This window comes from Sphaerulina musiva, assembly GCF_000320565.1.
Source record: "Sphaerulina musiva SO2202 unplaced genomic scaffold SEPMUscaffold_6, whole genome shotgun sequence".
Lineage (NCBI taxonomy): Eukaryota > Fungi > Ascomycota > Dothideomycetes > Mycosphaerellales > Mycosphaerellaceae > Sphaerulina > Sphaerulina musiva.
The window spans coordinates 1004540-1066938 of NW_016017388.1; the positions used below are offsets into that span (position 1 = coordinate 1004540).

The 62399-nt window shown below is 51.2% G+C and overlaps 22 protein-coding genes across 22 annotated transcripts in view; 14 read left to right on the plus strand and 8 right to left on the minus strand.

Moving 5' to 3' along the window:
• The window catches only part of SEPMUDRAFT_142183 (uncharacterized protein), a gene marked incomplete at both ends in the record, with an annotated part of 1023 nt that extends 854 nt beyond the window's left edge, over positions 1-169 (plus strand). The window contains one exon of the mRNA XM_016902991.1: positions 17-169. Coding sequence (XP_016760104.1) covers positions 17-169 — 153 coding nt within the window. The remainder of the gene's footprint in view (positions 1-16) is intronic.
• A 1569-nt stretch (positions 170-1738) lies between these two features.
• Positions 1739-3956, minus strand: SEPMUDRAFT_133926 (glycosyltransferase family 4 protein). The gene is made up of 3 exons (XM_016902598.1): positions 3885-3956; positions 2183-3818; positions 1739-2130 (listed from the first exon to the last, which is right to left on the minus strand). Exons 2-3 carry the CDS (start codon positions 3673-3675, stop codon positions 1971-1973), a joined length of 1653 nt encoding a protein of 550 aa, XP_016760105.1. The 5' UTR covers positions 3676-3818; positions 3885-3956; the 3' UTR covers positions 1739-1970.
• Positions 3957-5082: 1126 nt separating this feature from the next.
• Positions 5083-6238, plus strand: SEPMUDRAFT_8462 (fungal pheromone STE3G-protein-coupled receptor; the record flags this gene model as incomplete). The annotated part of the gene is made up of 2 exons (XM_016910361.1): positions 5083-5620; positions 5709-6238. Coding segments are annotated over 2 exons (1068 nt in total), but the record flags the coding sequence as incomplete, so codon positions are not given.
• Positions 6239-7127: 889 nt separating this feature from the next.
• Positions 7128-8989, plus strand: SEPMUDRAFT_67447 (esterase/lipase/thioesterase; the record flags this gene model as incomplete). Its single annotated transcript, XM_016909788.1, has 4 exons — positions 7128-7502; positions 7934-8286; positions 8393-8483; positions 8606-8989. The coding sequence occupies 4 exons, from the start codon at positions 7128-7130 to the stop codon at positions 8822-8824; spliced, it is 1038 nt and encodes a 345-aa protein (XP_016760107.1). The 3' UTR covers positions 8825-8989.
• A 487-nt stretch (positions 8990-9476) lies between these two features.
• SEPMUDRAFT_149797 (FAT-domain-containing protein) lies at positions 9477-16290 on the minus strand. Its single transcript, XM_016905773.1, has one exon. It carries the CDS (start codon positions 16226-16228, stop codon positions 9638-9640), a length of 6591 nt encoding a protein of 2196 aa, XP_016760108.1. The 5' UTR covers positions 16229-16290; the 3' UTR covers positions 9477-9637.
• A 5748-nt stretch (positions 16291-22038) lies between these two features.
• Positions 22039-23697, minus strand: SEPMUDRAFT_164316 (uncharacterized protein; the record flags this gene model as incomplete). Its single annotated transcript, XM_016908109.1, has 1 exon — positions 22039-23697. The coding sequence occupies one exon, from the start codon at positions 23695-23697 to the stop codon at positions 22435-22437; it is 1263 nt and encodes a 420-aa protein (XP_016760109.1). The 3' UTR covers positions 22039-22434.
• Positions 23698-25320: 1623 nt separating this feature from the next.
• On the minus strand, positions 25321-25987 carry SEPMUDRAFT_46239 (uncharacterized protein; the record flags this gene model as incomplete). The annotated part of the gene is made up of 3 exons (XM_016908991.1): positions 25321-25559; positions 25647-25743; positions 25805-25987. Coding segments are annotated over 3 exons (519 nt in total), but the record flags the coding sequence as incomplete, so codon positions are not given.
• Positions 25988-27300: 1313 nt separating this feature from the next.
• On the plus strand, positions 27301-27942 carry SEPMUDRAFT_149799 (uncharacterized protein). Its single transcript, XM_016905774.1, has 4 exons — positions 27301-27439; positions 27492-27548; positions 27600-27683; positions 27737-27942. Exons 1-4 carry the CDS (start codon positions 27358-27360, stop codon positions 27760-27762), a joined length of 249 nt encoding a protein of 82 aa, XP_016760111.1. The 5' UTR covers positions 27301-27357; the 3' UTR covers positions 27763-27942.
• A 171-nt stretch (positions 27943-28113) lies between these two features.
• On the plus strand, positions 28114-28566 carry SEPMUDRAFT_117942 (uncharacterized protein; the record flags this gene model as incomplete). The annotated part of the gene is made up of 1 exon (XM_016901387.1): positions 28114-28566. One exon carries the CDS (start codon positions 28114-28116, stop codon positions 28564-28566), a length of 453 nt encoding a protein of 150 aa, XP_016760112.1.
• A 615-nt stretch (positions 28567-29181) lies between these two features.
• On the plus strand, positions 29182-30426 carry SEPMUDRAFT_149800 (EMP24_GP25L-domain-containing protein). The gene is made up of 3 exons (XM_016905775.1): positions 29182-29496; positions 29583-29761; positions 29831-30426. Exons 1-3 carry the CDS (start codon positions 29325-29327, stop codon positions 30119-30121), a joined length of 642 nt encoding a protein of 213 aa, XP_016760113.1. The 5' UTR covers positions 29182-29324; the 3' UTR covers positions 30122-30426.
• A 478-nt stretch (positions 30427-30904) lies between these two features.
• Positions 30905-31759, minus strand: SEPMUDRAFT_15723 (uncharacterized protein; the record flags this gene model as incomplete). The annotated part of the gene is made up of 1 exon (XM_016907725.1): positions 30905-31759. A coding segment is annotated over one exon (855 nt), but the record flags the coding sequence as incomplete, so codon positions are not given.
• A 158-nt stretch (positions 31760-31917) lies between these two features.
• On the plus strand, positions 31918-33054 carry SEPMUDRAFT_149801 (5-proFAR isomerase). Its single transcript, XM_016905776.1, has 3 exons — positions 31918-32256; positions 32320-32506; positions 32605-33054. The coding sequence occupies exons 1-3, from the start codon at positions 31957-31959 to the stop codon at positions 32895-32897; spliced, it is 780 nt and encodes a 259-aa protein (XP_016760115.1). The 5' UTR covers positions 31918-31956; the 3' UTR covers positions 32898-33054.
• A 2417-nt stretch (positions 33055-35471) lies between these two features.
• On the plus strand, positions 35472-37604 carry SEPMUDRAFT_149802 (general substrate transporter). Its single transcript, XM_016905777.1, has 2 exons — positions 35472-35979; positions 36054-37604. The coding sequence occupies exons 1-2, from the start codon at positions 35646-35648 to the stop codon at positions 37382-37384; spliced, it is 1665 nt and encodes a 554-aa protein (XP_016760116.1). The 5' UTR covers positions 35472-35645; the 3' UTR covers positions 37385-37604.
• Positions 37605-38447: 843 nt separating this feature from the next.
• On the plus strand, positions 38448-41295 carry SEPMUDRAFT_149803 (cytochrome P450). The gene is made up of 6 exons (XM_016905778.1): positions 38448-38819; positions 38940-39030; positions 39120-39134; positions 39396-39626; positions 39733-40258; positions 40362-41295. Exons 1-6 carry the CDS (start codon positions 38703-38705, stop codon positions 41077-41079), a joined length of 1698 nt encoding a protein of 565 aa, XP_016760117.1. The 5' UTR covers positions 38448-38702; the 3' UTR covers positions 41080-41295.
• A 3049-nt stretch (positions 41296-44344) lies between these two features.
• SEPMUDRAFT_149804 (glycosyltransferase family 3 protein) lies at positions 44345-47339 on the plus strand. The gene is made up of 4 exons (XM_016905779.1): positions 44345-44443; positions 44688-45302; positions 45358-46926; positions 46990-47339. The coding sequence occupies exons 2-4, from the start codon at positions 44856-44858 to the stop codon at positions 47116-47118; spliced, it is 2145 nt and encodes a 714-aa protein (XP_016760118.1). The 5' UTR covers positions 44345-44443; positions 44688-44855; the 3' UTR covers positions 47119-47339.
• Positions 47340-47995: 656 nt separating this feature from the next.
• SEPMUDRAFT_149805 (S-adenosyl-L-methionine-dependent methyltransferase) lies at positions 47996-49255 on the plus strand. Its single transcript, XM_016905780.1, has 3 exons — positions 47996-48012; positions 48059-48431; positions 48483-49255. Exons 1-3 carry the CDS (start codon positions 48003-48005, stop codon positions 49150-49152), a joined length of 1053 nt encoding a protein of 350 aa, XP_016760119.1. The 5' UTR covers positions 47996-48002; the 3' UTR covers positions 49153-49255.
• A 909-nt stretch (positions 49256-50164) lies between these two features.
• Positions 50165-51816, plus strand: SEPMUDRAFT_45699 (vacuolar aspartyl aminopeptidase Lap4; the record flags this gene model as incomplete). Its single annotated transcript, XM_016908975.1, has 2 exons — positions 50165-50379; positions 50526-51816. The coding sequence occupies 2 exons, from the start codon at positions 50165-50167 to the stop codon at positions 51814-51816; spliced, it is 1506 nt and encodes a 501-aa protein (XP_016760120.1).
• A 361-nt stretch (positions 51817-52177) lies between these two features.
• Positions 52178-53449, minus strand: SEPMUDRAFT_87428 (NAD(P)-binding protein). The gene is made up of 3 exons (XM_016910443.1): positions 53273-53449; positions 52500-53196; positions 52178-52368 (listed from the first exon to the last, which is right to left on the minus strand). Exons 1-3 carry the CDS (start codon positions 53345-53347, stop codon positions 52247-52249), a joined length of 894 nt encoding a protein of 297 aa, XP_016760121.1. The 5' UTR covers positions 53348-53449; the 3' UTR covers positions 52178-52246.
• A 252-nt stretch (positions 53450-53701) lies between these two features.
• SEPMUDRAFT_149808 (uncharacterized protein) lies at positions 53702-55218 on the minus strand. Its single transcript, XM_016905781.1, has one exon. The coding sequence runs from the start codon at positions 54932-54934 to the stop codon at positions 53897-53899; it is 1038 nt and encodes a 345-aa protein (XP_016760122.1). The 5' UTR covers positions 54935-55218; the 3' UTR covers positions 53702-53896.
• A 447-nt stretch (positions 55219-55665) lies between these two features.
• Positions 55666-56184, plus strand: SEPMUDRAFT_9225 (uncharacterized protein; the record flags this gene model as incomplete). The annotated part of the gene is made up of 1 exon (XM_016910582.1): positions 55666-56184. A coding segment is annotated over one exon (519 nt), but the record flags the coding sequence as incomplete, so codon positions are not given.
• Positions 56185-57087: 903 nt separating this feature from the next.
• SEPMUDRAFT_156881 (FAD_binding_8-domain-containing protein) lies at positions 57088-59582 on the plus strand (the record flags this gene model as incomplete). Its single annotated transcript, XM_016907701.1, has 2 exons — positions 57088-59157; positions 59267-59582. The coding sequence occupies 2 exons, from the start codon at positions 57088-57090 to the stop codon at positions 59384-59386; spliced, it is 2190 nt and encodes a 729-aa protein (XP_016760124.1). The 3' UTR covers positions 59387-59582.
• A 337-nt stretch (positions 59583-59919) lies between these two features.
• Positions 59920-62292, minus strand: SEPMUDRAFT_133944 (high affinity glucose transporter RGT2; the record flags this gene model as incomplete). Its single annotated transcript, XM_016902599.1, has 9 exons — positions 59920-60181; positions 60271-60344; positions 60433-60451; positions 60540-60651; positions 60801-61059; positions 61212-61592; positions 61655-62041; positions 62114-62130; positions 62205-62292. The coding sequence occupies 9 exons, from the start codon at positions 62290-62292 to the stop codon at positions 59920-59922; spliced, it is 1599 nt and encodes a 532-aa protein (XP_016760125.1).
• Positions 62293-62399: the final 107 nt, after the last annotated feature.

Below are 62399 nucleotides of genomic sequence, written 5' to 3' on the forward strand. Positions count from 1 at the left end.
CCGATGGCTGGAGCAGTGGCGACTCGGAAGCGGCCACCTTGAGCCAGTTTGGGACGAGCTGGACCACAAAGCGGACAGCGGAAAGCAGCGGGAAGCTGCGATGGACATGGTCGCCGGGAGCGACTTTATGTGTTGGGTCCGCGCAGGCTCGCGGCTCCAACAACAGTAGCCACCAGCGTATGGACTCGTATCGAGGGAGCGACTAGGTGCTGCGATGATACGGTCTCTATTTGAAGGCCGAGCTGTCTGCCCGGGCGGAGGTTCCCACCAAGAATGACTTGGAGTCCTACCGTTACACATCTCCGGGCGAGACATGTATGATAGGTATGAATATGATCCACAAACCCAGCGGGTCTGTGGTTGCACGACCACACACACGACCACACACACGACCACACACACGACCACACACACGACCACACACACACACGACCATACACACACACGACCACACACACACGCACGACCACACGCACGACCACACACGCCTACACATACATACATCTCTGAATGTATGTATCTATATGTAGATAAGCAACCAGGAAACCAGTCCACACTTAATTTGTCCATTTTATCCTTGCCTGAAGAAGACTAGGTGTCATTGAAGCAGAGGAGCCAATGAAATGATCAAAAGTACTTCTATTGACAAAAATAAAACAAAAAAAGAGCGACTTCACCTTCCTACTCAATCTTGCCATGAGTGAGCTAGGTCTCCATTTATCTATCTACCTTATCCATCTACCTCGTGGTTTGAACGCCGTCTACAAGTACTCTGTAAGTGGCGGTAGTAGTATAGGTACCTAGTTATCAGTTACCAGTTCACCGTCTCGCGAGAACTAACTTAAAAATCATAAGAGGTAGGTGGTCGATATGGAACCTCGGACTGACAGACAGACAGACTGACTGACTAACAGATCCAACTCCCTCAGACTTACCTCCCTTCCTCCCTTCCTCCCTCCCTTCCTCCCTCCCTTTCCTTCCTCCCTCCCTCCCTCCCTCCCTCCCTCCCTTTCCTTCCCCCCTCCCTTCCCTCCCGCCCTCTCTTTTCCGTAGTTTTCCCGAAAAAGAAAAAACAAAAAAAGAAAAACAAAAACAAAAACTAAAACTAAAACAAAAAGCAAACAAAAACAAAAGAAAAAAAAAACAAAAAGCAAAAGAAGAAGAATAAACAAGAACAAACAGAAAGAGAAGCAAAAAGGTACTGATCCATACCTGTATATACAGTAACCAGACCCTTTCTTACCTAGGTACCTTATCTGACTTTTCTAAAACTTCTATTCTTCCTTTTTCCTTTCTTCTTTTCCTCCATTTTTATCTTTTGAAATAGACTAGACTTGAGAAAAAAAAGACAGCATACGGTGTTAGGTAGGTAAGGCTAAGGCTACCTTAGCTACATTGCGTGCTACATTGCCTCAGATGGGTGGTGCCTGTCTGTCTTTCTGTCTTTCTGTCTGTAGGTTTGATTTGTCTATACCTTATGTTGGGTAAGGTAGCTTAGGTAGCCTACCTACCTGAAATAGAGGACCACAAAAAAAGAAAAAGAAAAAAGAAACAAAAGAAGAAAAATTGCGCACTGATTTACTTACTGTTAAGTACCTAAGGTAGTATACTGTACGATTGAAACGTCGCATATTTCTTTTCTCTTTTCTTCTTTTCCACTCGTACCTGCCAAAACTGCAAATGATACAAACGATTATTCATGCAGTGCGTACAACCGAGCGGGGCAGGAGCAAAAAAAGGGAATTCCATTAACGCCATGTTTATATAGGTAGCCACAATTCTGACGCAAATGCTGTTGGGTATATCGCTGAAGATCATCATCATCACACATGCCACCAGTTTCTCGTCATATTCATTCAAGTCGAAGCATTACGCCACCCTGATGTGTCAAGTACGCACCACCAATGAACGCCGTTGGGTGCTTCGCATGCAAAGGACCGTGTCACTGGGCCCGATCAATGGGGCAAACATCATGTAAAGAAACCATGCACAAAGCCGCACATCAACATCGGAACTACGGCGATGAACCAAAAGATCCAGACGATGCCGACGGCAAGATATACGCGACACGTCGCGGCCCACGTACCATAGTAGCCGTGCACTGGCGTAGATTCGCGGGAGCCGTGTGTCCTGCTGCAGCGTCAGTCGTCTGGTTCATGTGTCATCACGTGTGGACACTCACCGCACAGCATCTACTAATCGTCGAGCGACCTGATTGTTGATTTTGTCCCAGGTGGTGTTGAGGGCTTGTTCGCGGGCGTGGTCGATCATCTCCGCCCGAAGCGTGTGGTTCGTGCCCAGCTCCTCCGCATATCTCACAAACGTGTCGAGATCATGAGGGGGCACGAGGTAGCCGGATCGGCCATGTTTGACCGTCTCGCTCGGACCCCCTTCATCACGTGCGATGACAGGGACGCCGGAAGCCATGGACTCCAGCACCACCAAGCCAAAGGTCTCTGTGATGGAGCAATGCAGAAAGACGTCGGCGGCAGCATATGCTTTGGCGAGCTCCACGCCGCGCAGCATGCCGGTGAAGACGACGTGATCCTGAATGGTCTTGAAGTAGCTTTGTACTTCTTTCATCACGGCAGGATTCTTGTTGCCACCCACAATGAGCAGCTTGAATTGGAGCCCCGTCTCTCTCAGCTTTATAGCGGCTTGTGCCAAGAAGTCGAAGCCTTTTTCCGGCGCGATGCGAGAGATGCAGCAAAAGATGATCTCTCCGTCCGGTGCAATGGAACGTCGATAGGCATCATCGCGCCTCGCGGGGTTGAAGAGCTGCGTGTCGACGCCACGGCCGAGCTGTATCATCTTTTCGGAAGGCGCGCCTGTGCCTTCCATGTACTTGCGCACATAGGCGGAGGGGTAAAAGATGGTGTGCACCACGGCGGCGCGGAACAAAAAGCCCTGCGCAATGTGCAGCAGCCAGGCGCCATATCGATCGAGCGGCGATGGGAACAGAATGCCGGCGTATGCAGCCAGATCGGTTTGAAAATTGAGTAGGGTGGGAGGTGGGTTGTCGAGCTGGCGCAGCTGGAGTAAGAATTGGAAGCCTACAGAGGCAGGACTGGCCAAGTAGATGACATCCGGCTGGAAGGTGTGATCGTAGACTTTGCCCAAGCGGAATGGGTAGGCGACAGTCAGATCGGGATTGTAGGGTAGAGGGTAACCTTGCAGGCGGAACTCCGGATTCGTTCGTTGTCTGCGAGCACGTTCGATATGGCGTCGAGCATCTTCACTCCTCTGACGATTGAGCATGGGCGGTTTCCGCGACGTCTGAAGCAGTGGCTGTGATTCCTTTCGCGCCTCCTCGTCGCGATCAACGTGCCAAGACCAGGCGCCACCGATTGCTCTCGAAGCTAGCGAGGATGCTTTGGCTTCGATGGCTCGCGTCCAGTCCTTGTTGACGATGGGTTGCCTTTGGGGCTTCGAGTCGGCGGTGATGGGCTGGCCTTTATAGTAGGGGGCGCAGGTGGCAACATGCACGCCATTGCTGCGCAGGTAATCGACCAGACTCTGCGTCGTTCGTGACACGCCATTGACGGGGCCGAGTGATTCGGTGGCGAGCAGGACTCGTTTACCGATCAGCTCGGTAGGAAAGGGCGATGAGGGCTCTGATTCTACAGACAACAGACTGTCGTGGCGCGAGAGCGGTTGGATGTCGACGTCGGCCATGATGTCGTTGTTGTTGCTCTCTGCCGCTGGCTTGGCGTCGTTCTCGTTGGTCTCACTGTTAATGAATGGGATGAAGTGGATGAGGGAAGAATCTTTACAGCATCGTGCCTGCTGAGAAGATTGGTGAGAGAGTTTTGTGATTGCTGGGCGAGAGTGTGGCGTCAGTAAATGCTGAAGGGGCAGGTGGCAAGCGCGTGACTAGCCCTTACAGCGGAAATGTGGTGAAGGAGAAGAAGAGAGAGAGAAAGGGACGGAATGTAGCGTAAATGAGGTTGAAGGAGGAGATGGAGATGGAGGAGGATGGAGGATAGTAGAAGTAGATGGAGAGAAGAAGAAGAAGTCGGCTCTTCCTCTTTCTCATCCTCTTCCGCTACTTCTGCTTCTTCTTTTGCCTCTTCTTCTGCTTCTTCGCCGCCCTTCATGGCGATGTACAGGCATAGTCGGTACAGAAGAGTCGGGCAGTCTGCGGGATGACTGAGTGCAGAGAACGGGCGCACGAGGTCGTCTGTGATGTTCCGATTAGTGCCAAGCCGTCCATCGCTCCTACCAACTCACCATCGCACGCTCGTCGATCCTTTGTTGTGATTGGCTGCTTTCTCGTTGGCGACGCTGACATCCTGGCCACCACTCATCCCGACACGCTTTCTTCTTCTTCTTCTTCTTCTTCTTCTTCCATCCCCATACACCCACACTGTCCTTTTATTTCATCGCTGTACAACTAGAACAAGCTACCTCTTCTACGTCAGACACGTCCCTCATAGAACTACTACTACCCACGCGAGCTGACAATAGACGTCTCGGACCAAAATTCCTATTGACACCCATTTCCAGTCCTGCTCGCCAAGACATGTGCGCCTCAAAGACTGCTTCATGCTCGACTACGCCTACTGCGGCTGCTATTATGCTGCCATTATGCTGCCCACCCAAGTCTGACCTGACCTGACCTAATCAAACCAAACCAGACCAGACCAGACTACATCCAAGTGGCGAGTCGGAATCTCACCTCTGTCCATTGCCTGCCAGCCATGTTCACCGACAGCCCATCTCCATCGATATGCTGCTACCTGTCCGCCTCGCCTCGACAATAGCCCACGCCGCCATTGAAGACATCGTCTCATTGCTATTCATCCTTATAGAAGCCCTCCTATTCCTATTCATTCTATTCACCCTTGAGCCTCCTATTCGTGCTGCCCGGAGACGACCTCGTCTACATTCGTTGTTCCTCATCTGTCTTCTTGCTCTGTCCATCATTGCACTACTTTCGTACCCACCACATCGAGTGCAGGCATTGCTGGACTCTTTCCATCACGAAACAACACCACCACAAGGCATCCCCACTGCAGTACCACTCACAACATGAGCGCCATGGCCCCACCGCCTCCCACACCCGAGCAGGCCCAATACACCTACTCCCGCGCCATGCTCTTTGGCACCTTTTCCCTCTTAGTCGCCGCACTCATCTTTCCCCCATTGACCTGGCACTTCCGGAATCGCAACGTCGGTGCCACCGTCCTCGTCGCCTGTGCATTCTATGCCAATCTCATCTCCTTTGTCAATGCTATGATCTGGCACAATGACGATCCCACCACCTGGTTCTCCGGCACCGGCTTGTGCGATGTTGAGGTCAAGCTGCAATCCTACACCATGGCCGCCCTCCCCGCCGCCATTAGCTGCATCTTGCGAGCTCTGGCCCGAGTCATGGATACCGAACGATCGACCTGGGGCATGACCAAGACGCAGAAACGAAGAGGATATGCCATCGATCTCATCTGCTGCGTCGCCCTTCCACTGCTCCAGATGCCCGGCAGCTGGATCGTACAGCCCTTTCGCTACTACGTCTTTGGCATCACTGGCTGTCATCCGGCCTTGTCCATTAGCTGGCCCATGCTCCTGCTCGTCATGCTCCAACCACTTCTCTGGACCCTTTTGGCCGTCTACTACAGTGGTCAGTTGCTAAACTCCCTCGCACTTCATCTGACAGTCCATCCACTGCATTCATTATATGTACAGTGCTCTCGCTGACTTTGACATAGTACTGGTCGTGACCCGCCTGATCAGATACCGTCTGCAGTTTCACTCCATCCTGGCCAATAATCAGACCACCAAATCCCGCTTCCTTCGCCTCTACATTCTGTGCGCCATCTGTGCATTCGGCTACCTGCCATTACACATTTACCTCATCTACACCACCATTGCCCAAGGATTCGGCCCATTCAGCTGGAAGGAGGTCCACCATCCAACCGCATACGACTGGAGTGCCATGGTCGCTGCACCGACGCACGGTCAGATCACCTATGACGGCTTCGTGTGGCTGGCGGGAGGCGTCGTCATCTTCCTGATCTTTGGACTCGGCAAAGATGCAGTGCGCATGTACCGGGATGGGCTCCTGGCATGTGGCGCAGGAAGGATATGGCCCGGGCTGAGGCACGGCAGTCCACGAACAAGTGCCGCCGCCTCGACCATGACTTCGATGAGCAGTCGAGCTCGCATGCTCTTCAGCAAGCGCAAAAACAGCGTAGCCACTACATCCTCGGGCACGATGGACAGCTTTGACAGCACCACATCCATGACGGACAGTGAGAGCAGCCCCAGGAAGCTGTCGTTTCTCGACACGATTCCAGAAGGTCGGAGACATGAGCAGCGAATCCACAGCATGGCGAAGAAGACCACGCCACCTTCTTCTCCGACGACTCACGACAAGCTTCCGTGGAACAGACTGACGTCGTACTTTAAGAAAGATCAAGTAGCTCCTCCACGCAGAGCGGACAGCCGAGATCACTTTACTCTCTCACAGCTGTCCACTTCGAAGCGGGTAGAGGCCAGTGTCACCTCCGCGCCCATATCACCGACCATGGAGTCACACATTCGAAGTCACAGTCGAGGGGACGCTGATGTCTTGATAAGGAAGGAAGTCCGACAGAATAGTGAAACCGCTCCTCCAGTACAGGTCAAGGACTTTTATCTTGTTTGAGGGTGATTTCTCCTCGCCAGAATGCCAGTGGGTGTGTTGTGGTTGTAATATTATAATACCACTTTGAGTGAGCGAGCTGCTGCGAAGATTCGGATACGAGTGAGTAATAGGCAAAGGTATCGCAGGCAGGCAGGCATACATATAGCACAACCTCTGCAAACGAATCGATTCACAGCGTCTTCTTTCCTGACCTTTACATTATAACTGTATACTGTACACGTCACCCCATCAAATCCAATCAAATCCAATCAAAGCTCCGAGAAACAACCACCCCGCTTCAACCTCACCCGCTAATGCGGGGACATCTATTACCGACGACGACAACAACAACAACAACACTCCCATAATCCCCATTCTCATCCATACAAATACAAATACACATCCCCATCCCCATCCCCATCAACACAAGAAAACAAAAAGATCACAACTCCCCAAAAATCAAGTTAAAAAATAAAATAAAGATAAAAAAAAAAAAAAACAAATGCCCCTCCAATCCGACCTCTCCCTCCCCCCCTCCACCCTCCACCTCAAACTCCACCCAACCTCCATCTCCCCTCAAACCCACACCTTCAACACGCATCTCATCGCGCAAACCACTTCCGGCCCGAAATGGTACGAAATCGGAGCAGAACAGTATCGTCGAATGCGATGGGAGGGAAAAACTGCCATGCCGAGGCCCGTTGTGTTGGATGGTGATGATGGGGAGTTGATTTTGAAAGAGGATGAGGGTGAGGGGAGGAGGGTGCCGGTGAGGATTTTTAGACCATCAAAGGATGATGATGGAAAGGGGGAGGTGAAGGGGGTTTTTTGTCATATTCATGGTGGGGGGTGGGTTTTGCAGAGTGAGAAGTATCAGGTAGGTTGAGATTTTCTCTTTTATGTATATTTTGGAGAGGTTTGGTGTTGTGGAAAGGAGAGGAGAGGAGAGGAGAGGGGATTGGTTTTTCTGTTGATTATTCTTTCTATTTTTTGTTTTTATTTTTTTTTTATTCAATTCTGATTTTATTTCTGATCATTGATATGTTCTGAATACTGTCGTTTTTGTTTTCCTCTATTCTTGTCCTGTTACTTTTTTTTCTCTTTTTCTCTTTTTCCCTTTCCTTCTCTTTTCCGTTTTCTTCTCAATTTTTTCGTCGATCGATCGAGAGTGAACAAAAATAGTGATAAGGGGATCAATTGGTCACTCTCCCTCTCGAAAGAAAAGAAAGAAAGAGAAAGAAACCTCTCAACCAAACACATTTACATATACAACCCTCTCTCCCAACCCTCAATCTAACCCCCTCCCAGGACTCCCTCCTCAAATCCTACTCCACCTCATCCTCCCTCATCGTCATCTCCATCGGCTACCGCCTCGCCCCCGAACACCCCTACCCCGCCGCCAACGAAGACTGTCTCTCCATCGGCGAATACCTGATCGACCACGCCGTCTCCCACTTTGGCGCCCCCCTCACATTCATCGGAGGAGATTCTGCAGGAGCGCATTTGGCAGTATTGACGACGATGAAATTGTTGGAGACGCGGCCGGATTTTCGATTCAAGGGTTTGGTGTTGAATTTTGGATGTTATGATCTTTCCGGGGGGATGCCGCAGGTGCAGCATTTTGATTTACCATTGGTTTTGGATCGGGATATTTTGGAGAAGTGAGTTTTTTCTTTTCTTTTTTTCTTTTTTGTTTGTTTTTCCTTTTTGGAGAGTTGTGGCTAGTGGCTAACCCTATGATATTCTCTTTCATGTCCATTTCCCAAGATATATAGCAGCATATCTCCCCGGAAAATCCATCCAAGAGCGTCGAGATCCATCGATCAGTCCCTTTTACGCAAACCTCAACAAAATGAAAGTAAGTCATACCCACCCACCCACCTACCTACTTTAACTTGAGAAAAAAGAAAAAAAAAATCTTTCCATCAATCCTCACTACCACCACTAACCCTCCCCCTTTTTCTTTCTCCAACAAAACAGCTCCCACCCGCCCTCTTCACCTGCGGCACTCTCGACGTACTCCTCGACGACAGCGTCCTAATGGCAACCAAATGGGCCATGTCAGGAGCCGCATCCATTCTAAAACTCTATCCTGGCGCTCCACACGGTTTTACCTTTTTCCCCGTCGGAGGCACAGAACAGACGGAAATTGCTTTGAGAGATATTGGAGAGTTTATGAATGATCGATTGGCGGATTGATGATGATGTTTTGTGGGATGTATTGATTCATATTGGTTACACGAGTAGATGAGGTGGGAAGAGGATGGATGGATATCGTACGTTTTGCGGTGATCAATTTGTTTGATTTTATCCAAAAGGCCCCCAAAAAGAATGATGATATTCGCCAATTCCCACTCTTTTTTCCCCAAATATAATTCAATGGATTGCCGAAATTGAAATGAAGCAATCGACCGCTTGTGAGCATATCTGAAGGAGAAGTTGACCTGTTTTTTGCTCACTGAGATGATTCTTCAGAAGGAGGGCTTCTTTTTCCTTTATGTTTACTTTTTTTTCTTAGACTGACAATGGCCATCAATAGGTCTGGTTGGATGGGCAATCACAGTAATGGTGATGACGGTAGTGGTGGTATGCTTGTCCGTTATGTAGTATTTCTGGTAGGAGTGACTCGACTTGGATCGAAATGGGAGACGGGCTTCCTGCCAATTGTCGAGATCGCTGTTGGAATTCTCAGAAACGTAATGTGGGGGGTCTCTTCTTTGTACTACTTCCTTCCTACCACTACTATTATCAATCATGGGTGCTGAGTTCAGGTGCAAATACCAAAGCCTTTGACTTCACGAGATAGCGAGGGTGAGTGTGGCTGAAAATGAAGCATCACGTTTTTAATGCTATACACTAGTAACACAATGATACGCAAGTGTCTCCCCCACCAACGCCGCGCTAAACGGTTGGGTATCCTGCCCATCTCTCGTGACCAGATATTGCTCTGCCCTGGTACCACTTCACTCCAAGACGCCTTCGCTAAAACCTTGGACTCCTTGACTTGCCCTCTCACAACCACGGCATCCACAAAAGATCCGTCTGCGCCAATTTCTCCGGATTGGTAGCCCGTGCCACCAGATCCAACACGCTCTGGCTGGCGGGAAGATTGTTGCCCGTGGGCTCTTTCGCAATAGCCACCGCTTTGTTCACAATCTGCTCCGCATTCCTTTGCACGTGCTCTCGCATTTCGTTCTCCTTGGCCGTGTGTCGATTGCTCATATACCAGAAAGAGATTTCATCTCGGATGAAAATGCTCAAGTGATGTTCAAGTTCGCTGCTCGAAACCCCAATCCCATTAGCGGCAGCCTCGTTGGCACCATTGGCGGCACCATTGGCACCATTGGTAGCAGGAACGCTACCTGCCGTGACGTCGGACGTCAGGCATCTCGCAATGGCCATCAGCGCGCACGTGAAGATACCCTCGGTATGAATGGGTCCCATCAGAATTTGCAGATTTGGTGTCAAACGGAATGGCACCGGCTCCGGTTGATGCAATGCAGGTCTCTGGCTGAGCATGAAAGGTAGCAGCTCAGATCCCCAAATGTTCCCGCTACTTCTGGAAATGTGTAATTTGGTCGGATACCGAATCGTCATGAACATGGTGAAGGTAATATAGGTCAATGCTGCCAGCTGATACGAGAACTGTCGGCGGAAGAGCCAGAAAGAATCGTACGAAGGATATGTTTGAGCGAAGAAGTCCCTGACGAGTTCTTTGGGCGCGTAGCGTTCTTGGACGTGGTTGAGTGCTTCGATGCGCATGTTAAGCCACTGCTCGTGCTTGGCTTGGGAAAGAGATCGCATCTTCTCCATGGTGAACATGATGGGCTCGTCCTTCTCTACTTCGTTCCGGCGGCAATAGTCTTCCCAGATGCCTTGCAACGCAATATACGACACGTCGTCCTGGATCATACGAATTTGCGGACTCAAGGGTACCATGAGCGGGAGGTGAAATTGTAAGTTCCTCCGCCTGCTCTCCTTTTTCTTCGACAAGGTGCTGTTGAAGATTCGGAAGAGTTGCAGAATGCGCTCTTCCCGCCTGCTGTGTCGAGGTGCCGGATGTTGAATGCAGAATGGGTGTACACTGCCATCGTGTCCACGAATGGTCAGTCGCCGGTGACACGCCAGAACACCTCGTACTAAATTGACCACGGGCAAGAAGCGTTCGATTCTCACAAAATCCTGGTTCTTGTCCTTGTGCTGCAGGTACTGTCCCGGAATCTCCACTTCGTCGAACCACACGAACCTAAACCCACTAAGAAGTGTGTTTTGAGCAAGATGGAATGTCGAAGCCTTGCGATCGTGCGTTTCCGCAAGCTTATCTCTCCACCGACGTAGCTTGTGCACGTACTCGTACATCGTGGGCTTCTTCGCGACGAAGTCTACCTCGAATGACTTCCGAATATGCGATGGCAAAACGCTCTCAGCGAACCGAGTGATATTAGCTTCGGTCTGCGGTGGCAATCTCTGCTCTTGCGTGAAGGACTGAGGTGAACGTCCCACATAACTGAGCGCATCGTTGAGCAATGCAACGATGAGTCTGTACGCGTCCTCGTCTGGCGGGCACTTGAAATGCCGCTGCATCTGCTCGACCATGGCCTCCATGGACGCGTATAGCAGAGGGAAAGCAGTTCTCAGTGTGATGACGAGCGCCTCCGTATGTTCCCAAGGCTTCTTGGGTTTCTTCTCTTCCTCTTTCTTCTCTTCGCTCTCCTTCTTCGCCTCTTCATCCTTTTTATCGGCATCTGGCATGGCAGTATCGCCTGCGCTCGTAGTCGGTCGACTCGCACCAGCAGCAGGCGTACCAGAACTCCCCGGTCTAGCTGGGCTCTCCGTCTTGACGGGGTCGGAAGAGAGGCCACCAGCAGCTTCTCTCCTCGCTTTGGCAGCCTTTTCCTTCTGCTCGCGCAGCAATTGGCTCTTTCGGATCACTTGCATGTCCTCGTGGCTCGTCCGAAGATGGAAGTGCAAGGCTTGCGGGTACGTCTTGGCGAGATTCGTCAAGATCTGATGTGCGATGAGTGCTTCACTCTCGGTCCTTGATAGGTTGTTCAGCAATTGCGGAATGAAAGTGACCCAGTACCACCAAGGGTGATCGCCATGGTAGTCGTGGAATTTGCTGCTCAATTGTCCCGTGGCGTCATCGAGACTCAGCAGCCACAAGATTCTGGAAAGCAACTTTCTCGACTTGGCGCTCTTGTATTGTCCAGCAGCCTCGAGGTAGCAACTCAGCGCATTCGACCCAGCCTCCAGATTCGTGGGATCTTCCTTGAACAATTTGTCCGAATAACGTCCCCACTCTGCCCACGCCTTTGGCAGCTTGATGTCGAAGAACAACGCAGTGCCGAATGCATCACTCGCCTCGTCCTTCTGATTGAGCCGACTCAAAAACATCCCCTTGAGCGTGTAGAACTCCGCTTTCTGAACCTGACCAAAATAATTAAGATTAGTGTTGTTGATTACGTCCAGACCACTGCCCAGCTCAGCTCGGTTCTGATAGTGACACTTCGCTTGCTCCCGCAGCTTCAGGAAGGCTTCTTGAATTTCAATATTGGGCAATGTGTAGATTTTGCCAAGTTGCGCGATGCAGACTTCAGGCATCTGGTGCTTGCGAGCCACGTGTGCGAAGCGATTGATGATCCATGCCGTCTCGTGGTAACCTCGATAGGCATAGCTGTTACCAGTCGCATTTCCGCCGTTGGAAGGTGGCAACAGACTCAAGTACGTCCCATTGATGAGGTTGAATATGTGTTGACGCCAGGTAACGAGATCCTGCCATGCATTGACGTCGTCCCACAGATTGGGCAAACGGTCGCGCCATGTACTAAGCAGGACCTTTAGCTCCTGACTCTTGACGTCCAGATTTGTAGCGTTGGTCTGCGCCAAACTTTGACAGATCACACTTGCATCGTGCAGCTCTACGAGCTGCTGGAAGTTCTGCAACAAACCAATGTGCGCATTCGTGATGCGTCGGGGAAGTTTGTGCCAATTCTTGATACTGAGCTGAATATTCTCATCGCATATTCGGGCAAATTCCTGCGGCGTCTCCGTTTTGTTGTGCATCTTGAGCAGAGAGATGAAGGCCTGGAAGAACATCCGCCTCGGGGTGGGTGCGTCACTGACTGCCTTGATATAGGTCTCCAGCTGGTCTCGCTGATCCGCACTGTTCCAATATTCGTAGTTGCGCCACATAGCCTCGAGATAGAGATCATTAATGTTCTCGTGCTTAGCGAACTCGCCCAATATGTCCCACTGCTGAAGTTTCTGAGCACACAACACCCACTGATCTTCCCAAAGCATGTATTCGCCCTGCGAGTAAGGCAGAGAGCCGGTTCGCGCCTTGATCTGTGCCTGCTCGTACATGGCCTGGGCCTTGTCCCATATGCCATTCTGCTCATACGACAAGGCAGCGTTGGTCTCGACATATGATGCACGTCGCCTCCATGTGCCGTAGAAGAGGTCGCCCTCTTCGAGGCCAGCATACGTCTCAACGAGTGCATCAAGGTTGCTTTCTCGAACATTGGATGTGTCGACAATGGGCTTCATGGCAAGGTCTTCCATATATGTGGCAGCAACGTACCACGCATCATAACTCTTAGCCAAGTACTTCATGGCGTGTGGCGGGAACTTGACATGCGGTCTCGCCAGGGCGATTCCCTCCAGTAAAGTCGCAACGCAGTTCGGACGGCGATCAATTTGTCGTTGGTGGAAATCCTTGGTCAGCAGGGCGACCAACCCTGCTTCGATGTCCTCGCGATCATCCTTTGACAGCGTTGACCAGCACATCCGAAAGTAGGCAACCCAAATGTCGTGTGCGAGACTCCAGTCAGTGTGCTGGATTTCAGCAAGTGGGCCCAAGATGTCTCGTGCTCGCACCACGCTGATCTCATTCATGAATCGCTTTTCATCAGCAAGTATACCGTCGAGACCGTCGTCAACCATAACATCTGCCAGTCTTGCATCGCTGGTATATGTGCTGAAGGCCTTGCTGGCCGACAAGCACGTGAAGTCCTCGACATGTAAATGCAGTATCGCATTCTGGTCAAGGGCTCCGAACATGAGCTGAATAACTTGACTCAACCAGAAACTTTCGCCTAGGACATCCCACTGCTGTTCGCTGATGAGCTTGAAGAAGCGATTGTTTGTAGCCCGCGACAAAGCTCTATCGTAGATCGAGACGAATCGAGTTCGCATGTCAACATCGCTGCTCCGGAGTCCGATGAGAAAGGCATGTTCCATTCTGACTGCAAGTTCTGATCTGGTGATCTTTGGATCTTCGTATATCCTGATCACGAGGTTCATGAATTTGGCATATAGCGTCTGATCTTGTCGTGTTTCGAACAAAAGCATCTTCTGCAGGACCGCAGTCTTTTCCTTGAGGGTCGGCACTGGCTCAGTCGGGTTGAAAACCCAGTTTTCTACCTGCTCCAAGATCTTCTCGCAAAGAGCATTATTCGTACTGCGCTCGACCAGAGAGGCCAGTACACTAAGGTAAGGTCTTCTGCTTTCGCCAAGCGTGCTAATGCGTGCAGAGAGCATCTCCATCACCTTGATGATCATGTTCACGATAATCTCACCTTCCTGCGGCGTCGGAATCGGAGGCGCGCCTTGCTGCATTGCTTGCTGAGGTGAGTATAGTGTGGCCAGATGGTCCTTGGCCAGCTTGCTCTGCAGGTTCTTGAGGAGTGCTGCGCTATGCGCGTCCACATCTTCTGGCCTCCGTTGGGCCATAAGCCACAGCACGTTAATGCCAGCCACGTGGCTGCCATTGCCCAGAACGTCACTGACCAGAGATGTCAGGAAGCCCAGAAACTCCTCCGTTGGACTATCAGCATCAGGCAGGTCTTCGTCTGGCTGCTGAACTGGAATAGTCGCCAGTGCGCGGCTCAGGATTGGAGGGAGAATCGGCGTCACAGTCTCGGGCAAATGTGCGTTGTGGAGCGCGTCTTGTATGTCTGGCAGTTCGCAGCGCAATGGCTTTGCGAGCAGTTTCTGTAGCTGTGGCAGTCGTGCGACCACCCACTCATCAGACCGTGAGTTCAGAAGGACCTTGACAATCTGGATAGTGTTCACTACACGCGTAGTCCACGTCTCTATCTTCTCTTCTGGCTTGTGATCTGTGCACAAAATCTGCTCCGTCACCTTCGGGAACATCGTGTCTATATCTAGGTCGTCCCAGTAAGGCGCGGACAATAACCTGCTGAGTAGATCAAGTGATTTCATCACTATTTCGTGTGAACTTGAGTGCTGTGGAGGGAGCGCGCTGTCCTTGCTCCTGGGCGCATTGACGGGGAAACGTTCTGGTAATGTTGCGATGAACTGCACCATGTACTTTATCAAAGCCAGGCGAAGCACTGAGTTTGCGACGGCAGCCTTCTTCGGCCCATCACCGTCTGCAAGGCTGCCATGCTCCTTCACCGTGCGCTCTTCCCATTGCCAGATGAGTGTGAACAGGTTGAGCGCGAGCTTTCTACTCTCTGCGCTAGGGCTAGGTAATTGCGCCACTTTACTGATTGATGGGATGATCATCTGTGCGAATTGTTCTCTTGCGTCGTAGAAGAGGTCGGGGTGCCGCACGATGAAGTGATAGATGCTTGTCAGCTGCTGGACATTGCCAATTTCCTCGCTCAGAATCTTGCGCGGGAGACGAGCCCAGATACTTGTTCGTCCTTCAGTGCCACCAAGGCGCTTCTTCAGCACTGGCTCCAGAATCTCGAGTGACTGCATCACCAAATTTCTGCCCTCGGCCTGGTGTGCCCGCAACAGTGAGTTATAAACCTGCATCGCGATCTTTGGCGGAGTATCGTAGTGATGAATGAAGTATGTGATCAGGCAGTATGCCGCGTACTTGTTGATGTGGTCTTCGAGGCGGATGTAGTTCCATCCAAACTTGATCAAATCTTTCCTGGCGTCTTGAAGCATATTGTGATGGTACTTGATCAGGAATGCGGACGTCTGCAGTAGTTCCATACGGCTGTGATCAACTCCCGGTGTGTTGTCGTCAGAGATATCGCTAACAGACTGCGGCTTCCACAGCTTGTTGTGTATGTCATCAGCCATTGCCTTGTTCAGGAGTAGGGTGCCCTTTTGCTCTTCTCGGAAGAGGCTTTCCCAATTCCGCATCACATCGTTGGCAAAAATCGGATTTGCGACGTTGTGAAAGACAAACCACTTCAGCTTCTGAGTTGTTTCCTTTGATGTGTATATTTCGATGCACCGCTGTACGATGTTCCTCTGGAACTCGACAGAGTCATTGGTGATGACATGCTTGTAGAGGTATGTGACGAGCAGAGGCGTTGCCTGTAGCTCGCCCTTGACGCATGAGTCGAATATGTCAAACAAGAAAGTCATGTCACTGGTTTCTTGCTCCAGATAGACTGTCAAGATGTGCATAGTTCGCTCTGCACTTTGCATCACGGCCAGACGCAGATTGTTGAACATGTTGCCTTGCTGGGCGCATGTCTGCAGCGCCTTGGCTGCGTTCAGGAGGGCTTTACGGGCGTCCGCATTCTCCATCAGCTGCTTGCCATGAGCAGGGAAGTGGCAGATAGAATCTGCAATATGGATTGCGTTGACTGCAGCTTGAGCCTTCTCGGCATCCATGTTATTCGCAGTAATGCCATCAAATGTGGTGATAAGCCCAGCTATCTCCTTGATCACTTTCTCGCGCAATGGGCCACTCTCGGGATTGGCCAGGATCTGCGCAAAGAAGCGCCCACGCCTCTCATCTTTCATGAGGGCCTTGAAGTACGTCCATGCCTCCTCGGGATAGTGGTTCAGGTACCTGATGAGTGGCTCTCGAAATGGGCTACTTCTAGTTCGTCGTAATGAGGTCTCCAGATCAAGCACCCGCTGTACCAGGTTTTGGAGGAACATGGCCGCCTGGCTGGGCAGCAAATGGAACACACTGAAGATCGCAGTGACCACCTTCATCTTGGGTTGAGCCTCGATGAGCTGAAACGACACCTTTTGCAGCGTTGGTCGGTCGGCTATTTTTTCCATGTGGTCAAGCAACCTAGTCCCTATTTCTACCTTGAAGTAGTTATGAAGCAATTGTAGCAATGTGCGCAGGCCTTCCAGTCCTTCAACCGAGAGTTTCCTAGGATCTTGAACATTCATCAGGATGGGACGCAGCCCGTTCTGGAGCAGGTCCTTGGGCAGTTTCGAGGTCGACTGGAGCACTATCTTCAAGCCAGCATTCGCAGCTCCGGCGACATCTTTGTTCTTGCTATACAGAGACTTGAAGAAGATGCTGATGACTCGAGCGCGATGTTGTCCACCGGGCTGTTGCTGACCTTGCTGTGGAGTGCCGCCCGACTGGGTTGCAGCAGCGCTGGCACTGAATCCTGGCAGCTTGATAGCGGTGGCGAGGAGCTTCAGTCCAGCCACACGGAGCCTCACTATGCTCTCTGCAGTGCGATACTCATAAGGCTTGGGCGCCAGACTTTCATCTTCAGCATCGACCAAGGCCAATGTCTCAAACAGAAGTCTATTCAGGTTGTCATCGAACGCCAGGATCTCCTTGTCAGTGGGCACGTCAAGCAAAAAGTTGATGGCATCAACATAGCCAATCTGGGCAGTGAATGGCAATGCTCGCAATGGCTTCAGAAACACGCCGAACGTCAGAGACTCTTTAACGGGTGCCAGGAGCTCATAATGTTGCATGCCGAAGGCAGTGGCGAGAGCTCGCAAAGCATGTTGTGCAGCTTCGCGAACATGTCGATTCATGTGATTGACCTCGGAGATCAAGTGCTTGGCATGAGTATGCAGCTTGCTGTCTTTCCTCTCAAGATCTTCCTTCTTTTCGATGCCACTCTCGCCGAAACGCGTCACAAGGGTAACGATGGTATCTTTAGCTCGCATGCGCGTGTTGGCAGGTAGATCTTGCGGCATGTCCTTGATCACGAAGAGCAGAGCCTTGAGAAGCTCGGGCATGCGGCTTACGACCCAGGCATCGGAGAATTTCATTTTCTCTCTATCGGTCATGATCGTGATGCCGAGCGTGCCTGAGTTCTTCGTGAACCATTCTTCTTCATAGCAGACGTGACAGAAGGCCTCTGCCAACTTTGCAAAGAATGGTAGGCATTCGGCTTTGGTCTCTGAGCCGAAAACGACTGTGGCAATCGAGAGGCATTCTCGCATCGCCGTCTCCGCCGTCTCGCGCACTACCTTTTGGTCAGATGCAAGACTTTGGCAGAGTGCGTCCGCTAGAGTGCCAGTTTCGATGAAGACTGGTCCATCGCCTGCACGAACATCGAACGCTCGCTTCCTATGCTTCTCATTCGCGACAGCGATACCAAGGTCGAGAATCACAAAATGGCGGCAAATGCCATGCAAGAAGCGTTCGGCATCTTCTTTGAGATACTCGATGCTGCTAGCGAGAATCAGAGCCTTCAAAAGCTTCAATAGAGTCTCCTGCTGGGCGTCACGTTTTGCATTAGATCTCGTTCGCTGAGACTCTGAAAACAAATCTGAGCCGAAGTCAAAGTTCTTGCTCGCAAGGTCCTCGGCTTGCAACCGCACTAGTCTAGCAAGGTCATCTGGCAAGTTGTCGGCCCCGATCATAAGCTTGATATGTGATGTGATGAACTTGAACGACTGTCTTTTGTGGAATTCGTCGGATTTCTTCTGCGCAGGTGTCTTCGGATTCTCCAGAAGTTTGTCGATAGCGGTCTGGATGCCGAGGCGCGCTGGCATGGCGCGTTCACCGTTGTTGCTGATAGCCCCAATGAACCTCACGTCGTAGCTAGCTTCGTCATCTGCATATGGTTTCCACTCAAGCTCAGCCGGATTGTTCAAGAATTTCCTGTTTCTTCCTCCTAGCTTGCCCAGAATTCTGACAGCAGTATGCGCGCCTTGGTGTCCAGTACCGAGGAGGCCCTGGCCATTCTGCGTCATGGTGGCTCCCGTTAAGCTGACTGGCTTCAGCATACGCCAGAGACTTCCCATAATCTCCTCCATCCAAGGCTGCATGATTGGATCAAGATAGTCTGCCGTAAGATTGTCGACGCACAACTCAAGCGTGCGCAGACCTTGCGCGGTGAGCTCGCTGGAGCCTTGCCCGCGATTGTCATTTGAAGACCTATCGTTGGAGTACGCCCGATGACCTGGGTTGGCCGGGTCGCCGGAGCGTAATGCGACCGTCAATGGCCGCATGAGATACCCAAGATGTGGCAGCAGGTGGCTCAGCCTAGCAGGTACCGTGAGTGAAAGCTCGACAAAAAGATCCCGAGCTAGACCATCAGGTGCCGCTGCAAGCTGGGTGTTGAGAACCTCGAGCAGCATCTCTAGCAGGGGCAGAATCTCCTTGTAGAGATGCTCGAAGCGGCCGCCTCCAATGCTGCGGAACAGACTACGTAGCAGCAGGAAGTAGTTCTGGGGCTTGGCGGCCGTGATGGATAACTCGATGGAGCGTGTAATGAGCTCGCGGACGTGGGGTAACAAGACTCCTTCATTGTGCTGGCTGAACAATGTCACTGCCATGAAGGATAGTTTGAAAAGTCGCAGAAGTACAGAAGTCTTGGTGTCGTCGTCTTCGCCAACCTCTTCCAGCTTACTCATCAGGAATTTCAGCAGCATGCCACAGAATGCCGGACTCGTCGCCTCACTAGCCAACAAGAACTGCGGTGTATGAAGGAGTGCTGCATGATGGAAGCTCTGCTCGTAGAGGAACTCAATGCCTGATGGGTTGCCAGAAGTGAAAATCTCATGGAACGTGGCAGGATCCAGGTGATGGAAGATGGTAGCGAATGTCTCGAGCAGATCCTTTTCTTCCTTGCTGTTAGCAGTAGTGGCAATGCTCGAGCTCGGCTCGTTGGGCACCGTGCTCTCTGCGCTCGGTTCCAAAGGTGCGTAGTACTGAAAGCACTTGGCGCCTTCGCGGAACAGCTTGATCAGAACCTCGACCTCTTCGGCCTCGAAACCAGAAGATAGCTCGGCCCAGTGAGGTGGTGCGTTGCTAGTATCAACTTCTTCCTTGATCCGAGGTGGATTACTGTTTCGGAGCTGATAAAAGAACTGTTTGAGTCCTTGCAGAAGGTTCTTGAACAGAAATTTGTTCTCAGTAACTGGATCTGTCGCTCTGTCTTTGGGATTGATGGCCTTGATGGGCATGGCGCTGAATATGTCAGTTTCGTCCCAGTCCGGCTTCGAGTCCTTGTCAGACAGGTAGTTCTCGGGCACAACATCTGTTCCGTGCTGGTTGTTCTCCCGCTGTTGCCTGTATAGCTTGACAGCATTGGGGTATGCACGATTCATAGCCCCAAACTTGTCTGCGATGCCGTTCAAAACGCTCATCATCAGAAATCGTGCGTTTTTCTTATCTTCCACCTTCGACATGCACTCGGCCATATTGAGCAGAAGCTTCGCGCTCATCGTTTGATAACTGGTGCCCGGCACTTCCACGCCATCCTCACCTGTCAGATGCCCCACGTACACCTGTACGACTCTCGAGATCTGCTTGGCGCTGAGTTTCTCTCTGACATGGTGGATCAGATCTGCCAGCATGGTATACGCCAGCGGCCGCAATGTAATGTCTGCCGTCAGAGAATCGCCGACGAGCGTGTGAGGATCTAGCAGGGGCAGAATGACAGGCAAGAACACATCCCTGAAGTTGAAGTTGATAATGTGCCTGATCGCAACTAAGAGCTCCTTGCGAACAGCGGTATGCGCTCGGGGCACATCACGCAGTAAACGTACTGTCAGCTCCGGAAGCTGGGCCAGGAAGTCGGTGAGGTTTTGCGAATATGCCCGGAGCAGGTAGGCCAGAAAAGACATGGTCTTGACCTGTGCAGTGACAAGATCTCCAAATGCAACTGATTGTCCCTTGGCCTTGATCTCTCGCGCAAGCCCCGTGAAGACCGTCCCATTCTGCTTTGCCTCCTCGTGTGCCTTCCTCTGCGGGCCAGCCTCCAACATCAGAGTCTGCTTGATTCGAGGCGTGAACTTCTTGACATTGGGGCCAGCTAGATTTCGATGAGCCTGGAATATGCTCACGACTATGATGGGGCACTCTGCGACCACTTTGAAACTGTGCATTCCCTTGACGAGCTGTCGCGTCGTTTGCGGTTCGTCCGTGGCCAGCGCGTGCGATGTGGTAGCTACCGGTGATCCTGGAGTACCACCATTGTTTGGTGTGCCCGGCGCATTACTCGTAGCAGGAATAGGCGTTGTGGACTCGAACGTGTCCTTGACCGTCTGCTCCATGCTATCGAAGATGTCCACAATGAGATCCAGGAAGGGCTGTGCCTTTTCTACCACACCTGTAGACTTGGTATGATATCTGCAGATGTCCATAACAATCTTGAGGCAGAGCACCGAATTATCCTCGTTGTCCGTCTTGACCAACTGCAGGCATTGATCCACAATCTTCTCAGCAAACGGCTCCATGGCGGCATTGTCCCCGGACAAGGGAAAGCGATGGATGATCTCCAGCACGCATTGTCGACATCGCTGCTCGTGAGACGTGGATGTGAAGACCGGCGGGCCGGAGAGGATGTTCAGGAAAATGGGCACGAATTTCTGCAAGAAGGTTGCGTATGTCGAGGTCTGACAGAGTTGCTCCAGACCATCACGCAGCTCCGCCAGCGTCACGTATTTGGCCTTGAAGTCAAGAGAGGCGTCGGTCAGCTTGGCCTCATAAGAGTCCATAGCACGGTCGGCCATGGTCACTCGATATGGGTGCGGCCTCGAAGGCCTTCAATAGTTGATCACCTCAAAGCGGACGTTGCGGAGAGCATCGCAGGGAGAATGGTGTGTGTGCAGGTGATTCGGATCGAATTCGAAGCGGTTTCGTGGGTGAGGAGTGTCGTGACTGTGATTTCGGTATCGGTGCGATTCGTACGGTGCTCGTGGCTCGAAGATCGATGGGCAAGGTGTTGGAAGAAGCAATAATGGCTCAAGTCAAGTACTGTGCAAGTACATGTAGTTCTTAGTTTGCAGGACACGCGCGGATACAGGCTGCTGTCGCTTCCAGCGCGTCTGTTCGTCTCTGCAACTTGACAAGATTCTGGTCGATGATCGGTAAATGTCGTGCGATTATGCAATACGGGCAATTGCAGCAGCGGAAGGGTGTGGTCGTTTTGTTGTGGTGTTCCTCGACTTCGGAGCTGCGAAAGCAGGTGCAAGCAAGTTCGCGAAGTTCTGAGTAGGTGGGCGAGCAAGCTGGAGAATCGCGCAGATCATTACCATGTCTGGTCTATTGCGCTAGTGCCTTTTCGATGTCAAAGTTAGGGCTCGAGCCGACATCCGAACAGTATAGCTTGCATACATCTTTCATGGCACGACTTGAGTGAGGAGGTGTCTTCCCAAGGAGGAATGTGCATTTGGAAATACCTGTTCTCATGGCTCTTCGTTTATCTGTGGCTGTCACATGTATACACTATGGTCATTAAGCAACAGAGTAACTATCTAAGCGAGAGACGAACTGCCACCCGCAGGTAAGCATCAACCATTCTCCTCTGCGCAAGCACACGTTTCCCCTTTCATCAGGTGTTTGCGTCCTCTAACTTCTTCCTTCCTTTGGGTAAACGCTAAGGAAAAATTCGTCTCCAAGCCGCCATCGCTGGTGATGGCAAGCATCTCGATCTCCCCAAGTTCGATGCTAGACGCGCTTGTGATAGAGCGGATACCGTAGTCGATTGCAGTGGCATTAGATACGCATAAGAATTGCCAGAAGACCAAGGACAAGCCCATGATGAGAACCCGTCTCGACATAGTGTCCAAGGAAAGAATGCAGTCTGAAGGTGTGTAGAAATCATGGCAGTGACCTACCCTTTGATTCGCATGATACGCTCTCGCGTCTGCATTTCCTATCCCTTGCGGTTCTCGCGCTCCAGTGCCTTACACCGGGCCCAGTTTTCCTCGATCCAAGTGTTCACAGCTGCCGGATCTCGCAGGACATCACCTTCAAGCCAGAAATGCAGCTGTGATTCTTCGTCACTGTGACTTTCTGCCAGAATCTGGGGCTGACCATTCTCGAATCCTACCCAGCGCCGCATCGCTCTGACAATTTCATGGACCTTCTGCTTGTTTCCACCATAATTTGCCGATACTATAGGCTTGACAAGGAAGTCGGCAGTCTGGTTGCTTATCGACTTGACAAGTTTAACGCGCATCTGCTCGAGTTCTTCTCTTTTCTTGAAGAATTGGACGGCCTCATTTCGCCATTGCTCTCTGCGCCGAGCCAGATTTGCTCGCCACATATCAGGATCTTCGATCTCGGCACATTCTGTTCCGACGTGCGCTGGAAGATACTCTTCGAAGAAACTTTTGATCGCGGGTCGCTTGTACTCCTTTTGTCGCTGATTGGATGTGTCCCTTCGCTTGTATTGTAGATTGCCGACGTAGTCTGGCGTAAGCAGTCTGCAACGCGCGAGCCAAGCGTAGAAGTCGTTCATGCTGCTAAAGCCAGCTTGATAAATTCGTAAGTTCAAGCCCAGAAACTCCATTACCTGATCAGGGTCATTAGAGAGGAAGAGCATGCCTTGCTTATCACTGATTTGGAGCTGGACAGAATTATCTTTGGCGTCATCAAGCTCGCGAAGACGCAGCATCATTCCCTTATCCGTGACTGTGAAACCGAGATTGCTCACAATCTGGCCAAGTATACTGGAAAGGTCGCCATAGGAAGAGTAAAAGGAGTGCCAGGCAAAGAGGTCGGGCTTCACCAAATCAATGTCGATCTGCGCATATGTCTCCTCGCTGAGCTGGTCAACAGGCTCTGCGGTCTTGAGGACGGTGTACTTTACAGGTATTCGAGGGTGCTTTGTGCCATCCACGGGCACGGCAAGCATGTGGAGTCCCCCGTAGGAGAGAAAGGCTGCTGCACCCAGTGCGCTTGCTAGGTGCATAGGGTCGACAGGCCTGTCTGAAGCAATCGTGAAATCGATGTCGCCGAAGTCAGTCTTTTCTGGTGCTTCTCTGAGAGTGATGACTTCACGATCCGGGAAGTAATCTTTCAGTCGCCGCAGATATGTGAGTTTGAGGTGTTCATATACCTCAGGGCTCATGCGTGGCGTTCGTAGCGTTGGCTGGCCATTCGCCGCCGCGTGTGCGAAGGCTGCGCCGCCCATTGCTCGTACTGTTGCTGTTATTTCCAGTTTCTGATGGCTGTGGAAAGCAGATGAACGTGAACCTTATCTTCTGCATGTACTTATGCGGCTGGAATGTGATTTCGCCAGGGGCGACTCAGTTCTGAGAATGCTTACCAGCGTACCAAAGAGGCAAGTGCATGTCTGAAGCTCGTTTGCGGTCTAGGTCAGTTGTTCTTTGATGCAGGTGCTGCCTCTCATCCTTTTTCGGATGGAATGGTGTTTGCACTATACACCTACAGTATCAAGCGGGTCAGGTGATACGCCGTTCCTGACAAGCATAACCGAGTGCCGTCGAATTGTACTAGACGACGTCAAGCACTAATATGGGAGTGTGTTGTATCGTAAAACGGGTATAGGTATCTCCAGTGTAGAACAAGTGTGCCCGAGTATGAAAGTCTCTGAATGACCGACTTCCCTTCCGAAGCGAGGGAGTGGAGGACCATCGAAAGCATGGGCTCTGATTGGCGCATCCTTTGCGGGGGAGGGGCGCAAACTCCACTAGACCTAATGCGTTACCACCTGAAACAAAAAAACCGCTGCCATCGACAAAATGCAGAAGAGAGAGAAGAAGGCGAGGGAGAAGGGAGAAGGGAGAGCGAGAGCGGGGAATAACAAGGGAGAAAGACAAGGGAGAAAGACAAGGGAGAAAGACAAGGGGAAAGGAGATGATAGAAGGATGAAGAAGAATGACAGAGAAGAAGCTCAAAGAGAAGGAGAAGGAGAACAAGAAGGAGAACAAGAAGGTCAACAAGAAGGTGAACGAGAAGGATAATAAGATACGTCTGGTACTTGGAAAAAGAGAGAGAGAAAGAGAGAGAGGGATCCTACACACGCACGCACTACGTGTATGCGAGATTGGTCGACATTACTCACCACCAACAGGCAATCCCGTAGGCGATAGGCCATATCATTGAGTCTAGGAGAGGAGATATACAATACCTGGTCTGGTAGACAGCCTCTGGAGGTAGAAGGTAGACTCACAGTAAGTAGGCTGTACCTCCTGGAGGTAGGAAGAGGTAAGGTCAGATGAAAGTTCGCGCTAATTTGAAAGGGAAAAATCATCCGACTTCAGGCTATACTGTAAGGCCAATGATGGCCTGCTTCTAGCAGGTGACCCTTAGTAGACTGCCTGGCACTACTGTAGGCGAATCAGGATACTGTAGGTACCTAGGATAGCAGGGAAGCTGGAACTTACGAGCAGCTACTGTGACAAGGTTACGAACAGCTACTTACCTAATACAAGACTGTTATCAGCTATGGCTAGATGTATGGTACAGTACCTTATGGTTGCAATCAAGAATTGCAACCCTCGGGTCTGGCTGATTCCAACCAACTCTTTATCGAAAAGCGTTCTGCGCTCCACGATCCATACCATGAACCCATCATTACTCCTCATCCTTCACTCCTCATCTTTCACTTCTCATCCATGATCCTTCACTTCTCATCCTCGTCGCCCCCCGCTCTGCGCCCTTTCTTCATCACCCCACTAGACGATCCTTCGCCGCCCGACTGCGTTCCGTCTCCCGCATTTGATCTTCCACACTCCATGCCTTCAGTCACACTCTTACGTCTCCCGTCTCAGGGTTTACGGCCATTCTCTAGTCAGATGTCAAAAAATATAGCATCATTAGGAGCAGTCAGCTGTACGCTCCAATTGACCGCTCGCTCTCGTTCAGTACTGTGCAACTTCGTATTCCATGCCACCAGGGCCTCGTAGTTGTGGCACTTGTGCCGGCTACCAAATAGTGGCCAGTTTTCATCTCGGCTGGTCCATACCGAGGGTATGATACCGGCATCTGCCGTACACATGAGACGTTCGCGGACGTTGTCAAGGCAATGATCTAAGGTACCACGCATTCGACTGTCAGAAAATATTGCTCTTATCTGACACCACGGGCGAGAAGATCGGAAGGCAGGAATGGACTTACTGATATGGCTTCTGCGAAATGGCTCGGGTGTCAATGTGTCATTCTCAAACTTCTTATAGTAGGCTTTGTTGAAGTATAGAGCTCTTCGCAGCTCATTCTAGCAATATCTCACGTCATTCCAGTGCCTCTTCATTTCAGTGTAGGAAACGGGAACTTACCAAACAATGCACATCATGCAGTGCCTGAATGAACACGGGAAATCCATCTTCTTCCTCCAACATGGTCCCTTTAGGAGCATACACATGCTTTCGTGGGTCTAATCCGTACTCTCGACCCACGTTTCCTGGCAGCATGAAGCCCTTGTCATGAATGCCGAGTTCGCTCCAGGCGTGGTCCACTTCTTTGCTAGGTGGAGCGGTCCATCGGCTGGTTGTGTTGACCACATGGTTGCTGAAGCTGACGACGGAGAGGGAACGGTCCAGACCGGGAAAGACTTTCTTGGCTGCGAGAAGTCACGTTAAAAACGACGAAAAGAAATGCTCTTATAGAGTACTCACCACCGAAAAAGTCCGGAGAGAAGGTTCGTCTGAAATGGTTCTCGGAGTACCAGTAGGTAGAAAAGATGGATGCCAGATTTGTGAAAAGAAGGAGGAGAAGATACCAGAGTTTTGCGAACGAAAGGTGCGGGGATGGAGTCGATGGCCTTTGTGAATCCTTATGGGGGATGTACAGACCATCCTCGCTTCCCTCATCCTTTTCAGAGAGAAGGTGGTCCTCTTCTCTTTCCAGTTGGATGACTCGTACCTGTCGGAAGGCCGCTGCCATCGTCGTTGCAAATGGCGTTTGTCCAAGCTCACCTCAGGTATGATAGGCGTATCCAGTAGAGATGAATTGTAAATTCTGAACGATGAGATTGACTTTAGGCGTGGCCAGTGTCAGAACCAGGCCAGTCGACATCTCGCCTTCTTTCTCGCAAGGACTCTGACAGGTCCCCCTCCATCGTGCAGTGGTCTCACAAACTCGCTTATTCACGCACTCTGACCTCACGTGCTGGACAGGGGAGTAGTTCGTGATCGTGCCCTCACCTTATGCGGCGGTAAAGCCATCACGGATTGTTACCATGTGGCATGAGCCCAGCAGACTAGACGCCGAGAAGCTCTCGCGTCGCCTGTATACTAGACCTGGTGGGAGTCCAGAAACTGTAAGGTGTCTTGTAGACAGATGAATAGGTAGTAGTGTGTCTCTTATATCCAAGGCTCTGTTATCGCCGGTGTGGGCTACAAACATGCGCTGACCTACAAAAGAGCAGGTTTTGGTAGAAACGAGAGGCTTTCGATCAGAGCTTGTTAAAGTTTGGATGCCCACCTTGCAGGTTCCAGGGTGATAGCTACATACCTAGGTATACGAGGTGTCGTCGATTGCAGGAAGCGCAGGATTCGTTCTCGATGCATCTGTCTTGTGCGATAACTAAGGGAGAGGCCTGTAGCTTGGTCACTGTCGCCAGTTGTGATTGCCGCGATTGCTGTCTTCCCATTAAAGGCCTGGCGAATTGTTATCAAGCGTGTAAGGTAGTATTGTAGATATCAACCGAATCACGCGGCCCCATGGCCACGATAGCGAGCTGGAATATCTCTTTGTCGTCTCTGCCGTTTTGCCATCGGCAATATATATATGTACCTTATATATATATAGGTCCCTCCTTCTTTTGCACAGAGACTCACTCAGTTCAAACATTCCTCCCTACGTTTAACACAACCATTATCCGGTCGCAATGCACTTTCTGCGAGTGTTGTCCCTGTCTAGCCTCGTGGCTCTGGCCGCTGCTGCGCCGCTAGCGTCCAAATCTGAGATTGGTATATGCTTGTTAGCTGTTGTGCTGCAGTGCCACGATCTAATGTAGTGTAGCCGCTCGCGATACCTCTGGTGACTTGACCGGTCGCAGCCTGACTCTCCTAGAGAGAGGTGTGTTGTTCCGAGGATCTCTTACAGTTCCCAATCCTAATACAGTAGCAGCCGATGAAATCGAACCCGACAAGAAGAAGAAGCAAAAGCCTGCTGGCTACTTTGGCGGCCGCAGCACGACCCCTCCGGAAAGTGGTAAGTCATTCGAGGTATCCCTTACAACCATTGGTTTCCTAACACAGCAACAGCCGATGAAGTCCAATTTGATGAGTAGCTGGACTCCTCGCTGGTGACTGCCCAGGCAGACGATACGGAGTATGTTCGTATGCGTGTTCTGCAGGAGGGACGAAAGTCAAGCGACGTTTTCGATTGGCATGGCTCGAACAGTGAAGCACGAGGCGAGGAGAGGATGGGCCAAGGGGGATTCCTGGAACTTGAGTAGCCGAGGTGGATATTTTAGTAGAACAACAGAATGAAGTGAGCGGTTCTCGGCCGTAACGAGCGACCCACAATCTCAACTACAAGCCATGCGTACCAAACCAGTCAAAGAGTGAACCATCCTAAGGCATAAATTCAAGACCATTCCAAGCAAGCCCACCAGAACCGAGAGAAAACAAACTTCAAGATGCCCAAGTTCTACGAAGTCTCGGCCGCAGAAGTGCAAGGCACACGTTATCTCGGAACACTTCTTTGTGTGGCCACTGAGCCGAACCAGAGACCCGGTCGGTGCTTTCATTTGAAAGAGGGTTCATCCAGAGTGATGGAGTTCGAGTCCAAAAGCTACGCCGTTCCGAAATGGTCGCTCCGGACCTTGAATTGTGTCTTAATGGGGACCGTTCGAATCTCAGAAATGGCACGCTTCAAGAAGGTGTGCCAGTCTGTAAAGGCTCCCGATGGGCAGCCTCAGGACGGCCGGATGTGGGAGCAGTGGCTGGAAAATGTGAATAATGCGCTGGAAGGTGAATGGTGTGGTTACCAATGGAGAACGGCCTCGCACCAGCACCAACGACTGTCTGGCCGTGCACTACCAACTGAATCAGTGATGATCATGTCGGGAATGGAAAGGATGTCGTTCTGAGGGCTATATTGTCGGTGCATTTGCCTCTACTGCTTCCACTGCTTCTGAATGCTTCTCAACCGCTCTCAGCGAGCTAATATCGCCCTTCTTGATGTATTCAAACTGCACTTGCTCTTCCTCATTATCAAATGCCGCCTCCTTTGTTGGAGTGCCAACCCAGCTCCGTAGACAGTTGAATGACTCTATAATGTCTGCTTGAAGACAAGAGCGTCTGTATCCGATCAAATTCCTGCCTGCTGAAAAGGCACGCTCGTCTTCCTCACTCGTACTTGGAACAGCCAGGTGATCGAAGGCGATTCGAGCGACTGAAGGCTTTCAGAGGCGGCGATCGATCCACCAGTAAAGGCGTCAGGTGAGGGCGGTAGGGGTGGATTGAGAGGCATTCGATTGGAGAGCAGCTGGCACTTCTGCGTTGCCCGCTCGGGTGGTGAGGGTGGTCCAGATTCCAGAAGGCCGGGGCAAGAGAAGGGTACATCCGCTAGCGGTAACTCAATCAATCGTGCTTTCTCTCCCGTCATTGGCCCCCGTCCCCCGAAAGTCGCGGAGTCGCGTGTGGAAAGCTGTCTGTCCAGGGTCCGTCCCGTCAGAAAGAGGCCACGGCCACCAGAACGACAGAAGAAAGCGCACAGAGACAGCGAGACCAGACAGCGAGACAGACAGACCAGTCGCGAGGGGACGACACCTGCCACGACCTCTTCTTCTTCCTCTTCACCTCCTTTGCCTTCCATTCGACTGTACACCACCTTGTGTCCGCCGCCATGTTGTTCTCCACCACCGCCCTGCTCGGACTGCTCACCTCCTACGCTTCGGCCACCGCCCTGACCTACAAATTCAACCCGAACGAGCACGAGTGCTTCTACGCCCAGGTGGACGAGGCGAATGCCAAGATTGCTTTCTACTTCGCTGTGCAGAGTGGCGGCGACTTTGACAGTGCGTTGTCTTGATCTTCCACGGGAACTGACCTCTGAGAAAAAGCAGAGGGAACATCATGCATGGCAGCTGACAGCAAGCGACAGTCGACTACTCCGTCTTTGGCCCAGAAGAGCAGCCCGGCAAGGATAAGACCATTCTCAGCGGCACCAAAGAACGACAGGGCGACTTTATCTTCACGGCAACCAAGACGGGCGAGTATCGCTTCTGCTTTGCCAATGTCTTTTCCACCTTTTCCGACAAGGTCGTAGACTTTGATATTTCAGTAGGTCTTCTTCCTGCTCACAGAAGGGCAGTCGGCGACAGGCCATCATCCCCACTAACACCCGCCCAGGTCGAGAACGAGCCTCGAGCCAACCTACCGACCAAGGGCGGCGCCTCTGTCGAACAGCTAAGCAGTGTCGAAGAGACCATCATGAAGCTTTCTGGCCAAGTCTCTACCCTCAACAGACAGCAAAAGTACTTCCGAACGCGCGAGAACCGAAACTTCAGCACGGTCAGGAGCACAGAAAAGAGAATCTTCAACATGAATGTGATGGAAACGATATTCATGATCGCCATGGCAGGGTTACAGGTCTTCATTGTGAAGATGTTCTTCACTGGAGGTCGCAAGGGTTACGTGTAAATGGAGAGATGCAGGCACATACTCGACAGGAATACCGAATAATGAAAAGACAAACTCGAGCTCCAATTGTGCGACTCTGTTACGACTGTCGGTCTATATTGCTGGGACCAGCAGCATAGCGTCAGCGTTGATTATATGCTGTATACAGCGCCGCTTACAGAATATGTGTCCGCCGCGTAGAGATGTATTCAAGGAATAGTGTCGTAGATTGTCATGTCACTTTTGCTTTCACGCTTGACTGTTGACCCAAGTCTAAGAGGTATGTAGCTACATGCACATCCGTAAGATTAAGTACGCAACAAATACGACCGAAACGAAGCCTTCTAGCAGGTGCAATATACCGAATTTCCTAGGTACATCACATGTACAGGTAGTCGTCGTAGTAGATGATCTCGGGCTTTTCAGACCTCAGCCACTTCGGAGGACAACTCCGGATGCCAAATATCTCTCGATGAACGTATTGTGAAAGCTGTCTGATATTCCGAGACAAGACTATGTATCACTGGGACTCAAGAACGGGCTGGATAATGACGGAATTTGACGGGGATGCTAAGATGTTTTCGTAACAGTTCACAATACCTTGCCATCATCACACATGAATTATGAAGTATGTACCATTTCGGCACGGGTGTGACTGCGCATACCCAGCATTAGATCTACGTTTCTGGCACAGGACCAGCCATTCCCGAGACGTTTTTCTCGCAATTGCGATATCCAGAGAAATTTCACTTCTCACCGCCGCTTTCCTCCTCTCTTTCCAGACCCAGAACTCCTCGTCCTCGTTCCTTCAATACTCCGAATATCATACGAACTCAATTTCAACGTGCTGCCTTGCATCTTCCCAATTCCCACCCCTCCCACACCGCGTTCTCGCCGCTGCTTCCGTACCTTGGACGGCGCGCTGCTTTTGAATTTCTCCAAAATCACTCCGTTTTCTTTCGCCTCCCTTCTTCGCGTGGTTTCGCGATTTGCGGCTTTGCCTGCGATGCCCTTGCGGATGTGCATGGGCATGTTCTCTTGCTGGAGAGTGGAGTTTTTGGCTCCGAGGTCGAGGATTCGCATGTCGAGGGCTTTTAATCGGTTTTTGCCCTCGGGGGCGGTGGGGGAGAAGGAGGAAGAGGAGAATGAGGAGGCGTCGAGGAGATGGGATTCTTTGAGGAGGCGTTGGAGTGCGAGGTCGTGTTTGAGATTGGTGGACTCTGTGCCATCTTCGTCTGTGGTGGAAGCGGCTTTTTTTGCTTTTGTTTGACTTTTGCTATTATCATTTTCTGTGTCGGATGTGGGCGGTTTTGAGGAGAGAAATTTCTTGGCAGAGGCGTCGAAGATGGAGTCTATTGTCGGTATGACATGCTCGATGACTTCGACTTGGTCTTCGTCGCCGGACAGTCCACTCCAGTCCGACTCGGCATCGCTGTCGTCTTCGTCGTTTTCTTCTGCAACTTCAGTATGTGGCTTGCTTGGTATGGGCTGCACGTGCAGAGGCTCAAATTTCGCCTCGAAAGCTTTCTTCAAAAGCGCTCGGGCCTCTGCGTCGTCGTCGTTGTCGTCTGATTCTGTCGCTTGCTTCGGTAATCGCTTGGGTACCTTTTCGCGTTTCTCTGGGGCTGTCCGCTTTCGTTTGCCAAGTGTGACTGCCATTTTGGACGGCGAATTGGTATGCTTGTTCACTTTTGAGTGCTCGTCGTGAACTTGTGGCGGGCGCTGGAAGTGGAGGATTCGCGTCGCCAAGCTTTTTCAACCCCATCAAATCCAGAGACTCCATTCGGTTCAGACAAGAACAACAGCACTGAGGTGATCAAGAATCAGGTATCGACATACACGACTGCTCTCCGATCATGACTCAATTCCGTCCATGTATAGACCTACACGCGGGGAGCGTCAAGCAAATCGTGGGAGGGACGTTGTCCACAGACAATACAGGCTTGAAGACCAATTTCACTTCCGAGCACCCTTCAGCATACTATGCCGAACTCTACAAGAAGCACAACCTTCGAGGTGGACATGTCATCATGCTCGGGCCTGGTAATGACGAAGCAGCGCGCGAAGCCCTCGCTGTCTGGCCCGGCGGACTGCAAATTGGCGGTGGTATCAAGGACTCCAACGCGAAGCAATGGATAGATGCAGGCGCAGAAAGGGTACGATGCTGAACAAGCAGTGCAACAGACAACATCCAATCAAGCGCTCACCTTCCACAGTAGGTCATCATCACTTCCTTCTTATTTCCGTCCGGTTCCTTCGCGCTGGACAGACTTCAATCGGTGCTTGCAGCGCTAGATGGCGATAAAGAAAAGCTTGTCATTGACCTCAGCTGCCGCCGCGTGGGTCAAGGATGGAGAGTTGCGATGGACCGATGGCAGACCATTACGGAGTTCGAGATCAATCAAGGTACGCATATTTTTTTTCACGCTACGAGGAGAAGGACAGGACGCCGGCAGTACGGTAGGACTAGTGACTAGGCAGGGCTGACACGTGGAGTACTGCAGAGAACATCACATTGCTGGAACCCTACTGTAGTGAATTCCTAATCCATGCAGCCGATGCCGAAGGCTTGCAAGCCGGCATCGATGAAGGACTGGTCAAGTACCTGGCGGAGATCTGTACGATACCAGTCACGTACGCTGGCGGTGGCCGGAGCATTGCGGATTTGGAACTCGTCGACCGCCTCAGCAGCGGCAAGGTTGATCTCACCATCGGGAGCGCTCTCGACATCTTTGGCGGCAAGGGGGTGACGTTTGAGGAGTGCTGTCGGTGGAATCAGCAGGCTAGAAACGCTTGAAGGCGCATCTCGCCGTACCTCCTAGGGGTAGTTCTAGCTCTACAGGACTACTACTAGACGTGGCGTCCAAAGTACAGTAGTCTCGGGAGCACTGACTTGTTCACTATAAAACTCAATCTCTTGTGCTAGAGACGCAAAAAGCTTAAATGGCAAATTCTTTGACTGGCGCAAAACGACGATCAAGAGGTCACACCGCAGACAGAGGTCACACGACAGTCGTCTCAGCAGTCGCACGCCAAGCTCGACGTTCTCTATGCAGTTCACTGCTTGACTGCATGCAGGGTTTACAGCTACCATGATTCCAGATATGATCGACTACCCCCTCCCTGAGGAGCTGGAGCTGAAAGCCGTAGATATGCACAAATGTAATAACAAAGAAGCCTTTATGAATGCGTCGGTACCTCGTAGGTACAGTACCTAGGTAAGGTAGTAGCCTAGTAGGGTAAGGTAGTGCTCTTTGTTGATGGCAGTCTTATTACGAGATTCTCTACTTACCGCTCCATGCTGCCGGTTCGGAATCTGAACAGCTGAAACGCAATCAACCGAAGAGGGCTGGGGATCCTCCTGTTCCCGACCCGTGCACAAGGACTTTAGGAGGTATCAAAAAAGCCTCGTCCAATGTAGGATACCGAAGTGGGATCTGTCGGTCTAGCTCGTAGCGCCTCCATGTTGCCAAGGCCTAAACCGGGCCGATAACCCGCAGTAGTTCGAGGGATCAGAGGAAGCGGAGAAAGCACATGAAGCGGAGCCCCAGGAATCGCGTTTGACACGATGTGTCGTATTGTCCACAGTGGAGGGGAGGGGAGGGGGGTGTGGAGAGGGAGAGTCAGGTCAGGTAGTAGCGTGGAGAGGTGGTGTGGAGGGTGGGTGAGGCGATACATTGCTCCAGTTCCGACCGCCTGGTGGATGGGCACGTCTGGCGGGAAGCCTCCTCTGTCTCTCTGGGCTCTCTCTCTGTCTCCCGTCTCTATGGTTGTTCACACACTCGCGGTACACTATGATTGGCTCTCACGTGCCGTAACGTTGCACTAAGAGCTGCCATGGATATGTCATCGAAGCATTCTCGAAGTTCTAGAGTCCCTGGCCTGGGCGTACCCGGTGCCGGTGCCTACGAAGCTTCAGTGCTTCACATCCAGCGACTTCGGCTGCTCGCTACCTCCTAGGTTAGTGCGCCTCATTGTCAGAATTTGCAGCACGCGGGCGCGTCCCCCGCCGTAGGAGCTAACGGACCATGTGCGCGCCGCATGGCACGACCTAGATGGTATAACACGGCCACGTTGCTCAAAACGGGCCTTTCCCCATTTTATTATACTTGTCGGTGTCATTATTATTATTATGATTGATCGGATCCTTGCGTCTGGGATCTGCTAGTACCGTGTACGGTCGTAGTGCATGGAGTGGAGCACTGGACTCCTGGAGTGCATAGGTGTCCCTCCAGCTCTGCATCATAATAAACGACATGTTGTGTCGAAACACGTGGGTGATGTCTGTCTGAGGTGTGTTCAACAACAACAACAACAACAATTAATGGCACATGTATCACACCACTTGTTGGACATCTCAGATCCTATCTCGATCCCAAGGTTTCGGCTAGACAGTCTCAAGACGCCCTATAGAATGAATAAGCTTCCACATGTCTTCGCACCTTGGCTCACTTGGCTGGGCATTGTCAGGCGAAGTGATTCGGCACCGGTGCACAGGTGGCAATATCATGAAGAGTAGTTCGTGACCTGTAGCGTCACACGGCGGTCCGCAAGCCCATCATGTGGCCTATTGTTGCTGTACCACGCGCCTAGAATCCTTTCACAGTAGTGTAACGGCCGACAAAGGACGCCGAAGCCTCCAATTTTGCGTCTAGCGAGAATCGGACCTGCACCGAACCGCGGGAACCCGGGCGGGCGGGGGGCAGTAGTTCGCCTGGGCATGGTAGGTAGGTAGTTTGTACCAGAGAGTGCGTGGAATGCAAAATTGGACATGTGTGGGCAGTGCGTGCTTGCAAGCATCGCTTGCATTCCTCCTAGGGGACACCTCGTCCGCAGGCAGCCAGGCTGTCGCAGTCGTCGAGTGAATGCGATGCGATGCGCGACAGGCGCTGCATTCGAGTTCCGAGTCGCCGCGTCGGCACGGCAAAGGGAGGGAATGACAAGCCTGGCTATCTCACGGCTTCACAGCTGGCTCGAGGTGAAGTGGATCTGATGTGAGAGGCGGGTGCATAAAGTGCTTAGGGCTGGCCTGCACGAGAGACCACTAGGGCACGCTATCGCCGTAGGGCGCCGAGGTCATTGGTCATGTTGGAGAAGAACCTGGAGTCTGGGCGCTCTCCGCGCGGGCCTCCATTCGGTGTGAGTGTTAGCGGGAATAGCGGGCATTGGGGGGCAATGGAGGGATTGGAGGCCACATGCAATCTCGCCAGATGCGTGCAAAAAAGTGAGTCCGTGCATTATTTCACTTGCGCTCACGTGCGCCAATTCACTTTTTGCGGGGGCCTCACAGGATCGCGAGCGGCGAGAACACGCTTTCGGCGCCCGCTGTTGTGTTCTTTAATAAACCTGCCTTGTCGCCCTCCTGCCGCTGTTCTTCATCGCGCCCCTGCCTTTCCTCACCCATCGACAACAAACCACGAACCACCATCCACCTCCGTCCACACTACTACTACTTCCACTCCTCGCGTCCATCACACCTACTACCGACCCGAACAAGAACACATACCGCTCCCGACACTGTCCTGCGGGACACCACCAGCACACCATGCCTGGACTGAGCGACCTCGCCACCACGGGCGACGTCAACCGCATTGAAGCGCCAGTCACCTTCAAGGCCTACCTCATCTGCGCTTTCGCCTCGTTCGGTGGTATCTTCTTCGGATACGACTCGGGTTACATCAACGGTGTCACCGGCTCGCAAGTCTTCATCAACCTCATCGAAACTCCCGGTACCGAAGCTCTTCGCGGCAGCTACCTGTCTCTCATCACCTCCATCCTCTCCGCCGGCACCTTCTTCGGCGCCATCATCGCTGGTGATGTCGCAGACATCATCGGACGCAAGTGGACTGTCATCGCTGGTTGCTTCATCTACATCATCGGTAAGTGGAATCGGAGGCGGCACTTCACCGTCGTAGCCATCAGAGTGTTGCGCACGCGCTGACAAGAATCTTAGGAGTCGTCATCCAGATGTGCACTGGAGTCGGTGGCGATGCCCTGGGCGTGATCGTCGCAGGTCGTCTCATCGCCGGTCTCGGTGTCGGATTCGAGTCTGCCATTGTCATCCTGTACATGTCGGAGATCTGCCCCAAGAAGGTCCGTGGAGCTCTCGTGGCTGGATACCAATTCTGCATCACCGTTGGTCTGCTCCTCGCGTCCTGTGTCAACTACGCTGTCCGCAACCGCACCGACCAGAGCGAATACCGCATTCCAATCGGCATTCAATTTGCCTGGGGTGTCATCCTTGGAGGCGGTCTCATGTTTCTGCCAGACTCTCCACGTTACTTCGTCAAGCGCGGCCGTGTTGAGCAAGCTCGCGATGCCCTTTCCCGCCTCCGTGGCCAGCCGGGCGAGAGCGAGTATGTCGAGGCTGAGCTTGCCGAGATCGTTGCCAACGAGGAATACGAGCGTTCCATCATTCCTGCAACTGGATGGGCCGGCAGCTGGGCTAACTGCTTCTCCGGATCCGTCTTCAAGTCGAACTCCAACCTGCGCAAGACCATTCTCGGTACTTCTCTGCAGATGATGCAACAGTGGACTGGCGTGAACTTCATCTTCTACTACTCGACTCCTTTCCTCGCATCGACCGGTGCCATCTCCAACACATTCCTGATCTCGCTGATCTTCACTCTGGTCAACGTGTGCTCCACACCCATCTCCTTCTACACGGTGGAGAAGTTCGGTCGTCGTCCACTCCTCATTTGGGGTGCTCTCGGCATGTTGATCTGCCAGTTCCTCGTCGCCATCATTGGTGTTACAGTCGGCTTCAACCACACCTACAACATTCCCAACCCTGACGGCGGTGACCCGCTGACCCGTGCCAACAACGTCCCTGCTGTCAACGCCCAGATTGCTTTCATCGCCATCTTCATCTTCTTCTTTGCATCGACTTGGGGCCCAGGTGCCTGGATCTTGATCGGCGAGATCTTCCCGCTGCCAATCCGCTCTCGTGGTGTTGCTCTCTCGACCGCATCCAACTGGCTCTGGAACACCATCATCGCTGTCATCACTCCATACATGGTGGCCACCGATGAGGCTGATTTGAAATCCAGCGTCTTCTTCATCTGGGGTGGGCTCTGTACATGTGCTTTCGTGTACTCCTACTTCTTGGTTCCAGAGACCAAGGGCCTGTCGCTCGAGCAGGTCGACCAGATGATGGCCGAGACCACGCCACGTACTTCGGCGGCATGGCGACCATCAACCACCTTTGCCAGCCAGATGGGTCTCAAGGAGGGTGGCATGAAGGAAGTTCTGGAGGAGACGGAGCGCAAGGGCTCCGTCTTCTAGATGACCAGTCATGCATGCATTTTCGCGTTTTTGGGCGCGCTTACGAATGGACGAAGCATTGAGCGAAACGGATGGCATACATACGCAGTGATACCCGCGGACATCATCAAGCCCAGTCGATGACTGACTGGGCCGAGTGCATAATCAGCAAGTAGATACCGTACCAGATGAAAGATGTTGATTCCATGAAAGTTGTGCCCTTTTCCAGCTTCATGTATGAGGTCCCTCCTATTCAAACGTTTTCGCCTTCTCCCCTATGACGTCCACCCGGTCCACTTCCATTTGCATTCCATTTCAACAACACCTCTCACGAGCCCTCATGCATTCGTACATATGATTGTTTAGTAATTCATTTCTCACTCCATTTCCAGTCTGTCTCCGAACGCATACCAATACCAATACCAATAACCATACCATACCGTGCAACCCCCAAAAGATTTGCCCGATCCTTGTTCCTTGGTGTGTACATAGTACATACGGAGACGGACTACGGAGACTAACGGGGAGAGGTACATGTACATCAAACATGTACTTTCAGACAATACCCTCCTAAATTCCCCCCCGGGATCTTTCTTGCTGGAAACGAAACTTTCCGCCAGGTATACAAAAAGACTTTTTTGGGGGGTTTTTGAATTGGTGGCCTCGTCGGATTTTTTTAGGTATGTCAGGTATGTCAGGTATGTATGCATTTATTAGAATCTCGTGTTAGATGTGCACACTTTGATAGAAGAAGATGAAGACATACCTTACTGTACCTACCTAGGTATATACATAGCTTTGCCGCCCCCGCCGGGATCGTCACGAATATATGCAACATTCTTTTCTTTTCGAGTCGGGTACTGAGTTTATTTTATTTTGTTTTGTATTTTGTTTTATTTTATTTTATTTTTTGTGCGATGTCATGCATAACTAGTAAGCACTAGGAAATGATCTTCCATTAAAGACTTCCTTGTCATGCTTAGTCGGAAGTAGGGCAAGATTTTTTATTTATTTTGGTTGTATGCTTCTAGGTACTATAGGGAGGGAGGGGACAGGTATGTTGTGTTACATAGGAGGTAGGCAGCGATCTGATGCCTACTACCTACTTACCTACCTACCTACTACATACAGGACCTACTTCTTTCTCATGCATGATATATAAGCGACGTATCTCTTCACGTCGAGGAGTCGCATTCTGTTTCTCTTCGTATACGTATATGTATACATACCTTACACAGCAAGGCTGAGCGAGCTCCTTTCTTTGCCCGAGGAGGCCTTGAGACCATTACTGGATTAGAAGGCGAAACCGAAGAAGAAAAGAAGAAGACAGAGAGGAAAGATGTATGAGCTGCTGGAATCCAACCTGGTTCAGGCAGCCTTTGGGGCGATTCTCGTGGGCTATGTTCTCAAATTCCTCGTCAAAGGCTATCAAGTCCGAAGACAGCGTCGTAGTCTGGTAAGTTCTCTTCTTTCTCCAGCTTTTGTTTTTTTGTTCTTTCTTTCTCATAGCGATGGTGTATACCCAATCAAAAGCTAACAGTATTCAATTTTTTCTTCTTGATTTTCTTTTTTTCAGCCAGGTCCACCAGCAACATCATGGCTTTGGGGCGATTTGAAAACTATGGGCGAAGTGGCAATGAGTCTGCCTCGCAGAGTCCATCCTCACGGTAGGTCTCGCCCGCCTCCACACGATGATGCGAAAATTTTACCACTTGCTGATATATTTCTTCGCCTTATTTTTTGGCATTTGCGAAAGTGTTTCCTACTTTTAGTAAGTGACAAAGGAGCGAGCAAGTTGAAGAGCCGAGCAAGCAAGCAAGCAGTAGCAAGAAGAAGAAGAAGAAGAAGAAGAGGGCGATGATGCTACTTCTTCTTCTTCTTTTTCTTTGTTTCTTCTGCCCTGGCTGGGTACCACCACCACCACCACACCTTATACCCGGTCGGAGACCAGTCATTTTTCTTTTCATCAAGAAGAACCGAACATCTGCTTACCAATCGAGCGTGTCTCCGCCCTCGCCTCCCCCTTTTCCAGTCCGGAAGAAGTTCAATTACACGCGCAGTTTCATGTTTTTGGACGTCTGGCCCGTAAATTCTCCCATGATTGCCATTATGGATCCGGCGATTTGTCAGTACTTCACTGTCGAACATACGACAGAGAAGGCAGACTCGCTGCCGCATTTCCTGTATGCGCTCGCGGGAAAGGATGATATGGTATCGGCGAATGGAAACGTTTGGAAAAAATGGAGGACGATGTTTAATCCTGGCAAGTTTCTTCTCTCTCTCTCTGAATTTCCACGTGAACATTACAACCGATTTTTTATTGGGGGAGGCTAACATCAAGAAAACTTATTCGAAAAAACACATTATAGGATTCAGCACCCAACATCTCCTCACCCTCGTTCCCGGCATCGTAGATGACGCATTAGTCTACGTCGAAAAACTCACCGAACACGCACACAAACAAGATCTCTTCCGACTCGAAGAAGACACCACACGCCTCACGGTCGATGTCATTGGCAAAGTAGTATTAGATGTCCGCTTCAACATGCAACGCGGAGAAGACGAGTGCATCAATGCGTTGCGCGAACAAGTGCACTACCTACCCAATGAGACACTCAATCCTTTTGCCATGTGGCATCCGTATGGAATGTACAAGCGTTGGAAGAATGATCGGATTATGAAACGATATATTGGGAAAATGCTGGATGAGCGGTTTGCGTCGAAAGAGGTGGTGAATGAAAAAAATCAGAGGAAACGTACGATTATTGATCTGGCACTCGACAGTTATATTTCTAGTGGTGGGGATGTAGAGGAGAAATTGGACTCTTCTGCAACGACTAACCTACCGCAAGTCATGGATGCTGAGTTTCGCGAAGGAGCCATTACCCAGATCAGGTCAGTAATAATCTTTTTTTTTCTTTCTTTTTTTTAAAAAAAATATACATACACTCTCTCTACCCTTCAGTGGTAGACCACCCACTAACTTTTCTCCCTACAGAGTCTGCCTCTTCGCAGGCCACGACACGACCTCATCCACCATCTGCTACGCCTACCACCTCCTCCAAAAACACCCCCAATGCCTCCAACGCATCCGCGAAGAACACGAAGCAATTCTCGGTCCCGTCTCGCAAGCCGCCGAGCGCATCAAACAAGATCCCAAAATTCTCCACAAACTCGAATACACGCTCTGCGTCATCAAAGAAGCCCTCCGACTCTTTCCCGCGGCTTCAGCGCCTCGCAAAGGCAAAAAAGGTCTCTTCCTCACGGATCCGCAAACGGGAGAGAAATTTAGTACAGAGGGTTGGATGATTTGGTTGGTGCATTATGGTTTGGGACATAGTGAAGACGTGTGGGGACCTACAGCGAAAGAATTCCGACCGGAGAGATTTCTTCCGGAAAACGCGAGTGGGATTCCCGAGGGGGCGTTTCGGTCGTTTGAGATGGGTAAGAGGGATTGTTTGGGTCAGAATTTGGCGCTGTTGGAGTCGAGGATTATTTTGGGGTTGACGTGTCGACAATTTGAATTTGATGTTGCGTTGGATGAGAAGAGTTTGAAAGATATTGGACGAGATGGGAGCTTTTATGCAAAGGATCATTCTTTTCGCCAGGGTAAGCAGGATGTGGATGGGGAGGAATTGTATCAGGTCTTGGTTGGAGCGGCGAAGCCGAGAGAGGGAATGCCTTGTAGAGCGAGGATGGTGGAGTGGAAGCCATGACTGGGGGAGGTCGGAGGATATGAGCCGGCAAAGAGAGACAGAGAGAGAGGAGTACGGTATTGAAGACAAGAAGCGCATCTCGGTGTGGATCTGATCGTGATCGATGAGAAACTGCGGTGAAGGGTGTGAAGTGCGTTCATAATAAGAGCATAGTTGCTTCTTTTTCTCCTCAGAGTTGTGCCTTCTTGCACATCTAATGACATGTTTGACATCATGCCCCCAATACCGAGCCTTCACTCTCGCTTCGTACAACTCTACCTGGCCGTCATCACCCTCGCCTTGACCTACTGGGCTTTCAACGTTCTCTGGTATACTCTCTCTGGTGGACTCATTCGACTTCCTCAAGCATCATTATGCACTGACCTTGGTGACAAAGTGGCTTGCTGTGAGACATGGCGAGTGAGAGGTTTGCCTGTGGGACCTGGATGCGAAGGTGTTTGTCATGTGGACTCTGCTTGGCCATTCTGTCAGACATTCGAGGGGAAAAACGGTGAACGCGGTATGGCGACGAGCGATCTCGACGCCCAAAGCGAGTGACAGCTGGCGACGTCGGGAAGAAAAGAGTCGGCACGCCGATGAAAGATATTTTGCAGAGGCGCATATAGACAGACTGTAGATTGATGTCTCAAGCGGCTTCAGGAATCGATGGCGACACAAGGTGATTGTTTGCCTGTTTTTATTCCTTCAGCGAGTTTTCTGCTCTGTGGCCATCATCACCAGCAAACAGTAGAGCCGAGAATGCCGATCTTGTTACATTGTTTGTTCTTTTCGTGCCACACCACGGGCCCATTCGAAGTGTTCAAATGTAGCTCGATGAGTCGATGTGCTGTACTCGACTCCAAGAACTTGCTGTACTGGTATTGCTTGGTGACACTGCAGCCTTTGTACATCCCGACCAGAAGCCCCGGAATCACTTTATGGGCGTGCTGAATCAGAACTAACGTCGCATCGCCGAGTGGCAGTGCATAAGAAGCCTGCGCCTTAATGTTTGCCACGGACTGGATCTTGATTGAGGTGTCTCTTCGGCCATCATTTTCGCGTTCCGAGAGGCATAGTATGGACTTACTTTGAGCTATTCCTGATGTTAGGTGTGCTGATGATGAGCGTGATGCTTCTTGAGCGAGGTCCCCATGATCGCTCTGTCTCGCCGTTGCCGAGTCCGTTGTGGCCGCCGTTCTGGAACGGGGATACGTTCCTGCCAATGCGAAAAGTGATATAGGAAAGGTCCTTGAACCTCTCTCTCTCCCTCTCTCCAGTGTCCTCTCACGATTAGTCGCATCAGCAGCTTCGTTACCAAGGCAGATCCTACTAAGACCTGACATACATTCCAGCATAGACACGATGTTTCTCACACCTACTCTCGCTCTCACCTTCACAGTTCTAGCAAATGCTTTGGCTATGCCGCAAGGCACATTTCCGCAGCCATTCGCCTCGAACACCTCGATCGGCTACTTCACTGGGCGGGCTTCAGCCGCAGGTTCAGATCTCGGACCAGTGCCGTCCTACACCAACTCAGATCTTGATGGATGCGGCATCAGGACGAGTACTGGCATCATCAAAGTATAGACGGTTTCGATCTTGCCTTTATGCCCGTGGCTGATTCATTCTTTGCTTCCAGACCATGTACTGCATCCCCTTGATCTGTACGTATCCTCTCAACCCGGAAGCCACTCATGGGACATCTGAGACCCTACTGACCACTAGTCAACGGTATCAGGCAGCGCGATCAGTATCGGCCAGACCTCGACCGGAAGCTGCACATTCACGCTCTTTGCCAATACCGAAACATGCGATGTGCTCGGAAGCGGAGATGCATTGGGATACAATAAGCACCAGATTGTCATCCCCAACGGAGAGGAAGAGATTTGTATTGGGACAGGTGTTCTCGATGGAGGGAGATTCGACAAGGCGAGCGGAGTGTGGGCGTGTGGTTGATGCGGAAAGAAAGGCACCTGAGCTGTAGATGTCTCCTGGTGGCAGAGTAGAGCAGGGTAGAAGTTCCTAGTCGACGAGGAGCTATGCCCATGTCAAGAGCGGAAGGAAGACGGGTGGCCAATAACACATCAGTACTGTAATACCACAAATTCACCAAATAGTTCTCACCTCCGGGAAGATGCCTAATCTAATCTATGTTCATCAACCACTCCCACCTCCCACCTCCTATCAAAAAAAAAAGATAAAAAAAAAATAAAAAAAGTAAAAAAGGTAAAAAAAGCCTCTGGTCAATGCCGAGACATGTGCTCGGCTTTGATGGTACGAGGAAATGATGATGACTCAGCCTCACACGGCTCAGTTTCAGCCTTCCACGGCCGGATATTGAAGGTTGTACAAAGTACCATGGTCTGTCTCTCTCTCTCTGCTGGCTGGGAAAGTCTTTTGATATACAGGGAGTCCCACAGAAGTCCGAGACCCGCGAGTGTCTCTCAACACGACAAGATTGAGAGATGGCACCGCGTTGTACTCTTATTATCATTGTCTGCAATGCGATGCGAGGCGACCCCTCACCTACTGACATGCCGCGCGACTCGTGAGACGCCGGGGCATACAAAGCGAAGAAGGGCCGAGTGCCCAGTTGCGGTGGCATCGGCGAAAGGCGGCCGGAAAGGGTTAGAAGGAGGTCTACTGGTCTTTTGGACGGGGACTCGGATGCGGAGGTGGTGGACTCACAGTACATTAGGAGGTGCCTTAGTGTGGAGAGAGCTTGGAGCTTCCAGGTTGTGGCATGTGCTCGAACAGCCAGTCCTCACTCTCACTCCTCAACCGTTGTGCCTCACAACGCTGGAACCAAATAGACATTTTATACACAACCTAATAAGTGATAGAACCAACGGTATTGCTGCCGTGAGAGCCCAGGCCACGAGTCTCATCATCCATACATGGCCAGCTGCTCGTCGGCTTCCATTACATAGAGCTTGTAGGCTATAGCTAGGCTGCCCAGGGCATACAATAAGAGCGTCGCCAAAGCGCACATGACAGACAGACCATCCATGTTAGCTGCCGTGTTACATCATTGTTCACTTCACTGCGCGCTTCTTCTGCAGGGATCACCATTGCATTGTGAAGGTGAGAGGAGAGGACGTTGCGGTGCCCGGCCATTCACAATTGACCATCTTGACCAGCCTCTCGGCTGCAGTACATGTACATGTACCTCTCGTCCTAGTGGGTACCGCTACCGTTCCGTCTTTGCAGCTTGCACCGACGCCATTTGCAGTGCTCTTTGCAGACCGTACCGTTGCTAGCCATTCCATCTGCTGTCCTCTGCCACCTTCCGACATCATTTGCAGAGCAACTGGAGCCATTGCTTCCTGTTGAGAGACCTTCTGGCAGCACCAGACCGGACGAATCGATCCGAAGCATTCCAAACGTACGTACGTCCCAAAGCAGCTCCCGTTCCTGGCGACTTGCCCTCCTCCTCCTCCTCCCCCTCCCGCTCCTCCTCCTCCTCCATCACCTTCTCCAGGAGAGGTGCGAGATACAATGCTCCACCCGCCAGCACATGGCATATCGTGGAGACGACGATGCCCCACCAGCAACTACCTTACCTCCTACCTTGCCCAGATCTCCAGTCCGACGCACCTGTCTTTTCCATCCAGCTGACCAGCTGCCAGAGGCCCGAACCGTCCCACTAATCCACTGCCTTTATACGACAGTTCCAGAGCACCTGCACCTTCACCTGCACCTGCCGAGCGGCACTCTTTTCGACCCTTCACCCTTCGCGTTTGACCTTTCCCAGTCCTTACCATCGCAACCCGCCAGCATCTTTGCGCATAGACACCATGGCCGAGCAACCGCGGAGAGACGTGCACAACCATGTGCTTTTCGAGGTGGCCACCGAGGTGGCTAATCGCGTCGGTGGAATTTACAGTGTGCTAAAGTCCAAGGCGCAAGTCACCACTGCAGAGTATGGCTCGAGCTACACCCTGCTTGGTCCGCTCAACCGCGCGTCGGCAGCTGTCGAGGTGGAAGAGATCGAACCCAGAGATCCGGCGATGATAGCCACGCTCAAGAGCATGAATGAGAGAGGTATCAAGACCATGTACGGGCGATGGCTCATCGACGGCGCACCGCGAGTGCTCTTGTTCGACACGGGGACTGGCTACTACAAGCTGGACGAGTGGAAAGGCGATCTGTGGTCAACAGCTGGCATCCCCAGCCCTCCCGATGACCACGAGACCAACGAGGCTATCGTGTTTGGCTACTTGATTGCCTGGTTCCTGGGCGAGGTAAGATACACCATTTCCATCTTTCGCTGACAACGTCCAAGCTGATCTTCCACAGTACGTCTTCCACGAGAAGGAGCGCGCCGTCATTGCACAATTCCACGAATGGCTCGCAGGTGTTGCACTTCCTTTGTGCAAAAAGCGGAAGATCGACGTGACGACCATCTTCACCACACATGCTACACTTCTCGGGCGATACTTGTGTGCCGGATCTGTCGACTTCTACAACAATCTACAGTACTTCGACGTTGATGCCGAGGCCGGAAAGCGTGGCATTTATCACCGGTACTGCATAGAACGCGGCGCCGCTCACGCTGCAGATGTCTTCACCACTGTCAGCCATATCACGGCTTACGAGAGCGAGCATCTGTTGAAGCGCAAGCCAGATGGCGTTCTGCCCAACGGACTGAACGTCAAAAAGTTCTCCGCTACCCACGAGTTCCAGAACTTGCACCAGACCAACAAGGACCGCATTACCGATTTCGTGCGCGGCCACTTCTACGGACACAACGACTTCGATCCCGAAAAGACCCTCTACTTCTTCACAGCAGGTCGCTATGAATACAGAAATAAGGGTGTTGATATGTTCATTGAGTCTCTTGCTCGTCTCAACCATCGCATGAAGGCTGCGGGCTCGGACATGACTGTGGTAGCATTCATGATCTTCCCAGCGCAAACCCAGTCTCTCGCAGTGGAGGCTCTGAAAGGCCAAGCGGTGGTGAAGTCACTGAAGGACACTCTTGGGCACATTGAGAAGGAGATTGGCAAGAAGCTGTTTGAAAAGTCAATTACGTGGCAGGAAGGCCAAGATCCACCGGATGAGAAGGACCTGCTCAGTGCACAGGACAAGATCATGCTGCGAAGGAGACTGTTCGCCATGAAGCGCCACACACTCCCTCCAATCGTCACACACAACTTGGTCAACGATGCCGAGGATCCCATTCTCAACCAAATGCGACGCTGCCAGCTATTCAACCACCCTTCAGACCGCGTCAAGGTCGTCTTCCACCCAGAATTCTTGAGCTCTGCGAATCCAGTACTACCAATGGACTACGATGATTTCGTACGAGGCACGCACATGGGTATCTTCAGCTCATACTACGAACCCTGGGGTTATACGCCAGCTGAATGCACTGTCATGGGAGTGCCATCGATCACCACGAACTTATCCGGCTTCGGTTGCTACATGGAGGAGCTCATTGAGAACGCTTCAGACTACGGCATATACATTGTGGACCGAAGGCTGAAGGGCATCGACGACAGTGTGAATCAGCTCACCGAGTACATGTACGAGTTCACGAGAAAGAGTCGGCGACAACGTATCAACCAGAGGAATCGAACCGAGCGACTTAGTGATTTGCTTGACTGGAAGAGAATGGGCATGGAATACGTCAAGGCGCGACAACTTGCACTCAGGCGAGCATATCCTGACAGCTTCGGCGAGGATGATGACGAAGTGGGTTTCTTCGATGGAACGGAGAGCATCAAGATTACCCGACCACTTTCTGCACCAGGCAGTCCGAGAGACCGCAGCGGCATGATGACACCCGGAGATTTTGCCTCGATCCAGGAAGGTCGTGAAGGTCTCAGCACGGAGGATTACATTGCGTGGAAGCTGCCAGAAGAGGTGAGTGCTTCGCGTATACGATGCCATGAAGACAGGCATATACTGACTGATGTGTTGTTACAGGAGGATACCGAAGATTACCCGTTCCCACTCACGCTGAAGCAGAAGAGCAAAGCTGCAGCACTCGCAGCTGCAAACGATGAAAGTGGTCATGGTATGCCAACGATTAATGGCAATGGCAATGGCGCTTGATCGCCAGTAGCGAGTCTTAGGAACTGAACATAAAAAGTTAGCTGAAGCCTCGTTCACGAACTGAGAGTTGAGCACGCATTAGCACGAGACGTACGCATGCTTCTCTGCATACCAACATCTTGAGATTGGTTCTGGTTTGCAGAGACGAGAATGGATATATGCTCTTGGGAAGAGCGTCGCATGTTGTAGCATTCGGTAGCATTTGTATCATATTTAAGCGCAATGGCTGTACTGTTCCTATCATGTCGCGAACATGCTGAGTAACTTAGGCAGATGGTCGGGTGGGACGAGTATGTAAGTACAGAAAGATCCGGTTGGCGCAGAAGTTGAAGCTGCAATCAAGCAGTTGAATACCCAGCTGGAGTGCGTGAACAGCTGACCGTACAGATCACTATACCTTACCGTACCTTACCTACCTCCTCTTGACGATATCACCTTCTCAAGTCCTTTCACGATGAATCCCGCTTGGATCTGAGAATCAATTCAAAAGCAACGGATTCGTAGTCAGTTGGATCCAGAGTACAGTACATGTCTTCACGATTTACAGTTCATGTGTAGCATCATCGTCTGGCTATGTCGTTTCGATGCGCGAAACTAAAAAATCCCAATGAGAGGAAAATCTTTTTCGGCGCGTTGTCTTTTGCTCTACGTGTCTGAAAATCAATATTTATTGCTACATCTACATACTTATAATCTTTTCACATTTATTACGACCTTCTCGACCCGGGAGCAGGCATTGGAACGACTGTATTAGAGTCAATGATGTCACCGCTCTTGTAACGGAGGATTGTGCTACCATGATATGCTGACTAAGAGCACATTGACGGGACGTGTTGGCACATTTTTGCTCCAGATACATAGCATACCTATATCATAGCGCTGATATGAGTTACGGTAAGTTCTCCATGGATCTTCATGACACGCCGCTGATGACAAGCAGACGCCCTGGTCGAAGCCGTCGTAGATGGGGGATATCTACCCGAATTCCTCCTACGGCGAGGCATTCGAAGTCAGCTACAGCAGCGTATCAACCAGATCAAGACTACGAGCCTAGCAGAAAGCTATGAGACCAAGATGAAGTATGTCGAGCTTCTACGAAGCCGACCTATAGCGATAGAGACTGCAACAGCCAATGAGCAGCACTACGAAGTCGGCACTGGCGTTTTGACTGGCATGCTTGGACCAAGAATGAAGTACAGTTCTTGTCTGTACCCGAAAGGCACCGAGACGCTTGCCCAGGCTGAGATCGCGATGCTGGAAAGCTATATTGAGAAAGCCCAGCTGAAGGACGGCATGCGGATCTTTGATCTTGGGTAGGCAGTTACCACTTTGTCCACATTGATCTGTCTAATGTCTTGTGCTAGTTGCGGCTGGGGCTCTCTATCTCTGTACCTCGCAGAGATGCTGCCAAAGTCGAAGATCACAGGCTTCTCCAACTCTCGCACTCAGAAGGAGCACATTGACGCGGAAGCCAAGCGGAAAAACCTGTCGAACCTCGAAATCGTGACGGGAGACATTGCAACCTACGACTTCTCCGGCACTCCTCTCGAAGGGCAATTCGACCGCGTTCTATCGATTGAGCTTTTCGAACACATGAAGAACTATGAATTACTCCTTGCCAAGGTCTCTACTCTCCTGAAACCAAGTGGCAAACTCTTTGTCCACATCTTCGCCAACAAGTCTTCGCCGTATGACTTTGAGTCTGGCTGGATGACCGACCACTTCTTCACCGGTGGCACAATGCCTTCGGCAGACCTGCTGCACTTCTTCCAGCGCGATCTCCGGTTAGAGAGACAGTGGTGGGTGAGCGGGAAGCATTATGCAAAGACGTGTGAGGACTGGTTGACCACGATGAACGCGAATAAAAAACAGATATGGCCACACCTCGAGGAAACGTATGGGAAGCAAGAGACGGCGAAGTGGTTCTATAGATGGCAGGTGTTTTACTTGGCATGTGCAGAGTTGTTTGCGTGGAACGGCGGAGAAGAGTGGGGAGTGTGCCATTATCTGTTCGAGAAGCCTGGGAGTCTGTAGGAGGTACCTGTCGATGAAGATGGAAAAATGCAAAGACGGTGTCTAGACCGAAGCTATTTATCCGTCAAAAGGTGGCTGTTTCAGAAACAGCTCGCCATTTGCGCCACAAATGTGTGCCTGTCCGGGGTTCATGTGTCTGTGCTTGTGCCTCATGACCCACAACAGCTCGCTCTATCTCTCCTACCTCCTACCTCCCTTGTTGCCCTGCTGATCTCTCGGCTGTAGAACTACAACACACTCCCCCTGTCCCATCATCTACCACCACCAGCTCCCATAAACCACCATCTACCAACATACAATCGCTTTGGGAAAAGAGACATCTTGGAAGCCTGCCCGTCGTTCATCCCCCTACAGACCGCTTATTAGCATGGTCCGAAACGCCGCCTCGATGCAGTCACTCCGTAGCAACCTCCCAGACCGCAGCGTCCAACAAGCAGCCGACTCCGCCCAGCCTACCGTTCACGAGGAAGATGAGCAGCTAGGTCAAGACTACCTGCCGCCCATGGTGTCGTGGCAGAGACCCATATTCGAGCCTTTCGATGAACAGGCACGACAAGGAGTCAGCTCGCAGCAGGCTTCGCAGGACGCACGCGATGTGTTTCAGCTGCCCCAGTCGCGGTATTCTACGAATATCACACGGAATGCTGTGCATGATCTACAGGAGCAGTTGCACCATCTCGAGCGGATGGCTCCGATGATGCAGCAGAAACGATTGCAGGAGAGACAAGAAGCGCAAGCAAGACGTCAAGAAAGGGAAGAAGCGCGAGAAAGACAGCAACAATGCCAGGCACGACAGGCTTCCAGCTCACAGCTTCCTCAAGCGGATGATTCTATGAGTGCCGCCCACGACAACTATATCATGGATATGATGATGCGCGAGCAGCAGAACAAGAAACGACTGCTCATGGCAAGGCAGGGGCAGGCCAATGTGATGCACCACAACAATGTCTCTAGAAGCAACCTCAACCAGGAGCCTGCGCAGATGGAAAACATCAACAGCTTCATTGAGGCTATGGATCGTGCACTCCAGGATGCCAAGATTCATGCACCGCGCTTCAGACAGGCCACACGAGAGAACGCGGCGGCGTATACAAAGCCCTTTTGCGATTTCTTGACTGATAATCCAACCGTGTTCCATGCCGTGGACGCTTTGAAGAAGCAACTCAAAGACGCAGGTTTTACCGAGATTTCCGAGAGGGACACTTGGAAGATTGAGTGTTCGGGCAAGTAAGTAGAAGCAATTTTCTCGAGGCATGATCTGGCCTCAGTTTCTCACACTGGCTCTTATGAGCTAGGGCGGCAAGCTCAAAACAGACAGAGATGAGTTCCAATCCAGTATCTGAGAAGCTCGCTGACCGCAGTCATTATTTTAGGTACTTTGTCGAGCGCAACGGCTCTTCGATGATCGCCTTTGTGGTCGGTGCCAACTATCAGCCTGGAAATGGTGCCGCGATTCTCGCTGGACACGTCGATGCTCTCACAGCTAAGCTCAAGCCTGTCAGTCAAGTGCCTAACAAGGCAGGCTACCTTCAGCTCGGAGTGGCACCGTACGCAGGTGGCTTGGGCAGAACGTGGTGGGATCGTGATTTGGGCATTGGCGGCCGAGTACACATCAAGGAGGGCGGAAAGATTGTGACCAAGCTGGTGAAGCTGGACTGGCCAATTGCCAAGATTCCATCGCTTGCCGAACACTTTGGCGCCCCTGCAGCGGAGCCATTTATCAACCCCAACAAGGAGACGCGCATGGTACCAATCATTGGCCTGGACACTGCTGATGAGCGGGCCACTGCTCCTCTGGCGCCTGCAGATCCCTTCGCACGACCATCACTCCTATGCAGTGGCAGCCCCGTCAACAGCTTCGTTCAGACCCAGCCACCTGCATTGGTCAAGGCCATTGGAAATGCTCTTGGTCTTAACAGCGCCGAGACCCATAACATTGTCAACTGGGAGCTAGAGCTCTTTGATGTGCAGCCAGCCACGGTAATCGGGCTCAACAAGGAGCTGATATCAGCCGGCCGCATAGATGACAAGCTATGCTCATGGGCGGCGCTGCAAGCTCTGATTGAGAGTCAAGCGTCCGACACCGAACACAGCTCTTTGATCAAGGTGGTTGGTCTCTTCGATGACGAGGAAATTGGTTCTCTACTACGACAAGGCGCCAAGGGCAACTTCCTTCCTATCACCCTTGAGCGTGCCGTTGGCGCTCTGTGCGGTCATACCCCAGGCTCAGACGTGATGGGCAGAACTTATGCCAATTCCTTCATGGTCTCCTCCGACGTCTCACATGCGGTCAATCCAAACTTCACCGAGGTCTATCTGGCTAACCACGCCCCCCATCTTAATGTCGGTATTGCAATTGCAGCCGACTCCAATGGCCACATGACAACAGACTCTGTTTCGACCACCATTCTCAAGCGCTGTGCAGATATGGTTGGCGCGCAGCTCCAGGTTTTCCAAATCAGGAACGATAGCCGCTCAGGCGGCACGGTCGGTCCTATGCTCTCTTCTGCACTTGGCATTCGTGCCATTGATGCTGGTCTTCCGCAGCTGAGCATGCACTCGATTAGAGCAACGACAGGAGCACTCGACCCGGGTCTTGGTGTTTTGATGTTTGCTGGATTCCTCAACGGATTCGAGGCGGTAGACAAGGAGTTGCAAGAGTAATAATAGTATAGAGAATGAAGCCTGTCCAGGCCGGAGATTATAAGTAGCAATTTATGATGAATGTATCACTAAATACGAATTAGCTACCACTTTATGAAAATTTCCGAGTGCCGTTCCCAACGAGGAGCGTCAACATTGTACTTTGGCGGCACATCCTCGATAAGTTTATAAGATCCAACACATTCAACGTCAACTTCGATGTGTCCAAACAGCCCCCCCCCCCAATATTTCTCCCAATCGTAATTCTACACTTATGATGCAAAAGGGAAGATGGAGGGGGTTTGGACAGAAGATTAGGGACTTTTAGAGAGAGAGAGAGGTAGTTTCGATCCCCCTCCTCGCCTCACGGGCCTTTTTGGTGGTGAAATTTCAATTCCATCAAGGTATGTATATATCAGGTAGCTCTCAAGAAAGAAAATCTCAATCTACATTAATACGTCCCGTGCATAATGGCAATTCGACCTCCATCGATGACTTGGATATTTCCATTCACGTACGCGCCTGCTGCCGAGGCGAGATAGAGGACTGTACCTGCCATGTCGGCCGGTGAACCTAGAAAGGAGGAAAGAAGCATTAGTGAAAGAAAGATATGTATGTAACGTGTGTACTGTACTGTACTCTGTCTCGAGAGAAAAGTAGAATATGTATAGGGGAAGGGGGAAGGGAAGAAAAAAAATACACACCAACTCTCTGCGCAGGAATAAAACTCTTCGCAAACGCCCCTTCCACACAAGGATCCTCCTTCAGCGGAGTTCCCCCCTTCGCAATCAACTCCGCCGCCAAATCCGAAGGAAACAACCCCGGCGCCAGAGCATTCACTCGAATGGAATACGGCACCAACGCACCCGCCAACCCCTTCACCAAATGTGTCGTAGCAGCCTTGGTCACGGGATACGCCCCAACAGCTTGAGGATTTCGCAAATAGCCCGCAATACTACTCGTGACGAGAATTTGACTTTGGCGACCCGCGCAATTCCCTCGCAAATTCCCCGCGTGCAGAAGCGGGAGAAATGCAAAAGCGGTAAATGCTACTGAAGTGGAATTTGTGGCGAAACTGTCATTCCAGACTTCGGGGCCTTGTGAGAATGCTTTTTGGACGAATTCGGAAATGGGGACTTGCGCTGGGTTGGCGATCGAGGGCGAGTAGACTCCGCTGTTGCAGATGAGGAGGTTGATGAAGCCTGCTTCGGACTGGATTTGGGAGGAGATGGATTGGAGACTTTGTGGGTTGGTTACGTCTCCGACGATGGGGATGACGTTTCCGCGAGATCCGGCTTCGAGGACGGCTGCTGAGAGCTTTTCTTTGCGGCGCCCGATGATGTAGACTTTGGAGGCGCCGTTGTGAGCGAAGGCTTTGGTCATCATGAGACCGATTCCGGTCTGTGGTTTCGGTCAGCTAGCCAGCCAGTACGGAAGTTTTGAGAGCAGCTTTTTGGGGGGAGAATCCGTTACTCACGCCTCCTCCGGTAATCACTACGACCATTCCCTCCACGCTGAAGAGTTTGCTGGGGTCTGTAGTGTAGGGATCCATTTTGTGGTCTTTTTGTCTTGGGGGAGGTCTCAGTTGCGAGTGAGGTTGATGTACCACTGTAGAAGTTAAAAATAGGTGACGTTCGAGCGGGCGAAAGAGTCGAGTTGTCATGGATGGCCAGTCACCTAAGATCGAGCTATTTAAGCATACCTATACCTGAGTTAATTACATGGACCTTCCACTGCCTGCGGGACTGGGTGAGTTTCGGTCAGTATGACATGTTGTGCTGTTTTCGGGTTCCACTACGCATCCACATATATGTAGCTAGATAAGAATATGAAGCGAGATCTTGTGAATCTTGGCGACTTTCGACCTAGAGACGGGTATTAAGTGACTGCTACTATCTACAGACCGGTCGAGTTGATCAATCATGTGTTCATTCACTCGTAATCTGACTTACTCATCCAGCTAATATTACTAAGCCGGATACGCAGCACTATCCCAATCAGCGTCGACAGCGCAAATGAAATCAAAAGCTTCAAGGTGAACATGATTGTCGAGATTACGAGCTAAAGAAGCACACTCCAAGCACTAAAGCAATCACTGAAGTCATTCTTCCGAGACAGCGATCCCACAATCTCCATCCTCAATCGCAATCTTCATCTGCTCGAGATCGGCACCTCTCTGTTTCAGGACGAAGGCGACAGTCTCCGAGAACGTCTCTCCATTATCGACAAACCAATCCCCGAGCCCCCGCACATGCACTTCGACTTGCGACTTGAGAGGACAATTATCGCGCAAGTACAGGATCTGCTCAGGATCGAGCTTCAGCATGTCTTCGACGACATAATAGTGCGAGATGTCATCGCCCCAGCCCTCTGCGCCGGGCTCATGCCAGCGAGACGGCGCGAGCCGTGATTGGTATCGCGAAGAGCCAATCTGGGAATTGTGGTACCAGGTGTCTGGCATCAACGGCGGAGGAGCAGGAGGGTAGTTGAGATGAATGTTGAACAACAGCTGTTGGTTGCTGTCGGGAAAGCGCTTGGAGAACTTTTGTCTGATTTTGCCGTTGGAGGGACACACGTTGTTGGCGATCACGTCGCGGAGGATGAGATGCACGTCGAGCATCTCGGCGAGCTCCGCAGTCGTCCAATTGTGCAAGAGAGCAGCTCGGAGTCGCACGACCTCGGGCAGACTGCGGCACGTTCGGACATGCGCAGATGTGTGGAAGGCTTTATCGAAGAGCCACAGACGGTATATGGCACGCCTCAAGTTGTATTTCTCCTGACTGTTTAACACGCGGCGATTGGCGTAGTCTGTCTTCCACTTTTTGAATATATAGATCTCTTCATAGCGCTGAGCCACACGTCCCGCTTTGACGATCTGGCGAAGAAAGGCCTCGGAGATGGGTACGTTGCGCTGGACGTGCGCTGGTTGAGATGCGTTCTGAGTCAACAGCTGGACAATGTCTTGAACGGGGCCCAGCTCGGCATTGGCAGCTTCTTGCAAGATGAGGAGCTTTTTGGAGGAGTGGTAGGCGCTGTGGAATCGATGACAAGTCGAGGCGAGCGAAATGGCGGATGATATGCTGGGTAGAGAGAGAAAGATGGTGGATAGCAACTCGTTCGGCAGAGAGTCGAAATGCATCGTTGCAAATGGTCGACAATAAGCAACTTGGGTGCAATCAGATGAGCGTCGGCGCTGATGCTAGGGTACTTTTGTCTCGTAGTGCAGGATGTTGGTAGCTTGATTACAGTGTTCTGGGATACCAGACGACTTCAAGGAGCTCGTCTGGCGCGGTGAGGGTATGAGTTAGGAGACGATGACCCCAAACTCAATGGGGCTATGGAAAGAGGATAGCAAGCATCCAGAGGCGACATTCTCGAGCATTGATGCCGGCCCACGAAGGGCACTCGGGCTGATGGTCTGCATGTTGGATGATGTGAAGAGAAGAAGAAGAAGAAGGAGAAGAGAAGGAGAGATTGCAGAGGGAACGAGAAAGTGGTTTCGTCAATAGCTCACAAGCATCCACTAGCGTAGAGCACGAGCCAGGGGAACTCACCCCGGCTCCACGCCCCTCATTATCATCATCCGTCTTCTGGAGACTGGAATTAGGAGGTAGTTCTACCGTCGGGGTCCTCGGGGAGATATAATTCACTTCCGCCTCGGTCTCCTTTCAGCTGCTTTGTTTACTTTCTACATCTGCTATGGACACAGGGCACTACAACTGCAGAGACTACTACATCTCACCACACTTTGCCCCGACAACCATCGCCACCACCATCGCCCCCCGCTCGCCTCTCCTTTTTCGCCATGAGAGCTTCGACGAATTGGAGCGACGCTCACGCAGTCCATTGAAAGCCAGCAGGTTTCCCTTTCTGAGGTTGCCTCGGGAGATAAGAGAACATATATACAGATATCTGCTGCCACGCACAATTGAGCACTCGAAGCCCAATCCATTGGCCCAGCATGCCCGCAACTTCTCTGCCGTCAAGAAGCGCTTCACTCGTGGAATGATGGTTCCGCAGAGCGACACAGGGTATTCCAGGGCAGCGCACATAGTCTGGCAAAAGGGCAATATCCGCCTGCTGTCCGTGTGTCGACAAATACATGATGAATGTGCAGGTATGCTGTATGGGGACAACACATTTCTTCTCTTCATCACATATCTCAGTGTCTCGTTCCGCTTCAACTGGCTGCTGCTCTCTGGAATGACTCCGCAAAGAAAGTATGACTTTTTGGAACTCTTGCCTGCGAGGTATATGAAACTCGTCAAACGTGTCGTCGTCAATCTCGACCACGTCGACTCGTACACGGGCATGATCAAGTACAACGTGAGCGGCAAAGGTTTGACCCATGGACTACGAAAACAAGTCCAACGCCTCGTCAATGGATTGAGTCCTCAACTTTTACCTGCACCTGAGATGAAGTCCGAGAACGAGGCGGAACGGGCAGAAGTTCACCACCAGCAAGACAGGCGACTCGCCAAAGTCGCCATCCGGGTCGTGAATGGAAATGCCGTTCTGGACCAAGTCAAGAGCGACATCATCAGAAAGCGCGAAGGCAGCATACGGGTCAATGAAGATCTCGAGGAGATGCTCGAGCCCTTTGGCGAGTTGCGAGGAGTGCGCGAGGTTGACATATCAGGCGCCGTGACAGACGTTTTTGCGCAAAATCTGCGCGCGAGTATGATGGACACCACGAAGAAGACAGATGCGACAGTGAAGATTGCGCGCAGCATGCACGACTTGGGCCTACACCCTTCGCTCGATCCCAGGTCGGAAGTGCATATGATGAATGAACATGAGATATGATGAAGCGACTACATTATGCTTGACGACCTAGAGAATGAATGAATCCATGAAACACTGCACGGTAACACATCTTGCTGTTCAAAACAATTCACCACATTGTGGCGCACCAAATAATTTCTTTTTTCAGATTATACTCTTTCAAGGCATTGGATGGCACAACTGCCAAAGAGCAATGTGTCTAGACCGTCACCATATCGTCTTGGCGTACGACATGAAGGTTGGCACGACGTGCTCTCACGCTTCGTGAACTCTATCAGCCTCGCGGGAGCACACTTTCACTGGCCAACCCAGCCATGTCGAATCAGATACCAGCTTCTTGTTTGGTCCCCCCAAGCTACAGCGACACTTGGCTCCAATGGCGCTATTCTTCACTCCGAGGAGCGGGAAGAGCTGTGTGATGAGTATTTATGATGATGACCGCGCCCGATCCAAGGCAGCCAGACCGGTAGGAGACTTCTTCTCGCATTGATCCTCCATACCTCCCCAATGGAGCAGTTGAAGCCCATCATCTCGAAAAACTACAAATCATTGACAGATGAAGAAATTGAGGACTTCTTCAAGGACTTGGATCGCAACAACGATGGGTACGTCAATTTCGAAGAGCTCGACAAGAAACTGCATGAAGTACATGAAGAGATCGCACCACAGCTGCAAAAACATCACATTCTGCACCCGGCGCGACGCGATGCTGAGAAGAGCATCGGCGACAATGGAGATGGGCTGCATGCGTTTTTATGCCAGCTCATGCCAGAGTGCGGCGCGAAGTTGAGCAAAGAAGACTTTATACGGCACGTCCAGACCTGGAACATTCCGAGCCAGAAGCAGAGCGACTCGAAAGAGGCCGATAGAGAGGCGCAGGAAGAGGAAAAGAAGCTTCCCTATCGAAGACGACTTCGCGCTTACTTGGCTGTTCATGGGCCGAACATCATCTTCATCGCCTTTGTCGTGGCGTGGATGGTCGCATTTGGACTCTGGCAGATGATCATCTACATTCAGAACCAGCCCGCACGACGAGCTCTGGGATGGGGCGTGATACTGGCGAAAGCCAGCGCTGGTGTGATCTATCCGACCTTCGTCTTAATGCTTCTATCGATGAGCAGGCACCTGTCCACATTCCTGCGGCGTAGCTGGCTGATCAGCAGAGTCATCAACTGGGACCTCAGCCAAAAGTTCCACATCATCATGTCCATTGCCGGTCTATTCTTTGCCACGCTCCATGCCATCGGTCATCTCACCGGTTCTTTTCTGTACGGCTCTCGACCCGCACAACAGGATGATCTGGCAGCATACCTGGGGCCTGAGGCCACACCCAAGCGATACGTAGACTTTGTACGTACACTTCCGGGATGGAGCGGGCTCGTGTCCCTGGGCTTATTCTGGCTGATCAGTCTGATGAGTATGCCTGTGGTGCGAAAATGGAACTATGAAGTATTTCAGCTTGCACATCTGCTCATGTTTCCCTTGATTGGCCTTCTCTGTGCCCACGGAACTGCTGCTCTCCTGCAGGCACCCATGCTCGGCTACTTTCTGGCCTTCCCGGCGCTGCTGGTCATATTTGAGCGTGCCCGAAGATTCATTCGGGGTTTCTTGAGCATGCCGGCGACACTCAAAGTACTCGACGACGATGCAGTCTCTGTGACTATCAGGACAAAGGATGGGACCAACTGGTCGTACAACGCTGGCCAATATCTCCTGCTGCAAGTCCCTCAAATCAGCGTCTTTCAATGGCATCCATTCACAATCTCTGCATGCCGCGGCAACGAAATGCAGGTTCACATCAAAGTAGAAGGCGATTGGACCGAAGGGCTACGAGAACTGGGCTTGAAGCAGGAGGACATCAAGGTGGGTATTGACGGGCCTTTTGGTGCCCCAGCTCAGCGATTCTACGACTACGACTACTCGATCATCGTCGGTGGCGGTATCGGCATCACTCCCTTCTCTGCCATCCTGACGGATCTCGAGGAGAATTACAAGGACAGTAGAGATCCATGGCAATCGCGACGTAGCTCGCGCTCTGCATCGAGAGGGCTCTCGTCAAGGCGTGCCTCTCGTCACTACTCGCGCTCTCGCCGCTCGTCACAAGCTTCCACACCCGTCATTGAAGGCGAAAACGGCCTTGAGGCCAAGACGAACACCGAGAAGGCTCCCACAGACGACCCGACTGCTTTCGAGAGTACTCAGTCGGGTACTACACGACCTCGCTGCAACAATCCCGAACGTCGCGTCGACTTCCACTGGACCGTCCGCGAAAAGAACAATCTCCTCTGGTTCTCCGACCTGCTCAATCGAGCAATTGTAGGCGCCGGCCCCCTGCGAGAGCAAAGCAAACTCGACCTCAACATCCACACCCACATCACCGCTAAGCGGAAAAACATTTCCACCCACGTCTTTCGATACATTCTCGATGGCTACCGCACCAAAGCCGCGCCCTACTCGGCTTTGACGGGCTTGAAGCAGAGAAGTCACTTTGGACGACCGGATTTTGAAAAGATTCTCAATGAACATTTTCAAAATCTCGTCGAAGATGGTCTCACGGAGAAGAAAGTTGGTGTTTTTGTAAGTTTTCTTTCCCCGCCATCAAATCAATCCATCCATCCATCCCCCCATGCATACCTAGTGTTGCACATCCATCCCATTTCTAACATAGATTTTTTTTTCAAAACAGTACTGTGGCGCTCCCGTCGTGGGCGAAATCCTCTCGGATCAATGCCATCAGCTCACGGCACAGGCACGCGATATGGGACTCAAGATTCGCTATGATTTCTTGATGGAGGTGTTTGGCTAAGAAATTCGAGTCTTTTTTGTTTTCTTCTTTTTTTTCTTCACTAAAGTTTTTGCGAAGCGAGGAGTTAAAGTTCAGCGGGAGGAGTAGTGGGGGAAATGGACATTTGATACCAAAAAACATTCTATTTGAAACTTTTTTGTCTTATTTTATTTCTTAATACTGTAGGAAGAAAATAGGGTTAGATTGTAGGGTTAGGTTCGAAAATTTTAATGCCAATGTACTACTTTCTTTTTTTTTAAAAAAAAGTAAAGAAAAAAAAAGAAAGAAAATCAGTAGGATGCTAGTTCCTACATTATGCATCAGGTAGGTAGGTAGGTAAGTACACAGCGCAATACCTCAGCTGTATACATATATTTCTTTCTCCATCTCCACCTCTAATGCTAATTTGTTCAAACCAAACAAAACACTTCTCTCTCTCGAGAGTCCGTCCGTCCAGTCCAGTCAGGTAGTGAGTGAGTAAGTGCCCTCCACCCCCACACCACCTATTACAACCACCCTCCCATCCCATCCCCCATCCCCCATTCCAAAAATTTTCACCCCTCCTTCACAGCCCCATCGGCCTCAACATGCGTCACACTCTTCTTCCTAGCACTCTCATCGGCGACTTCCGTAATACTCACATTTCTCCCCGATTTCTGCAAAGCATCGACTTCCAAAAAACTGACTTCGGGGCGGAATTTGGTGCTGAGCCAGGCTTTGTCGACTCGACTGTACAGCTCGTCGACTTGTTCGAGGGAGAGGCCTTTGGTTTCGTAGATGAAGAACCAGACGAATGCGATGCAGACGAAGCAGAAACTGGGTGTTTTGGGGTTAGTTTTTGGTATACGCAGATGGGATTGGGATTGGTTTGGGGGAGTTTTTTTTTAGGGGGGGGGCCTGCTTACCTGCCCCAGATGAAGAAGACTTTGGATTGGAGATTTGCGTGTTCTTCGTTGACCATGTATGGTGTCGAATACGCCTGGACGCGCGAGATTAGAAATTTTGTTTTTTTTTCCCTGTCACGAATGGTGAAGTTGACGGAAGTAAGTAATAACTTAGGTACTTACAATTGCAAAGTTGAGTAACCTGCAAAGCGAATAATAGGTTCCAAAGGTTAGCAAATCGTTCTTTTTTCTTTTTCGAAATATCAACTCATGCAAGGGGATTTTCATACCAATTCGTCGCAGTAGTCATAGACAAACACTTTGCTCGGACATTCAATGAGTACAATTCACCTGTAACGACCCACGCCACCGGTCCCCACGAACAGGCGAAGAAGAAGATGTCTAAAAAACCCCCCTTTTCGTCAGCATCGCGTCAATCAGGTAAAAGAAGAAGAAGAAGAAGAAGAAGAAACACCCCGGTTCTCTTTTCTTCTCCTTCTTCTTTTTCCTTTTGGCAAAGGAGAGTGGCAATCATGATCAAAAAAACATACAAATACAAACAAAAGCAATCGCAGCACGCTGTGCAGCAATATTATCCGCCGAAGCCGCCGTCCCCGTAATGGCGACAATAAATTGCGCAGTGCACATTCCAATGGCTCCGAACAAGAGTAAACCGCGACGGCCCATTTTCTCGACGAGATAGAGACCGGGGAGAGTGGAGACGACGTTGACGACGTTGGTGATGACTTGAATGGTGAATCCACCAGCTTCGAATCCGGCGTTTTCGAAGTATTGCGTTCCGTAGTAGAACTATATATTGAATTTGTTGTCAGTCAGTCAGTCGGTCAGTCAGTATGCTGGAGGCGGGAGAGGGGAGAAAAAAATGGAAACAATTGGAAGGTAGGGGGGGGGGGGGGGGGAGGGAGGGAGAATGAATGATGGAAAAAAAAATATTCGCATACGATGAAATTGACACCGCTGAGTTGTTGGAGTCCTTGCAATGCACATCCTGTCGCGAGACGTTTGCCGATGGAGCCTTTGAAGCAGTCAATGTAGGAAGCTTTGCCCAGGCTCAACTCATACGTGTGGTTGGCCTGAATCTCAGCGAGTTCCTCGATGAGGGCGGGGTGGTCTCCGGGTAGTCGTCGCAGCTTGGAAAGCGAAGCAACGGCTTTGTCGTGTTTATCCTGTTTGATTAAGAAACGTGGTGTCTCTGGCAAGAAAATCATTCCGGTGACGACGATGATGCTCCATGCAAACTGCACCGCGATGGGGATGCGGTAGCTTCCCGAGTCGTTGCGATCCTTGGTGGAGTAGTTTACAATGGCGGCGAGGAAGAGACCCTGAAGGGGGTGTGTGTCAGTTTGACACGAGACGATGCCAAAGACGTGTTCATTTCACTCACGATGGTGATTGCCCATTGGTAAGCACCAACGATGGTACCTCTGATCCACGCTGGAGCAGTTTCCGATTGATATAGAGGAACCATGGCAGATAAGAGACCGACGCCAAAACCTGCAAAGAATCGTCCCGCAATGAGTAGTGGTTGATCGGTGGAGATGGTCTGAAGGATTACGCCCAAGTTGAAGACGATTCCAGCAGAGAACATCAGACCGAGTCGACGTCCGATCAGATCTGCCACAGGTGCAGCTGTCAGAGCTCCAAAGAAGGTACCAGCCGAGAGGATAGAGACGATCAACGAGTCCTGAGAAGACGTGATGCCCTCATTGTCACCGGTGCGGAATTCTTCGATCCAGTAAGGCATCGCCAAGATGCCTGAGATGGTGCCCGTCTATCATCATACAAACATACAAAATCAGTCTCAGGTGATCGTTCAAGATGGATGCCATGGGGCTCAACGAACATCATAACCGAAAAGCACTGCGAATGGAAGAAATCAACATCAGTCACATTGTCTCGAAAGCAGGATTCATGATTCGATATCTCCCACTCACCTCCACCAAAGGCCACAAAAAGACCAATCACAATAGCAGGCCATGTTTTACCAGGCACGTCCGCCGGCTTGTTGATGCCAAGACCCATGATGATGGTGTTTTGATCTCGACAACAAGGAGGTTGATCGTTGGGGATGAAAAAGGGGAAAAAAGGAAAAAAGAAAAAAACACGAGATCAATCGTGTGAGATGAAAG

Bases quoted from the DNA above. Each gene is read 5' to 3' on its own strand.
- SEPMUDRAFT_149801 (XM_016905776.1), top strand. From the start codon at position 31,957: ATGACTCAATTCCGTCCATGTATAGACCTACACGCGGGGAGCGTCAAG. The intron at 32,257-32,319 runs GTACGATGCTGA...CTTCCACAGTAG, and splicing joins TAGATGCAGGCGCAGAAAGG to GTCATCATCACTTCCTTCTT. The intron at 32,507-32,604 runs GTACGCATATTT...GGAGTACTGCAG, and splicing joins GGAGTTCGAGATCAATCAAG to AGAACATCACATTGCTGGAA.
- SEPMUDRAFT_149800 (XM_016905775.1), top strand. From the start codon at position 29,325: ATGTTGTTCTCCACCACCGCCCTGCTCGGACTGCTCACCTCCTACGCT. The intron at 29,497-29,582 runs GTGCGTTGTCTT...AGCAAGCGACAG, and splicing joins GAGTGGCGGCGACTTTGACA to TCGACTACTCCGTCTTTGGC. The intron at 29,762-29,830 runs GTAGGTCTTCTT...ACACCCGCCCAG, and splicing joins TCGTAGACTTTGATATTTCA to GTCGAGAACGAGCCTCGAGC.
- SEPMUDRAFT_149803 (XM_016905778.1), top strand. From the start codon at position 38,703: ATGTATGAGCTGCTGGAATCCAACCTGGTTCAGGCAGCCTTTGGGGCG. The intron at 38,820-38,939 runs GTAAGTTCTCTT...TCTTTTTTTCAG, and splicing joins GAAGACAGCGTCGTAGTCTG to CCAGGTCCACCAGCAACATC. The intron at 40,259-40,361 runs GTCAGTAATAAT...TTCTCCCTACAG, and splicing joins GGAGCCATTACCCAGATCAG to AGTCTGCCTCTTCGCAGGCC.
- SEPMUDRAFT_149805 (XM_016905780.1), top strand. The intron at 48,432-48,482 runs GTAGGCAGTTAC...GTCTTGTGCTAG, and splicing joins ATGCGGATCTTTGATCTTGG to TTGCGGCTGGGGCTCTCTAT.
- SEPMUDRAFT_149802 (XM_016905777.1), top strand. From the start codon at position 35,646: ATGCCTGGACTGAGCGACCTCGCCACCACGGGCGACGTCAACCGCATT. The intron at 35,980-36,053 runs GTAAGTGGAATC...CAAGAATCTTAG, and splicing joins TTGCTTCATCTACATCATCG to GAGTCGTCATCCAGATGTGC.
- SEPMUDRAFT_149808 (XM_016905781.1), bottom strand. From the start codon at position 54,934: ATGCATTTCGACTCTCTGCCGAACGAGTTGCTATCCACCATCTTTCTC.
- SEPMUDRAFT_149799 (XM_016905774.1), top strand. From the start codon at position 27,358: ATGCACTTTCTGCGAGTGTTGTCCCTGTCTAGCCTCGTGGCTCTGGCC. The intron at 27,549-27,599 runs GTGTGTTGTTCC...ATACAGTAGCAG, and splicing joins CCTGACTCTCCTAGAGAGAG to CCGATGAAATCGAACCCGAC. The intron at 27,684-27,736 runs GTAAGTCATTCG...ACACAGCAACAG, and splicing joins CACGACCCCTCCGGAAAGTG to CCGATGAAGTCCAATTTGAT.
- SEPMUDRAFT_133926 (XM_016902598.1), bottom strand. From the start codon at position 3,675: ATGGCCGACGTCGACATCCAACCGCTCTCGCGCCACGACAGTCTGTTG. The intron at 2,131-2,182 runs GTGAGTGTCCAC...ACGCTGCAGCAG, and splicing joins CGATTAGTAGATGCTGTGCG to GACACACGGCTCCCGCGAAT.
- SEPMUDRAFT_87428 (XM_016910443.1), bottom strand. From the start codon at position 53,347: ATGGATCCCTACACTACAGACCCCAGCAAACTCTTCAGCGTGGAGGGA. The intron at 53,197-53,272 runs GTGAGTAACGGA...CCGAAACCACAG, and splicing joins TAGTGATTACCGGAGGAGGC to ACCGGAATCGGTCTCATGAT. The intron at 52,369-52,499 runs GTGTGTATTTTT...CCTCCTTTCTAG, and splicing joins TATTCCTGCGCAGAGAGTTG to GTTCACCGGCCGACATGGCA.
- SEPMUDRAFT_149804 (XM_016905779.1), top strand. From the start codon at position 44,856: ATGGCCGAGCAACCGCGGAGAGACGTGCACAACCATGTGCTTTTCGAG. The intron at 45,303-45,357 runs GTAAGATACACC...GATCTTCCACAG, and splicing joins TTGCCTGGTTCCTGGGCGAG to TACGTCTTCCACGAGAAGGA. The intron at 46,927-46,989 runs GTGAGTGCTTCG...GTGTTGTTACAG, and splicing joins CGTGGAAGCTGCCAGAAGAG to GAGGATACCGAAGATTACCC.
- SEPMUDRAFT_149797 (XM_016905773.1), bottom strand. From the start codon at position 16,228: ATGGATGCCGAGAAGGCTCAAGCTGCAGTCAACGCAATCCATATTGCA.